The sequence below is a fragment of the Xiphias gladius genome, chromosome 20, assembly GCF_016859285.1.
Source record: "Xiphias gladius isolate SHS-SW01 ecotype Sanya breed wild chromosome 20, ASM1685928v1, whole genome shotgun sequence".
Lineage (NCBI taxonomy): Eukaryota > Metazoa > Chordata > Actinopteri > Istiophoriformes > Xiphiidae > Xiphias > Xiphias gladius.
This window is the reverse complement of record NC_053419.1, coordinates 5,162,009-5,222,956: the sequence shown is the minus strand read 5'-3', so window position 1 is coordinate 5,222,956 and position 60,948 is coordinate 5,162,009. Positions and strand designations below refer to the sequence as shown.

The window sequence follows — 60,948 nt, the reverse complement described above, 5'->3', positions numbered from 1 at the left end:
AAGGATTAATAAATGAAAAGAAAAAAGGCACCCACACATGTGCGTTATAAACAAAGTAGGAGAAGGTCATTATTACCGTAATGATGCACACCGTCACTACTGGGCTGTACCTGCTGATAATTATCTAGTCACTAAAAAACAAAAATAGAGTTGCGTATAAAAGAATTCAAATCACGGCCTAACTGACACTTATGTGATATTGTGTTTCTTGATACATAATTCCCAACAGATATGTGACATTATAATTTCATACAGAATATGGCAACATACTAGTTTATGATATTTGCAGAACTAAAGCACAATATCAGCTGACATGATAAGGGCCTAAAAATGGCTCTTGCTTTACTATCTGACCTTGAGGCCCTGTCTTCAAAAGGTTTTAATACCTTCACTGTTTCAATTTTGTAATAACACATTGCATATTCCTGAAGTAATATTTATATATTTGGGTTACCAGCTAATCTGATGTCAAGAGATATTCCAGTAGAGAAAAGCTGTCCAAACTGCACAGAGTGTGCGCGGAGCAGGGCTTAATAGGGGCCCAGCGGCCCATCTTTGCCCTGGAGCCCCCTGGAAGGTTAATCTGGCCTTCATGAACTACATGGGTTGAATGGGCTCATAATGTCAGCCTATTAGGCTTGTGAAAAGTAATGTCTTCTTTGGAGGGAAATTTTGGGAGATTTTTTTTTTTCAGGAAATTGTCAAATGAAACTCACTTTGAACGACAGATGTTGCGTTTACTGTACTTGTAAAGCAACACTCTAACATGAGCAGCTGCAGCCCAAACCTTAACCTACAACCTCTTCCAGAAACATCTGTTGTTGTCTCCTCCTTCAGACTCCCACCCACATCCCCCACCTACAGTCTTATCCAGCAGCACATACACCCTCACCACCTACGGATTCTGGCCAACAGCTGCAGCCCCTAGCTCTGCCCCCAAACCCGCAGCCCCATTTTCCAGCTACAAACACTGGTCTCATTACATTCCTTCAGCTCCAGCACCAGCCATCAGCTTCTGTCAAATAAATTATGCTTTAGCCTTTGCATTCACTTACATCAGCCAGCATCAGCCAGCTGTGGTCCTAGCCTCCACCTGCCACCTCTGTTAGCCAGCTGTATCCTCAGCCACCAGTTTCAGCCTTCGTCCAACCACTTCCATCCCTAGGCTCGACCTGCAAAATCAGGCACCTGCAGCCCCACCCTCCATCTTCCTCTGACAGTCAGATACAGACCCATCTACAGCCTTTGGTAGCCACCATTTGCCTCTTCCTGCAGACTTAGAAAAGATGACAACCAGATGCAACTCAAACTCCTGCTTCACTCTTTTGGCCCCAACCTCATGGAGGCCGCACACCCAGCTTTCTCAGTATAAAGTATAAATGGTTACCTGGTGCAATATTCAATGAAGACCAGCACCAGATAGCTTTATTTTTCTCTCACTGTACCCCTATTGTTTTATTAGTCAGGTCACCTTTTTCCTTTGGGAAACCTTCTATCACCTGTTTCTAAATAAAGATTTTCAATCAGTTTTATGTAATGTGACTTGTCTTTCTCAGGTAATCTCCAGCTTGGAGTTCACATTCAAAAATGAGAGGATCAGCACTGTGTTTTGTCAAAGACACCATCTACAACCCAGGGCTCGCCAATGGAGCATCTCCAGTGGAATGAGGGTGTTTCCAGCCGTGTGCCAGGGGGAAAAGATGTTCACACAGAGGATAGCTGGTGGTAAGATTGAGATTAATGTACACACAAATTTTTCCCTGACAGCCAGAAGAATAGACCTCTTTTTTACTTACCTCTGCTTTGATTTTAATTTTCAATTGTCCGATGACCTGTGCAACCAATGAAGTAATAAATTACTGAAAAGGAATTAAACTACATGTGAGAGGTCCACAATATTTGTGTCCAAACACCTAATATATGCAATTTACAGTTAGATAAAACAGAGAAACGAAGCACATTAATGTGTTATGTTTTGCATATCTTCAGGCAGATCTTATATATATATCATATATAGACTCACAGTAAGTGGAAGAGCACGCCCGAGGGGTACACTCAGTATGTTGAATATAACATGCAAAAACATAACATTGTAATGATAGCACGCCTGTGCTGTTTAATTAAAGCTGTCTTACTGTTTAAATGTGCACCATCTTATTCTCCTCACGGGTATTTCCATGTGTTGTGCGAAGGAAGAGCACAGAGCCTTCAATATAAATTATACATCATATGGAAAGCTTCATCTACCGGAAAGAGCTCTGCTTCCTCCCACTAGGCTTTGCACTCAAGTTAGCATGGGTCAGGCTGATGTATGGCAGTAAGTGATATTTGGTAGTGTCTCAGTGTGTAGTCATGCATTTTCCGTTAATCTGATTTTTCCTAAACTCTGCCTGAGAAGTAGCACATGCCAGCAAGCCTAGCCTTTAATTGTACCTTGCCTGTCATGCCCAAAGGGAATCTCTCTTTTTATGGAAATAACTGAATTGATTAAATGATGTCTGCTCTCCTGATTGCGCATATTATGAATGTGAGGATGATTATGAACCAATCAACAAGCTTGTCAACAAGTCTCATGCTCGAGGACAATTTTCCACAAGCTGGCAGTCCAAAATTTGTTCTTATTAATGGCTTATAAATGATCTATACTACATATGTAAATGACCTCTTTTTTATGTAATTGTTTAGATTGTACCAATCAAAGTACAGCATAACTACTCCAGAGTTATCTTCTGTTCTAATGGTGTACCACTAGGCTATAATTCGTACCAATGCATGTCGGTACTGGGGAACAAGGTGTGAAGTTATGGGTAACAGTTCGGGATCTTACAAGGAACATATAGGCCTAGTGTTGTTATTTAACTACTGGGTACCTATTAGTTTATTACAGGGTGATTATGACCTACTGAGCAATAATCTTGACGTTTGGGAGGAATTTAGAGAGAATTTTATACTGTAGTTATTATTTAACTACTGGGTACCTCTTCTATTAATGCAGGGTACAGTATGATCATAACATCACTGGGTTTAATATACTGTAGTATATGGGAAATTTATCTAAAAGATGCAGAAAACAAACATGCTTTAAAGCCATTATATCACCAAATTGCTAACGCTCTTAGCGTGATCCTGTTTCTTTACTTTGTCTTTCTTAAAATCTCGGTTTCCACATACATAAGATCAGAATGATGAAGTTGCTTCATCAGTTGCACACCCTAACAAGACAGTCATTTAAAAACCCTCCCAACAACATATCCCATAGGTCTTAGCCACAGAACCAATGTCAAACCCTCATGGGAGCTGTAGTCGTTTACCAAAATAAACTGGTCTTTTATTATGGTTTAAGATGAAGTCTTCAATTTACTATGTCAGAATTTGTACTTTGTGTCAAATTTTGACTGTTTGACTCATTCTTAGCGTTTCATCTTTCGTCACTTCCACCACCGTCACCACCGCTTCTCCGCGATACTTCCATGCGCAAACTCTGAACTGCGCAGGAACGACGCTCACAAACACGCGTACGTGACGTGGAACGTTTACCGTGCCCGGAAGTGCAGTGGCTCTTTGGTCAGCTTAGTCTTTTACTCCTTCAATACGGAGTTAAGCGTTTACTGTGGTCAACTTAACCTAAAAATAGTCAATTATCTTGCTCTAAGTAAGCGAGCACATGTGTCTGTTTTACGTACACCGTACACACAGGACGTGTCTCAGCTAGAAACTTTGGATAAAAGTCTGGCATGCCAGGTAGCAAGCTAGCTAGCTAGCGAACAGGCTAAGAGCCTGCCAGCTGACTGTTGGGTTTATGTTTGTTTACAGTTCATTTTACACATTCATTAAAGTTAAGACGGGAGGATGTGTAAGGGCCGGAAGAAGCCTATTCTTATTCTTCAGCTATAAACAGGCTGCGGTTTAGTTTCACTATTCAGGTAGCAGTGATGATAAGGTAACGGGGACATACTGTAACTGGACTTAAACTGGTCGAGTTTGGGGACTTGAAAATGGAGGAGAAATACAGCAGCAACGTGCTCTCGGGGGGCAAACTGGGCATGGTCGAAGTGCCCAATTCCAGGTATGTCTTTATTGTGTAGCTTGTGTCAATCTCATCCAGCTGGTGTGAGTTACTGGCTGTATTTTTTTTTTGCCATTAAGTCAGTCGGGTCAGATGACTGTAGTTGTAGTCCATATGTTACAGTTTGCTAAATCCGATCCTCAACACCATCTGCAACGAGATGATTAATCTTCTGTTTAGATTAATTGTTTAATTTATAAAATGCATGAAATTGTGAAAGTGTCCATCACAGTTGACCAGTGCATTAGGTGACATATTTGTGTCCAAACACCTAATATATGCAATTTACAGTTAGATAAAACAGAGAAACGAAGCACATTCTCTCATTTGAGAATCTAGAACAAGTTGCAGTTTTTGCTTGAATAATAACTTTACTGATATATGGATTATCAAAATTGTTTCAGAATGACTTTCTGTTGAATAATACATTAGCTGTCTGATGATTTCAGCACATATTTAGTGTAACAATGAAAAGAAATAAAAAATGTGCAGAAGCTCAATGGGTGAGCAAAGCTTTTAACAGGACAGTTGCTTTTCTTGTATCATCCAGCTGTAATACTTATATATCCTATTCTATTTCCTGTCCTCTTCAGGTTAACCAGGTACATAGTTTTACTGGTCGTCTCAAAGATCCTCAAGGCTCTTGGGATCTTTGAATCATATGATATCCTAAAAGTTGTTCACATTGTCCAGTTCATCTTCATACTAAAATTAGGGTAAGTACTCCTGAGCTCATTACTTACTGAAGTTTCATTTCATGCATTGTATTGAAATTGGACCTGGTAATATGTATTAATACTTTGTATTTTTGAATCTCTTGATGATGACAACATCCTGACTTCATCTTTCTCTTTTCTCAGGACTGCTATTATTCTGCTTTTCTTTCAAAAGCCTTTCTCTTCTGGCAAAGTCATCTCAAAAAGACAGGTTTGTTGGATTTCTTCTGCTTTAATTTCAATCTGGCCCGTTACGTTTGAAAAAAAAAAATCCTAATTTTTCTCTGTGGCTCATAACTTTATCTGCCATTTCTCAATTATTCCACATATAAGGGAAATATATCTGTTTCTTAAATTTCTTACCCCCCAATGAATGTTATCCTGTTGTCTGTGGTGTTTTAAAAATGTTAAGGTCAAGCTTTATAAAGGTAACATATATTTTTGTCATGAAATACATTGTATTAATGCCTTTGCAAATCTGTTTTCTTTGTAGTGGATAAAGTTACTAAAGCATGCTGTTTTCAGCTGTGTCATATCTCTCCTGGGATTCTTTGGGCTAACTCTCTGTGGACCTCTAAGGTGAAATGTTTTGATATAACCATAAATTTGTATTAGACTGTTTTTCCCATATGAGTTAAAGACATGAGTACTGTAGATGTCAGCATATGTGTAGTTTTAGCTGTGTGTGTGTGTGTGTGTGTGTGTGTGTGTGTGTGTGTTCGTACACTATTTCGTTCATGCACACATTGTTGTGTTCAGCATGTAATTACATCCTGGTCCATGTCTTTCACAGGACATTGTTGCTTTTTGAGCACAGTGATGTGGTGGTCATTGCTCTCCTTGGTGTCCTGTTCACAAGCTCAGGAGGGGGGCCGTCCAAGGTAAGAGGACACAAATTCACATAACTAGTTTGTAATCTGAAACTTTTGTCTCTATAAATATGTCACTTTCAGGTATATTTAACCTTAAATGCATTTCTGTTGGTTTTTCTGTGACTCTGTGCAGACCAGAGGCGCTGCTTTCTTCATCATCGCTGTGATCTGCCTCCTCCTCTTTGACAATGATGATCTTATGGCAAAGATGGCTGAGCACCGTATCCTTTGCTCCGTCTAAAGGGCAACAGTTGCATCTGTTTTCACTGTTTATTGATCTGATCTGATCATATGTCTCTGTTTGTATTGTGTTTGCCTTGACTTGTTTTCTCAAAGCTGAGGGACACCATGACAGCGCACTCACTCATTTCCTCTATACTGCCATTGCATTTTTAGGGGTTGCGGATCACAAAGTAAGCAAGGCTCATGCTCCACATGAAATTGTTATGTTTACGGCTGCCTAAAGAGAAGCACAGCAAAGTATTAGTTTTGATTTCCAAATTCATTTTCACCCTCTGTTGTACTTTTCATCCTGTCAGGGTGGTGTTGTGCTGCTGGTGGTCTCCCTGTGCCTGAAGGTGGGCTTCCACACAGCCTCCAGGAAATTATCAGTGGAAATTGGTGGTGCAAAACGCCTCTATGCCCTCGACAACCTGGTTTCTGCCATGGTGCTGCTGCCCTGGGTCATAGTGCTCTCAGCGACCACAGAAGTAAGTGTGACCATGTGACAGAATGACAGATCTTTACAAATGTTAACATGCATATAGCGTCAGTCCTGTTATCCAAGTTTTTAGCCATACTAGCAGCTAAAGGACTAGCAATGTTGGTCTGTCCAGATGATGTAAGCCAATGACTTTGGTGATCCCTTCAACTTTTCAACTACTACCGCCATGAGGTTGGCATTTGTAGCTTCGAGTGAAAGGGCTCAACAACTATTGGATTGATTGCCATGGCATTTGCTGCACACTTTCATGTTCCCCTCAGGAGGAATGCTAATAACTTTGGTAAACTCTTAAGTTTTCATCCAGCACCATATCCAGCACCAGATCAAAAATCCACTCTGTCCAATTCTGGCTTAATATTTGCAAAACTAACGACATTCCCATCGGCCCCAGCTGTAATTTGTGTTTACCGTTAGTTATCAAATGTTCGCATACTAAAAGGCTAAACTAAAAGGGTAAACGTGGTAAACATTCTACCTGCTAAACATCAACATGTTAGCATTGTTATTATGAGCACGTCAGTATTTAGCTCACAGCATGACTATGCATAAGTAAAGCCTGACAGAGCTGCTAGCATGGCTGTAGACTGGTAGTTTTGTTTCCCAGTTTGGGAAAGTCCATTTGTTGGTCTGTCCAACACTGTGATCCAGCAACTGGCTAGATTGCCATGAAGTTTGGTATGGATATTTATGATGATTTCCTGGATTCTAGTAACATGGTCACTTTTTCCTTAATGCCACCTTAAAATCTAAATCTCCCCTTGTCCAACACAAGGTACTGTATATTTTAAAACTAAGAACCAGATTTCTATTAAATATGAACTGGATATTCATTGTCACCAGACACAATGGCCCATTTGTTTTTGGGGACCCCATAACTCCTAGAGAAAGGATATATCAAATGCAGGGTTGGCGTTCCAACAGACTGTTGCTTTTTCATTCCAGGTTGATGAAATACCTCAGTTTGTTAAGCTCATAAGCTAACAAACATGGTATTGAAGCATTTATTTCCTTGTTTTGTTTTGTTTTTTTCCTTTTTTGTTTAGCAAAGACCAATGTTCAATGTTCAATATTAGCAACTTCTCATTTTCATCTGGTGTTGATCTTCCATTTTCACAGATGAAAAACGTTAACCTTAAACTAACCTAAATTTAACCAAAATCTTGGCTGTACATTTTCTGCTCCACCTTATTCAGACATAATTGGCTTTCTTAATTTACTTGGGTTGTATATATGACCATACAAACAACTTTCCCATTGGGAAAGTGGTCTCAGACTCTTGGACCCCACTGTATGTATCATGTTTAGATCCACCTCTCAATACTGTAAATCAGTGGCAACTATATCTGTTTTTGCTCAAATTATTTCGCAGCAAAAGTCTTAAAATTACATTTATCGTTGACCTCGCCACTCACTGTAATTTCACTCTTTCTCAACACCAGAGTAAAGTAGAATCATGGTCGTCCCTCATCCTGCCGTTTGGGATGATCATCATCTCCGTGATGATCCTGGAGTTTTACGTTGAGGCCATCTGCAATGCAAAGATGGAGACGCCGAGGTGTGCCCGCTATGGCACCATCGCCCTCTTCCTCAGCGCCCTGCTGCTGGCCAACTTCTGGACTCACCCACTGACGGACCAGCTGCGCTCCATGAGCAAACCACCGCAGCAGGTCAGCACGGAGCATGTGCTCTCTGGAGGAGTGCTAGTCAGTGCCGTCTTCTTTATCATGTGTAAGTAGGTGGAAGTCAGCAGGATGAGTTCATGTATATCTTACTATTTTTTCAATTTTTTAAAATGTTTTAATTTTTATACTAACTACTAAGTACACAGGCACAGCTCATTATTTTAGGGAATGTAGGCGCAGTCAACATTTTGGATATGGACACTTTCTCTCCGCCCTCATCTCTCTCTGCAGCATCCAGTATTCTCTCATCTCCATCAAAGAAAGGTCAGAAGGGCACCCTGGTGGGTTACTCACCTGAAGGGACTCCTCTGTACAACTTCATGGGCGACGCCCTGCAGCACACATCGCAGTCCCTCCCCAGGTTCATCAAAGATTCACTGAAACAAATCCTGGAGGAATACGACTCCAGACAAATCTTCTACTTCCTGTGTCTCAACCTGGTACGTACAGTGTCACGAAGAGATAACTCACAGCTGATCATCAGGTGGAAGGTCATGACCCTATTTAAATTTGACTATTTCTGGAAAAAAATATGATAGATAACATTTCAGTAAGATAAAAAAACACCTTTTAGTGTAGAGAAGGCTTTGAAACAGTGTTTAGTTCACCATGTCAGGAGATATATATATTTATGACTTTTTCACACTTGGGAATTGTGATGTAGTGTTGGCTTTGACTTCTCCCACTCTGCTGTTATTTTTGTGAGAAATGCTGCTCTCCATGTTTCAGGCTTTCACCTTTGTGGAGCTGTTTTATGGTGTTTGGACCAACAGCCTGGGGCTGATCTCCGACGGCTTCCACATGCTGTTTGACTGCTCTGCTTTAGTCTTGGGTCTGTTTGCTGCCCTCATGACCCGCTGGAAAGCTACCAGGATCTTCTCCTATGGGTAAAGTCCGTCAGGGACATGTGAAAAGGCTTTGGTAGGAGATACTGGAATAATTTACAGTATTACAAATTCAGCTGGATGTTTGAGAATTAACTCCTCTTTTTTTTTTATTTCTTGTTTTTGTTTTTTGTTTTTTTGCAGGTATGGTCGTGTTGAAATACTTTCTGGATTCATCAATGGCCTGTTCCTGATGGTCATCGCTTTCTTTGTCTTTGTTGAGTCAGTCACCCGTTTGTTGGATCCTCCTAATATAAACACAGACATGCTGACTGTGAGTAAGCTGCTTCTACCATTTCATGTAAATGCTTGTGACTGAATGTAAGAATGCGCCATTGTGTCGATGTACTTCAGTTGCTTTTAATCAGAATCAGTATGTCCTGATGATTTATTTGCTTTCTGAGTCATTTTATGTTGAACATCTGCTAATACAGTCCTGTCCAGTCCTCCATAATAGAGCTGCTCATTGCACACTTAAGTAATTATTTCATTTATTTATTTATTTTTCATTTATTTCATTTTATTTTCATTGTAAAAGCTGTGTTGGAGAATGGTCTGCAACATTCCTTTTCCTTGAAATATAAAATAAGAAAGTAAACAAACTTAAAGTAGCACTCCACCATTTGTACCCATGAGGCTCAGTTTGCTTATCATGTTTAGTACTGCTGCACTACTTTATATGGCTCTGGAGCTTTATGAAGTCTTAGAAAATAATGTCATCAGATTAAATCTTGTCTTGGAGACCACAAATGTTTAACAGAAAGCCTGCATACAAACTGTGGGTGTTATGCAACACTATTGAGTTGCGTAATGGAAATTACAGGATCCAGCCAAGGAACTAAAAAGCCTTCTTTCTTGGCCTCTGCTACATTGATTTGAACATTCTTTTTATTCTCTCTCTCACAAGTTCCCCAGTTTAATGTACCGTATGTGCCATATCTAATCACTGTGGAAGCCCTTTTATCAATGAATGAATACTTTTATCCAAGAGTCATACATCTCAGTTGCCCAGCCCACATGCACTTACAAGACAGTACTTATATAATGGGGCAGGATAAACCAAAATGCAAAGCGAGCCAAACACAGTGTACTATATCATTCTATGTCAAAATGCAGAATATCAGTTAGAAACGTAGCAAATTAAACATGCAGTGCTTTCATGCCTGGGCTAAAAAACGGAGCTAAATCAAATGCCTTGCAACATATACAGTAATCAACCACTCCAAAGAATACCGTTTAAATTTCATTTTTACTCAAAAGTGATAACTAACCATAGAGGTTTTGTAATTTGTTCCTGAAACCTGGCAAAACGCTGGCAGTATGGACATTGTATAGATGCTATTTTGTGTCTGATGACAACCAGTTCTAGTGCCATGCTAAAGCCACTCTAGATGCTTGTTATGCCTCGCCAGCTGCCTAACTTGTGGGTAATGTCTGTCTACATGCTACAGCCAGTGAGCCTGTGATAAACAGTTGGAAGATTGCAATCCGATAATGAACAATTAAATCATGTCACAGTTAGCTTTGGAACAGATTTTTCAGATGGACTCTGGACATCCCTATGCATCAGTATATGAGTAATGAATGGTCTTTCGTCGCGTCGCTACACATCAGTCAGTCTGAACTCAGCGTGCTGTTTGTTGTCTCCTGCAGCCCGTGTCTGTCGGAGGCCTACTGGTCAACCTGGTGGGTATCTGCGCTTTCAGTCACGCTCACTCCCATGGCAGCAAAAGCTGCTCATCACATGACCATGGCCACTCGCACCACGGCCACTCCCACAGTGAGCACAGCCACGGAGGTCACGGCCACTCTCATGGAGGACACGGGCACAGTGGTCACGGGCACGGCGGACATGGGCACTCCCACGGCTCGATGGGTGGAGGCATGAACGCTAACATGAGAGGTGTGTGTTCTGGGCAATGCACAGAAATAAACCCGGTGATTAGGAAGTGTCAGCCAGATATAGTCCTCATGTTTTTTTTCTTCCAGGTGTTTTTCTTCATGTCCTGGCTGATACTTTAGGCAGCGTTGGTGTGATCATCTCCACCATCCTCATTCGGCAGTTCGGCTGGTTGATCGCTGACCCTATTTGCTCGCTTTTCATCGCCACGCTCATTTTTCTCAGTGTCATCCCTCTGCTGAAGGACGCCTGTGAGGTTCTTCTTCTCCGAACTCCCCCAGAACACGAGAAGGACCTGAACAGTGCACTGGAGAAGGTGAGAAGTCACACACGATGACAACAAAGTTACTGGAGTTTTCTTTAACAGATGGTGCTTTTACTGCCCATCAATCTAACTGTATTTATATTACAGGAGTATGCAGACGTTTTCTATGGAGAAGTTTTTGAAACTCGTTGTCTATTTTACTAAATTTTGTGAGATGAGCTCAATGGTGGCAGTTTTACACTGCTGTATGATGATTACAGACGAAAAACATTTGTGTGACAATGATGTTGTGCTTTCTTGTAACCCTTGAATTCACTACCTCTGCCATGGAAGTTATGTGTTTGGAGTCCTGTTTGTTTGCAGGATATCTCAAATACAACTTAATATAATTATTTAATATATGTAATTATTTCATCATCCTGGCGCCTGTGACTCTGTAGACACATTCTTGTGAACATGATAACTCAAGAAAAACACATAGTAGAAACTTCATACTTTAAACCACAAGCACCCCATATGGAATAGATGATCTGATTAAATTTTGGAGCATCTTGCTGCATAAATTTGCATATTAATTTGGTAAAAGTCATTTTTTAAAAATTTCTTTCAGAATTCTTGATGACACACTACTCGTACTGTGAGCACTATCACATTAAGTATTTCGGTGATCTGGATACAGATTTTAAAAATTCTAAACACTTTGTGACAAATGTATAGGATTGTGTAGCTTTTCTGGAGGTATGCTATGAATTTTTTAAACTTCTGAATATGCAGTAAATTTCCCATTTTCTTGACTCAAATGGCAAATCTATTGTAATAGAGTCTATCACATCACTTTCATCATATGGTAATTTGATTCGGGAAAGTTCTTGATAATTATCATTAGCCTTGGTCACAGAAAAAAAAAGTCTGCTGATATTTAAAGCTTAGGTTTCCCGATGCTAATTTTCCCGAGTGGTGTTCCAGATCGAGAAGATTGAAGGAGTTCTGTCGTACAGAGACCCTCATTTCTGGAGACATTCAGCCAACGTGATCGCAGGGACCATCCACCTCCAGATCATGTCAGATGTGGTGGAGCAGAGGATCATACAGCAGGTCGGTACAAACACAAGGGTCACGATTCTTATCGTTGTTTCACTGCCGGGTCTGAGGGCTTAGCTTGATCATACCAGCTGACAACAGTCTGATCCATCCATTAGGAGTCATTACAGACTGACCTTTTGATAACCAAGGTTTTTGACTGCTTCCCAAGAAATATCAAAGTCTTAATGTGCAGATAACTTTGACTTTGGGTCGCCGATCAACAAATATTTAATGTACTCATACTCCATAAAACTTCCTCCAGGGTTACAGTGTGAACAGAGAGACAGTTCTGATTTGTCCGTGACTGTGTGATTCCCTTCATTCATAGGTGACGGCCATTTTGAAAGACGCTGGGGTGAATAATCTGTCAGTCCAGGTGGAGAAGGAGGCATACTTCCAGCACATGTCTGGACTCAGCACAGGATTTCATGAAGTTCTGGCAATGACACAGCAGATGGAGTCTATGAAATACCTAAAAGATGGGACGTGTATCATGTAGCGTCCGTTTTTTGTGAACAACTTGAACTTTAGTGATTCTTTGTCTTTGAAATGTACAGTTTATGTATGTGGTTTAAATAAATCTGAATATATTGGTTTATCATCGTGTCATTTTGTTTTTGTTTGTGTGCAGAACAAGCGCTCTAAATTTTTCCTTCATTAAACATTCAGCAGTTAATTGACTTTTATTATTTGCACTGTCACTTTCACCTTAGTGATATTTGTTACAACAAAGGAAGTGCCTTTTGGTCCCTGTGAACCTGCTTCTTGTCTTGATATCATTTATTGCGTTATGTTAATATTTAAAAATTTTCTTTATTCTGGTACTTTCCACTATTGGACCCTATTACCATCTATTCTTTTTCATACTTATTTCTTTCATTCTTAAGCTGTGTTGTCCTTGAAGCCAGCTGGTATCTGTGTATATGTCGGCTTTTAAGATAAAAAGAAACTGCATTAAAAAAGTGCCAGAAATAAAGTATGTTTGAGATCATTTAAAACATTGTCTACATAGTTTGTCTTAATTTTTTTTTTAAAAATAGTTGATATTTCAAATAACAGTCTTTAAGTCATAGTCTGTGTTATCCATTATGTTGCTTTTGTAATGCTTCAGACAAATGTATTTGTACTTTCTCAAGCTCATCCCCAACCTGTGAGGATAGTTGTCATATCATACTCTGTAGGCCTAAAAATACTCCGATACAATAACTGGAGCAAAGTGGTGAATTATGCCCAAGTTCAGTTTTTTTTGGTCTTATTTATATTTTATAATAATTATAGTTACCTTCCTATGATAAAATGTTCTGAGTCATTTTTATCATTATTTGGTCCAAACTGTTTGAAATTTTTCAATATTTGCACCAGAACAATATCTGAGTTTCAGTAATGATGCCAGAACGACACCTAACTTTGAAGAATGTTTTTCTTCAAAACCATTTCTTCCATTTCACAGAATGAGAAATGTTATCTAATCACAAGCAGCCATAAAAGAATTTTGTCTGAATTGGCAAAATTAAAATTTAAGTCAGAAACTGTCTCATCAAAGAAGTAAATAAGAGAATGAATCTAACCATTTGATGGCAGCGATGTTAGTTTTCAATATACTGTGTACACACATTTTGGTCGGTGCCAAAAAAGTCTGAGGAACTATGAACTATTCTTTTAACCGTTTTCTTCCCTAGAGCGCATGGCAGTGTTTGCAGATTGCACAATGTTACATATATTTCCATAGGAGCAGACTGAGCTGAATTTCCAATTGGTGATTTCCTGTATCTGAGCTCAGCAGTTAGCAATGAAAAGAAAAAACAAAAAGACACATTGAATAACCGCCTCACTTTATTTGAGCAATGAGCATTAATCTAATGCATATAAATGTGAAGACAAACAGTTTAACACACACTCTGTTTCTACAGTGTAGAGAGAAATGCTGACTATGACACAATTGATATGTGTTGCTCCATGAAAACAGAGCTATGTGAAAAGTTTCCTATTTTACCCATATTCATTCCTACAAGTTCAGATTGACATGTAGGAGTCAGGAGTCGACAACACTAAGTTGCCTGCAATGTGCAAAAAAAACCAAAAAAAAAACAGGGTTCATGCATCCTACACAGCTGTTTTCCTCTTCCCTTCTACTCGATCTCATTGGAGGTTCCCACGGTGGCCTGAATCTCCATTTCTGCAATGGAAATAGAGAAATCAGGAAGCTGCTACTTAACTTCCTGTGCATTTCTTTCTTTATAGGATGTTATATCCTTAGCAGTGTCCTCAATAAATGAGTTGTTTACCTGGGCAAGGTCCACTTTCCAAGACAATGTCATCAATGGCGATGTCACTCCTTACTGATGACCCCCTGGTTGCTTTAAACACAATCTGGGACAACGAGACAAAGAGAAAAAATTATAATCTAGATCATTTTAGAAGCTGTTAGATGTTTTATGTGATAGAAACACACTTTTCATCCCTGTTGATCTAACAAGAAAGCAGTGGGGAGCAAATCTCTATGAAGACCCGTCAGTGGCACTACGGAAAAGATCAGGGGGTGAACAAAGTGAAGAGATTTCTCCCTGTTGGTTGCATGAATGTCCAGAGCAAATACTGGACGTTTATCACTAAGAGTTCAGGAAGCATGTTAATGGGAAAACTGAAGCCTGCATGTTAGTTGACTCAGCTTTGGGGATCCAGTCTGGGTATTTGCCCTTGCTCAGATTTGCCAATTAACAATTGAAGGTAGCATCTTATTTGAGCCCCCCCCCCATGCACAAAAAACGGCAAGAGGGTGCTTTCCATTTTTCCTTCTGTCCTCGCGCCTTCCTATTCCAGCAAGCGACTCAGAAACTGATCAAGGTCTGCCATCACTGAGGACATGCCAGTGCCCTAAATGCATCTCTGAGGAGACGAGGAGAGGAGACGAGAAGAGGAGGCTCCTGGAGGAGCTTAGAGAAAGGAACCACAGGTGTATCCTGTGCAGATATTTTTTATAACCAACTGCAAGAAAGAGGGTGTTTAGCGACTGCTCAGCTGAGCAGATCAAACAGTAAAAGAAGCAACCAGGGTTCTAAGGAAATTCTAATATTGACAAGCAATAACAGCACAAACAGCGGCTTTATGGTAATTCAGTCCGTTGATTCGCGTGATAAAAATTCCTAAATGTGTGTGTAATCTCACCCTTAATAAATCTAGAAAACATTATTGCTTCCTTATCCAACTTTTCTTCACAGAAGGCTTCTCTCTTTATCTATCGCAATCTTTTTCCTTTTTTTTCGCTGCAAGTTTATCTTGGCTCATCCAGGAAAAAATTTGCTCCACATACTCCAAAACAGGAGCAAAGTCACAGTTGTTATTAGTACTATTGTATCCAGCCTGAACCAAAATAATATCCTTACTGTGCCTGCAGTGTTTCACAGAGAACACACATTTTATTTAGGGTATTCATAGCGGCTTTTATCCATCAAGTCCATTCTGTTCTTTCAGAAATAAACTCATTTTAATTATGTCGTTGTGCCATTTGTATCAGTCAGATTCTGTTAGCCATTTGGAAAGCACCCAATATGCTATGCTATCTTGAGTTTTGAATGTCTAAAGCTAGGGTCTCACTAAGAGTCACTAGATGCACCAAGAAAACTCAACAATTTGTGTATAAGACACATTTATAGCCTATGCTATACATTTCATGTGGCATTGGTCCAGACTGTTGACTTAGTTGTAGTGTTTGACACTTTGTAGCCTGTAGTCAGCCTGGGAGCTGTGATTATGGGCCATGTTTCAGTTTAGGGGCTCACGAGTCAAAAAGGCTGAGAACCACTGCACCAGTCGAAGTCACACATGTCCACTTCACTTCAAATATAAAATTGTCTATAATGATCATGATAATAATAAAAAAAGAACACAGTTTGGAGAGATTTTGTCCCGCTCTTGCCTGATGCTGGCTGTCACACGTATACTCTAGTCTGGCTCTCAGCCAGGCAATGCTCTGCTCGCCACTCCGCAGCCACAGCAACACGTCCTCCCCGTCCTTGTCGAGATGAACGCTGAGCTGGCCTGTGCCCGAGCCATACATATGGTAGTAGAAGCGCAGACACTGAGGCCCCCTGGAGCCCCTCAGAGGGCGGGAAAGCAGCCGGACACTCTGACCGGGCAGCAAGGTTGACGCCTCCATGTGCACGTAGTATCCTGTCGATCAAAAGTCAGGGGGTTAGTCTGATTACGGCTGTGGAAGTTTAAAATGCTTAACAGTCATGCTGTCTGAGCAGCACCTGAAGGGTTTTTGTGTATTTTTATCCAAAGGATAAAAAATGAACCCTTTTTCAGTATGTCTATGCACTGTGTGCATTAAAACATGCAAGCTGAGTATTGTGCGCTCATAAATTCTTCATTTCCTGTCGGTGAGAGGGAAGTTGAAGTGGAGGAGACCCTCACCGAGTCCCGTGGTGTGGTCCCCTGAGGGCCCGGTGTACGAGGTCGGGGTGGATCCTCTCCTCCACTCCCAGTCAGCGGCATCGGTATGCTTGTCCTGAGTGTAACCACACAGGCCTGCTTCAAAGTCACACTGTCCTGGCAGAGGGGATGACAACAAACCTGCAACAGCAAAAGGAAGGACACTTTATGTTGGGGAGGATTTTATTGTGACTCTCCAACTTTAAAATATCAGTGGACCTTTAATATTTATGTTCACACTATTGCAAGAATCTCCTGAAACTCAGATGTTCGAGTCACATTAGATCCCGCCACGAATCAACAGTGTAACTTTGGAAACTAATAGTGATGTTGTATCAGTGGCCCCGGCAGAAAAACCTGAATACTGAGAGTTGGAATCCCTGGATTAGCTGGAAACATCAGGCTGGTTTCACTTTCGATTAGTTTGTCCTCACTCCGTCAACAAGTAGTGCTTTGGAGTGTTCCTCCGACCCATGCTTGTCTAAAGGGCCTTCAGCCATCAGGGGATATGGATGTGGCAAAATCTGCTTAGGGCCAACGGCAGGTTCAGGCTGGCCCTTGATTCCTTTGTTTTAGTTTTTTTTTCTTTAATAAAGGGGGGACCTTTTACTTTTGAAGACTACTGACCCCTGTACCTGCTGCCCTCTGTGCACTGAGGATGTTCTAGTTGTGTACTGACATTGAATTTTGACAGCACAATTATCGTGGCCAAAAACATCACGGTACAAGTAGTTTGTAGTTGATATTTTACTTCAGTGGTGCAAATTCCCAAACAAACATTCATTGTGTTGTAACTTTTGGCTTTTATAATGGTGTTTTGGCCCCTGGTGGTCTAGGACCACCAGGGGCAGTTTCCTGTGTTTTCCTGAGCAGTTTCCTGTGTGGCCCAGTTAATAATCCAGCTTTGATTCCCAGACAAGATTTAGGTATTCCCCAGAAATCATGGCTGCCCTCATCTAATCTGCACGATTGTCAACCACTGTGTGCATTTTGATGCAACCACACACTTGAAAACAGACTGTTTTATCAAAATCGCAAATATCGATGACTGTATGACCTTAATGTAGGAGTGAACTCTGAGTGGTTTTTACTTTAATAATAAACTATGATAAAAACAGCTACCGCCTCGGTTAGCAACATTTGGATACATACTTTATGTGTTTTTGAAAATGCAGATAATTTAGCCGTTGTTACCTGCCGTCAGCTCACAGTCTCCCAGGCTCAAAGTGATGTCATCCAGAGCCACAGAGCCGCAGTCCCAGAAGCTCCTGCAGGTGCTAATGAAAACCACCTGAACAGCAAAACAGCAAGCGGAGGCGTTTTACAACCATGAATCATTTATAGATCGACTTCCAGTTGAACCAAAGCCACAGACAGTGTGTAGTGGTGGTATCTTTCTGCTCAGATGTTTATGTGTAACTCTGAAATCCCTCACGAGGAAGGAAAGAAGTCATCCATCAAATGCTGTTTTTTTAAACTGTGTAGGGGAAAGCCTTTGAGCACTTCAGCATCAGCATGAGTTAATTCTCGTCATGCAGAACACATGGTGATGATACTGGTTCCTCTAACAGCAGCTGTTTAGTAAATAGAAGAAAAGCCTCAAACACCAGTGCAGAAAGTAAAGTTTTTAAATAAACTACTAGTAATTTGTTTTTGCATTTGTTATTTTCCTCTGTTTAGATTGTTTGTCCTTTTAATTTCCTTCTTCCTTGCTTTGTTTTTTCTTTCCTTATCATTTCATTGATCCATCCCTTTGTTTATTTGAGTTTTTTAATTGCTTTTTTTGTTCCTTAAATTGTTTAAGTTTTCTTTAAAATACTTCCTTTCCCTTTTACTCTAAGAGTCCCTTTATTACATTTCCTTCTTTCTTCCTTCATTTGTTTTTTCCCCTTATTCATTGATTTCTTGCCACCTTCTCTGTTCTTCCTTTACTCTTCTGTTCATTCGTCTCGTCCTTTATTTGCTTGTTTGTTCCCTAATTAGTTCCTAACGTCCCTCCTTCCTTCCTTCTTTCCTTCCTCCTTCATTCCTTGTTTCTTGTCTTCTCTCCATCTGTTTTCCTTTTCTGTACATGTTTTTATTTGTTCTTTCCTTCCTTCATTCATTCTTTAATTTAACCTTTCCTTACCTCCTTCCATCCTTTCCTTTCCTTTCCTTCACTCTCTGCTCTCCTTCCTGGGTTCTTTTCCTCCTACACTCACTCTTTTCCCTCCGTCCTTCTTTCTTTCTTCCGTCTCTGTTTGTTTCACATCGTTCTGCCTGAACTGATATTTTCACTTCCCCTCCTCTGACCTTGGCAGGCTGTGATGTTTGGAAGGTGACTTCGGTCTCCATCCAGATTCCTCTGGACTTCTCCCCCTGAGTCCAGATCTTCTCCTGGCTGCTGCTCTGCTGCTGCTCCAGATATAAACCCAGAGCCTGGTCCGTCTGGTTGAAACCTGCAGTTGCCAGAGTTATTTGTGGTTGATGCGTCAGTAAAAACAAATCACAGCAAAGGATTCACACATGAACTCAAACACCACCCCACAGGAAAAAACAAAACAAAATGAGTTTTAGCAAATATCCCTCAATCTGGAGAGTTTTGTGGTGCCACTCACCCCTCAGAGAGAAGTAAAATCTCAGGCAGTACTTCATGTTTCCAGGCAGAGTGGGACTGATCAGGCGACTAAGGTAGCTGGAGTGTGGGCTCAACCAGGAGTGAGCCAACAGGAAAGACCCTGGAAGGAGAATAGAGATATATTTTCTTGTCAAACTCTGACTTCCTCAGAATCTGCTTGCCATGAATCTTCCCATCACCACTCACAGCTTGTGCTGATCTTAGTTTCAACAGTTTTCAAATGTTTTTTCAGCTCCAAATCCTGTTTGCCTTACCCCATTTGCATCCAGTGGTTTCACTGTTTTTAAAGCTGCATGCATTGATTTTTTTTCAACAAGGGGGAAGAAAAAAAAAATCAAAACGAGCCAATACCATATCATTAGCTTAAAAAGTTGTTTTGACTAACATGTTAGCAAAAACTACCTCTTTACAAATCCGGGAGACACAACAACATCATCATCCCATTGGAGTTGTTTTTGTGTGTTTGATGAATGTAAGCCCAATATTCTCTTTTAGATCTGTTTTTGGTCAATACCAACTCCTGACAAAAGTATCTAGCACGACCCCTTTTGCATTCTCTTATTGTTTTCACGTTGTCATTGGTTAAAGTTATTGCAAAAATATCGATTCTAGCTGCTTAATGAAGGTTTAAATGTTATAAAATCCACTATCAGTTTGTTGTATTCACACCTGTCCCTGTGGTGTGGTCTCCATTCCTGAATATGTTGGGCTTCACCGACACTCTCCTCCACGACGACCCCATCACCTGCTCCTGGGTGTAGTGGCAGAAACCTGACTCAAAATCACAGCTGGCGATGGACGGGTCGAAGGTCGGCTCTGTGGAACATGTTTGGAATCAGCACTTCTGTGGCTCTACAGTGATTTTCATATTCTAATGACTTGGACATCATATTGTGCTTTGATCTACAGTGAGATATCTCGTGACCCCCTGACCTCTCCCCTAGCTGCTACATCCATAGCTATGCCATTTATGGTGCACATTCTTGCTTAGGGATGAAACCTTTACATTGCCCCCTTGGTGCCCAATATGTCCACATTACCACCCTCAGGACAAATCTGACATTTTTATCCCCACATCATGTGAACATCCAGGGTTTGATCTGTCAGAGATCTTGTGGCTATTGTAGCTTCTATGGGCTGCTACTGGAGTTTTAAGCTTTTAGTCTTTGTAAAATCTGATCTTTTGTGCATGTTTTTTTTGTCCTTCCTTACTTCCTTCCATTCTCAACGTTTGTTTATTTTTCCTTTATCCCTCCCCTCCCCTCATTTATTCCCATACTTACTTATGTATTCTTTTGTTCCCTTTGTTCTTCCCTTTCTTTCTTTCTTTATTCTTTCATTAATCCATTTGATTGTTCTCTCCTTCCTTGCTTTCCTTCCATGCTCACTCCCTTCCTACCTACCTTTTTCATCTTTTAATTTCATCTCTCCATCCCTCCTTCTTTCCTTTCCTTTCCTCATTCACTGTCTTCTCTTATTCCTTTGTTCTCTTTCTTCCTGCACTAACTCATTTCCTTTTTCAGATTTTCTGCCCGCTGTATTTGCTTTCCTCCTTCAATCTGGAAATATTGATGATTTGGATGTTTCGGGTTTTCACCCAGAAAGCATTATATCATAAATATGACTCTGTTAATGGCGAAATAGAAATAAGCTTGTTTAAAAAAAACAGTGAGCGATTGTGACTGCTGCTCACCAGTGTCCATGCTGCAAAACACGGGAGAAAAGGAAATGTCATCAAGTGCAACTCGTCCGCCTCTTGGACTGTTAAACGCCACTTCAAAGACCATCTAAAGGGGCGGACAGACACATGGAGACAGGCGCTCATGGACAAAGCTGCATTCAATCCAGTGCATGCCGATGCAGATGTAAGTAGTGTGTACTATTTTGTGGTACTAGCACTTCATTTGATCTATTAATCTGATTTATTTTGCATCACTAGATGGGTGAAAAATCACAAAAAATGAACCCCTACAACATTTTTCAGACAGAATGAAGTGTAAAGCAGCACACCATAAATCAGACTACACAAGGGTCCTCAGTTGAGATAAGTGCTTTGTTAAATCCTCTATGAGTCAAATACAACCCTGATAAAAACTCAGAGTTAAAGCTGGACTACGGAACTTTTGCCAAACATTGGCCACTGCGGCCACAAGGGACAATTACAGGAAAATGGCCCAATGAATTTTCTTACATTTGCCATAATACTCTTGAGCCAGTTGCTCTGAAGAAAGTAGAGTATAGCCATTAATTCAGTAAAATTAAGTACCTATCTTAAGTTTGTTAACATTAGCCACCATAAGCGACTGGTTATACCAGATCAAGTTAGGCTGTAGCAGCAAAACCCCTCAGTGGATTGCAAGTGTGAGTCTAATTAGTTCTATTTTTCATTTGTGAGAGGAATATTATGTTATGTACTGTACTCTTTCAAAAGTTACACCGTCTCACTTTAGGATTTGTTTATGTAAAAATCATGACAGAGATTTAAAATGATATGTACATAAAGGTGATACTGCAGCATGTTCATGCTGACCTGTACAGAGTATGGTGCCTTCAGGTCCACCTGCACAGGTATCCACTCTTCAAGCGTCTTGCTCCAATCACTCTGGTTTTCTGACCCTGCCCTCCATAGCTCCTGGTACTGGCCCAGTCGGTCCCGGGTGAAAACAGAGAACAGGTTCCCTCTCTCCTCGCTTCGCTGGTACTGAAAACTCAGGCAGCCGGACATTGGCACCATCGTCATAGGAGACACCAGTTTGGCCACTTCTTTGAAAGTCTTGGCATATATTGAGTCCACATACATGAACTGACCTGAGAAGGAGTTTAAATATTAGTCAGGTTGTGGAATCCATTTACCCAGTAAGTGCTGATTTGCAGATCAACAGATGTCTAGATGTCTAAATCAATACTGAAAATCTTGGTTAAATATATATATATATAAATTATGTTGTCAACAACATTACAATTAATATATTTCAATCTGAAGCACGTCCTCACTGCATGTTTAAATATAGTCAATGAAATGTTTTTAAACAGTCAGTTGGTGTGGTCAGTTGTTACTACAACTGACTATGTCTAGGACCAAGGACAGGTCTTTGCAGGAGGTCTGTTGACCTGTTGAATCAGTTTTAGCCTTTTAACATTTACTATAATCTATTGGCTTTATAATCTCAGTCTGAAAAACAAAAATTTACAAAGATTTTTTTTAATTAGATCATTATATTGTAATCTCAGTACCCTTTACACAGTTAGTTTCATTTGCCGCCATCAGGGTTTTTTTTTTAATGAAATCTCCCTGTAGGTGGCCCCAAGGGATGTAGGACACGGTTGCCACATCCTCCAATCTCAAGAATTAAAAGATCAGGTTTATGATATTCTATATTTTCCTTATGTCACCAAATCCCATGAAAAAGACCAAACCAACAAATGAACTGATCCTACTGACAAGTATTCCTCTTTGTATCCACACCCTGATATACAGTATTTTATTACTCTGGAAGATACTCTAACCATATTTATCTGCTGCTTAAAAATAGAACCCAACAAAAGCATTATTTTTTGCTTATTGAGTGAAGTTTGCTAAAAACTAGTAAATTACTGAGCCTTTTTTTACTCAAACTATGTATTTGTGACCAATATTTAACGATTTACGTCTTTCTTAATGTCACCTGGCCTCTCAGGAGCACATCAGACTCATTTCGTCCAAAATAAAAATCCGCAGTGCTCTGAGTCCCCGTTTAAAAACACCTTTGTATGAAATCAATGTAAATCTCTCTCACCTGTCTTATTGTTGTATGTGTGGTCATTTGGCATGCTGTGAAGGAGCTTGACCCCACCTCCTCCCACATACCAGTTTACATTGGCATTCCACTGATTACTGTATCCACACAGATGAGACTCCTCAAAATCACAGTCTAGATGCAGAAAAAATGAGAAATCAGCAACAGAGCTGCCGTTATGGGTGTGGGTGCCAAAGGCACTCATGCTATTGTAACTTTATAATGTACCAAATATGTTAATGTGTGTCTGTATGTGAGTTTAAGGAACAGAGAACAGATGGTCTTCATCCAGCCATACATACTGTATGTGTATATTTTTTTTCTTTTTGCTGTAAGAAAGATGTGTGAGTGATGTATATGTGAAGTCACCGACCCATGCAGTATCCGGAGCTAATGTGGATCTCAAAGATGGCCACGCTGCTCCCAGCGCTCCGCCCAGGTTTACCTTCAATGACAACCTAATCAACAACACATGTTCAATAACCCAATGCACCCTGTGATATGGGGTGACACAGTAACGACGTCATAGACAGTGAGCTAAAGTATGGAAGGTCAGACAGAGGGCATGCATGAAACACAGAGAAATCTAATTTACTTTCAAAGCTCTTGTGAGCACCAGGTTTGCTCTAAAATTACTTACAGAGGAAGAAACGCCACACACAAAGACAGAGAAGAAACACACTTGTTATAACAGCAGGTTACGGTTTTTACATGTGAGTGTGTGTGTGTGTGGGATCAAGCACAATCTCACATTTAATTTGTATTTATTTAGATGAATAAATGTTTTCATTATTACCTGCATTAGAAAATTGTAGTCAAGGGCTGAACAGTAAACCTCTTGCTGACCAATAGTTAGCTATTTCAACATCCAGGAGACACTGACCAACATACTTTCACTATCTTTTCGCTTTATTTTGGACTCTACCAACTCCTGAGAAAAATATCTGTCTCTTTACCTATAAAAGTTCCATGTTCTTTTGTAACTAATATCAGTCGCTAACTTTGTCTGTTATCAGGAAATTGGCCTGATGATAGTACTGAGACGGAACTATCCAATAAAACCAACACAATAAGCTAAAAGAGGCTAAAAAGCTACTTAACACTGTGAGTTTGTCACATTTCACAGAGGCATTCGTTTTTTCTTTGTTTAATTTATTTGTCATGGATTATGCTCAAATCCATGCATCTCAAGCAATGAGAAAAGATGTTTTGTACCAGATTTAGCTATAGTTACTTTCATCCAGTGGTCCTTTCATTGTTAGTTAATAGTTTGATGTTTTGGGAAATACCCTGATTCACTTTTTTTTTCTAAGACTTAGATGAGAAGATTATATCACTTTCATGTCTGTGCGTTGGAATTAGAACGTGGTCAGCATGCTTGAGTTTTAGGGCTGGAAACGGAGAAACAGCTAGCCCGGCTCTCTTCAAGGGAAAAAATACAGCTAAAGCACCTATAAAGCTCACTAATTAATTAACATAAATCTGGTTTGTTTAATTCATACACGTAAAAACGTTTCTTCACATTGTTTTGGGGGGAGTAACAAGTTATATATTCCTAAGGTTAGGTTTCCGTTTTTCAGGAAAAATGGCAGAAAGTTAACATGGTGTCAATGGAACCTGTGTCAATTCCATCCAGAAGCAATGCGTTGTCGATTGTCAGCTAGGAAACCTTTTGCAATTTGGGTTACCTTGATGCTAAATAGGAGGCTTTTTGTCCAAATCCAATACCTTGCTCATATTGCGTCTAAATGGGAAACTTTGTGTCCACATTCAGTTCATTGCTCCAACTGATTTCAAATGGGAAACATTGTGTCCACATTCAGTACATTAGTGGAGTCCATTTTCTTTTTTTGCAGATAAAGTACAGTGCTGCAATTGAGTCCAGATAGGTCCAGATAGGTCTGTTTTGGTCTAGCTGCAGTACATTGCTCAAACTGAGTACAGATAGGTAGTTTTTGGTCCAGATGTAGTACATTGCTACATGTACTTGTGCAGATGCACTATTTTGCTCCAGCTGAGTCCAAATGGGAAACTTAGTATCCACATTCAGTATTTTACTCTAATGGAGTAGAAATTTTTTGTCCAGATGAAGTACAGTGCTCCAATTGAGTCCAGATTGATAGTTTTGGTCCAGATACAATATATTGGTACAAGTACTTACTGTGCATATGCAGCATTTCTTCCAAAATTTTGCCGTTGGCAACCGTCACCGAATGGCAAAACGTTTCCCAAGTGTCATCGTTCATTTGGGAACCCTGAGGTCCCCATATAAAGGTGTTCCAAATGGACAAGTTTAGGGAAAAGTCAATTGGGGAAACTTTTTGACACTTGTTATTTAATGCACAGATATAAGATCTTCTCTTCTAATTCTTGGTAAGAAAGCAAATAAGTTCCGAAAATGCTGAACTATTCTTTCAATGCAAAGAAAAGATTAATGCAGTTTTAACCAGAACATGAACATAACCATGGTCATTTCTGTGAATGTCATTTGAAATTTGAAAAGTAGAGCATTTTTGGGGAAAGTTAGGGCTGTGAGAATAAATTGGTGGGTTTGTGTTGAGTGAGAGCAAATGTCATTATACCAGTATAGCAGTTCAAACCTCTGACATATTCATTTTATCACCTATGTCTGGACTGAAATATGTTTATGCGCTAAGGGGCCCTCACATAGCACAGGCCTGGCTTACCATCATGTAGGTCACAACCTTGTCTGAGTCAGTTCTGCCTCTGCAAATAATATAAACAAGCGCTCTACTATTCCCACACAGTGTTTAGATAATGTGTGTTGTAGGTGTGTGTGTTTCTCAACACACTTCATATTAGCCTCAATTTGGGCCTGCATGTGTAATGTCAACCTATATCTGCCTTTGTTTCAACAACAACATGAAATGTTGCACCTCTGCTGTTTGTTTTCAACTAAGAGGGTTGGAAAGTCAGCACCCATAGTATGCATTACTGTGACAAAGTGCACTTGTAATCTTTGGTTTCATCCTATAAATTATAAATAATTAGTAAATTAGTGTGGTGTTGGTAAATTTTTCCGAGTTTGCAATCACCATAATACCTTCCCAAATTTACCAGGAGAGAGGACCCTACTGTTACATTGCCTATGGTCTAATTTCAGCTTGCTTTGGACGTTCCTTCTCCCCCGAAAACAATCTGTGATAAAGTTCTGATAAAGAAATTTTAGTTTCTACTTTGGAGACATCACTGAAGTTCAGAAGGATTTCTTATATAATTACAACTGACAGGTCACCACTCTGTCACAGGGCTGACAATTACTTTTTCATGCAATGTTACGAATATTCTGGAAATTTTATGACTTTGTCTCTCGTAATATGATTTTTTCTTAAATTTACAACTTAACTGTCATAGCATTATGGCCACTTTCTCAAAATATTTCAAATTAGTTCATTAAATCTCTTATTTTGGTTTTCTAAACGTGGCCCTTACACTCCATTATGTATAAAACTGGATTTATAGATGTTCATAACTGTTTCAGGGTTTTTGTTTTGCATTTTTGGAATTATTCCTAAAAGTTTTTGGTGAATTTTCATCTGCTTTTGTCTATAATATCTCATGAAACTAACAGCTGGATTTACATGAAACTTGCAGTTTATATTCATTGTCCCCAGATGATGATGTTATGTAATGATTTTGGTGTCTTCCTGCCCACTTTCTGGCCACCATCAAGCCAAAATTTCCAATTGCTCTCTATAAGAATCAAAATCAACAGACACTAACTATGAAATATCTGAGCATATTCAAACCCATTCATTAATGAGCAGGCAGATTAACGATTTTCTCACAAGTAATAATCTGCAAAGTGAGCCCCTTTCAGGACAAAAATACGTAAGTGAAGAAAAATAGGGGTACTTAATCTATAGTTTTGGGACAGTTTCCAGTAAATGGAGTTCAGGTACAGTCAGGCTTAAACAAATGTAAGTATCTAACAAAATACAATGTAGTACACTCACATCAATATTATCATTCTGAAATTCCAAAGAAAGCCATTATGAGGAATCAATATATCAGCCACTCATAGCACTAGCAAATAGTGAAATATTTCAAGATTTTGATAAGTAAATTTGATATGTTCCCACAAGGAGTGACTTTCCATTTTGGAAAGTAAATGACCTTTTCTTTGGTTCTATCATTAGCACAAACATGACACTTGTGAGGCTGTAAGAATAGTTAAACCATCAGTATGCTGTTTGTTTCTTCCAACACTTTCATATTATGGAATAAAATAAACATAAACAACCTCCACGGACCATTAAACGAGCTTTAGACTTTAGACTTGTTTATACATTAAGCTGCTTTAATTCTTAAACAATCAATATTAAGTGTTTTACCCTGGAAGGCTCGGTATTGTTCTGCAGGTCCAGGCTTGCGATAACCCAGCTTTCAGAGGGTGTCTGGCTGCTCCAAAGTGGCCTGTCAAAGCTTTTTCCCTCCGTGCGTTGCAGGACCTCCAGGCTTCCTGACCCTATGATCTGGTAGACAAGCCTCAGGCAGCTCCACTCCCCCTGCTCCAGAGCTGGACTCAGCAGGACCCCTGTGATCCCTCTCTGCGTTCTGTCACTTGTACCTATGTCATCGTCCTGGTCATCTTTCATAACTGTGTCGACTGCGATAAAATGCCCTGAAAACAAAAGGGGTGGGATTTTTTCTTTTTTTCAAATTGTGAACATTGCTGCTTTCAAGAAAAATAAAACAAGACAATGATTTGAGGGACAACTTTTGTTCTACAGGGACAAAATATTTCCAACATCACTTTATTCAACTATGCCAGAGGTTTTTTGTGTGTGTGTTTTAGCCCATTTCCCACAAAAAAACCCAACTGGTACACCAATGGATTTTGGATGTTGAATGTCATTTTTGGCTGGACCACAACAGCGGGGCCAGCGCTATGAAGGCAAATGTGTTTGATTGACTGACTGACTGACTGACTGACTGAGTGATGAAGTTACACCATTGATCAGCCGAATGCCATGTGCTTAAGTTCTGAAATTACACCATTGGTCGTTGCTTTTTCAAAATTAATTGTTACAAACAGTGTCTTTTGCGTCATCAGTGGGGTGTCTACAGGCAGTATTGCCAACTTAGCGCCTCTGTCGCTACATTTACCAACTTTTCACACCCTTCTAGCGACTTTTCTTCACAAAAGCACCTAGCAACAAATCTAGCGACTTCTTGGACAAACCTTAGCTACTTTTCATTGAAGAGTGTCGTCAGCATTGCCTCATTAGCGTAAGGTCAGGCTTTCCCTCCGCAGGTACACCTCTCTATTCATCTCATACAATTGACCACATGGCAGCTGACACAGACGTGACTGAGCTTCTAACTTTCGCTGTGAGTGATCATTTTATCTGTAAATATAGCCAAAACCACAGCACAACCATTGTCCTTAACTTATGTGTATGGTGATTCTGTCAAACAATGTCGTGGTTATAAAATCAGGATTTTAGCAGTGCAGAGCAGCAGCTTGGAAATGGCTTGGAAATGACTGCTGGTTAACATGTAGTCTTAATGGGCTGCATTTCAGTCATTATTTCATACTTGTTGTGTTGTCTGACAACAGAAACGAGAAAATATGTAAATGAGAACAGCTTTATTGGGAATTTGTCTGTATAAAATTACTGTATATGTGAACACATAGAGCAGAAGAGAAGCAAACAGATAAAGGGCGGTCCAGCCATATACTAGGTTTTGACCTAGTCTTGTTTCTATCGTTCAGGTAGCTTTAGGTTTCCATTCATTCTCTCTGACATCTAGTGCTATGAAAATTTAAATTAATATGAATGTGATAAACTTTCATCTTTTCTGTCATTGTAGTCATTTTTAAAAAGGACAGTTTTGTTAAACTAATCCAGGTACGAGTGAAATCTTGAAAATATTGTGCCGTCCTACCTTTAAAGCTATCTGCCAGTCTGATTACGCAGTAAATCTTTAAAAACTTTATGTCTAAATTGAAGCAAAAAAATAGTCTATTTTTTCAATCTAATTCACTGTGAACTTCATGGTTGTATCTATTTTTGTCAGATATCATATATCTTCAGTTGAATGCCAGTAGCGTTTGTCAGCTATAAAAGAGATTGGGGAGTCAGCACCTTAATTTAGGATCAAGGAGAGGTCAAAGTTGGAAAACTTTATACAAATCAAATTTGAAATTTGACCTTTAACTCTGTACTAATTTGCCACACACACACACACACACACACACACACACAAAAAAACACAGACAAAGACACAGAAAAAGTGGCGTATGAGTAGAACAAGAACTTCAGTGTTTACTAAGCATGGATAAAGCCTGGAGAAGATTATAAAAATTATTACAAAAGAAAAAAAAACTGCTAGGCACAAAGTCACTTAAATTCTTGGAGATAGTCCAAGAATTTAGGCTGCTTAGTTACAAAATAATTGCTCATGAGCAAACTACTTGCTAGCTTGTGAGCACCCACAAGCTCACAGCGAAAAGCAAGAAGCAGAAGAGGCAAGATGACTCCACAGTCATGCTAGACAGGATTCTAGAATGTTGTTATTTAGTGGGTTATGTTTTCCATTTTCACCACAAAAGTTCAGCGTGTTAGCATGCTAACACTTGCTAATTAGCAATGAACACAAAGTACAGCTGGGGCTTGTTGGACTGACCAACAAGCTGACTTTGCCATCCCTCGAGCCCTACCACTAGCATGGCTGAATACATTGAATAATTTGAATGTTAATAAATTAATTCTTTCGATACTGAGATTCTGGAGAAACAAGGTTCATATCACTGCAGCAAACTGCACTTCAGAAACAATTGAAATAATTGAATTCAAACTTAATTGATCATAATCTCGGCACACAGTCAAACTGATGTGCCATCTTGAATTAATCAGTGTCAGCGCTTCTTTGGATTCAGAAAGAAAACCTGTTTCTCTTAAATGTAGAACAGTAGGGTATTGAAACATTGATCTTGCTTCTGCTGGAAGATTTCTCTGAAACAAGATACAAAATTTTACGCATATTCACCGAATCAGGCATTTTACATCAGGATATATGTCCAAAGTCAAAATACTGTGACATGGTTCAACATTCAATCTACCTTATTTCTCACCGTAACAGTAACTCTTAGCTTCTTTTCTGCTCCAGGGGGCTTTGAGCTCTCCTCAGTGGTCTGTCATTTATTATTTGTCCCCGTGGAATGCCCTGCTGCCCCAGGGCTTCTATATCCTGACAAAACACATGTGTATTCAAACACACAGACACACACACCAGGGCTGGACTCATTTTACCTTCAGTTTGGTCGAATCAAGATGTTTTTTCCTTCTTTTTTGCCAATAAACTGCAGTTGGTTCCAAATGTTTTTATTTACTCACTGAACTGAAATTTAAATCTCACTTGACTCAGGCCCAAACTGATGTGTTTTCCTTGATTTAATTAGTGTATATGCCCTATTTGGATTCATAGAAGAAAAAGTACATAAAAAGTACAAATATATATGGCATGACTTCACTTCAGTTAGAGTTTCAGCTGTGCTGCATTGACCACAGAGAGGGAAAGCAAGATTGAGAGAGGAGAATAAATGAGCAAGAACTGAGCACACCATTAACTCACAAACTACCCTGACCTTTTTTAACAAGCCGGCAGCAATAGCAATAAGGATGGAAACAGGAAAAGAGAAAGTAGTTGACGTATCCTAGAGGAAAGACGAACAGTGAGACAGGCTGCAACAGCAGAGCCATTTTCAGACAAGTATGAGCAAGGCGCGATGGAAAAAAAAAAGTCTTAATAAGAGGTTTTTCCAACAGGGTTTGGCTGCAGACACAGTGGTTACTGGAGCAAGAGAACAGTGTCATGCTTAGAGGAAGTCTGCCTCACCAATCAAACGGGTATAGATTAGAGATGATGAGGTTGGTTAGGCATAAGAACCATAGTGCGGGGTATCTTCAAGTAATCTCTGATTGTACCTCTCAGTAGTGATGAAGTAATCAGTCAATGGATCGATTGGTTCATACTCATCAAATTTATTTAATGCTGAACTAAAAATATCAGCGATTTGCTTGTTTGAGCTTCTCAAGTGGCAGGATTTGACAATGTTATATATTGTTGTAAATTTAATTGTTATTAATTTAATTATCATTGTTTTGTTTAGTTTTTTTTTTTTTTTTTTTTTACGATTTTTGCTCATAAAAAATAATCAGTTTTTAAATGTCATTACTGGCTCTGTTAACTATTCACTGACATTAATTATTATTTCTCACATTTTATAAAGCAAATTAATGATTGATTTATCAGAAAAACAGCCAATAAATTAATTGAAAAATGAATATAGTTGGTCGGTTGCAGTTACTTCTCAATGACTTGGCTATATCCACCCACCTTAGTTACCACTATGCCACTGGTGTCTGCAGGTTATGTACAGAGCGTGAGTCATGACATTGTTAGCCTAACTTAGCATAATAACTGGAAGCAAGGACAAGCTGGCTCTCTCCACAGTTCCAAAAATACCTTCTACGAGCTACTAGCTGATATTAACACATTTTATCTTGCTTTTTGAATCTTAACACAAACAGAAACTTAAAAACTCCACTTGGTGGTTGGAAGTGGAGTTACGTGCTGGAACAATCTAGCTGTATCCTTCTGCTTCCAGTTTTTATGCTAGGTCAAACAACTGTTGACTCCATCTCTGCTGTTAACACACAGCTGTTAAACCCCCAGCTACAAGGTTGAAAATAATTATGATTTTGGTATTAGTTTAGAGATGTGGAAGATTATCTTTATATATTCTGTCACTGGAGGAACAAAAGTATTATGAGCCAATTTATGCTGAGAATCAAGTCCAGTTAGCAGCATCCAGGCCGGCTTTGGGCCAATGTCGGCACCTGGAATCAGACCAGTATTTGAACTAATTTGGGTGCATCATTCACTATGAGTCTAGCATAACAGACCTTCCAAATATAGGTGTATTAAATGAAAAGTTTTGTATGATTAAGACTGGGTTAAAGGTCTGAGAGGATCTTTTGAAACATCAACATCATCTCCACCTCTTAAAACAGACCCCATTTCATGTGCCAATTTATGTGATAGGATCCTGCTGCTAGTGCAACAAGAGACCCGCAGTCAGACCCTTCTCAGCCTTTCCTGCAAGGACTTTGCTCTCCATGAAAGAGTCTACATCTGTATTAAATGTAAGTACAGATACAGCAAATGAGAATTCTAGAGAATTTACTTTTCTGCAGCAGGGTAATCACATTAATTAAAATCCTCATCAATTAGAAATTCTCTTATCTACATTTATCTATTGGTTTTGATCACTTCACATAAATATAGACTGACATAACTTGGATAGGGGTGTGTACAGTGCTCATGCGTATCAGCTTTAGTACCAACCCAACGAGAATGCCTAAATGTGTTACTTCACTGACTCCAGATGTTCAGACTGAGGTGCTGGAATCAATTCAGACCAGATGTGCTTCTTTTCAACAGTGTGCTTAAGTGTTATGCCCAAAATAAGCACCAAGACAATCGCAACATCACAGCTAAACCCGGAACTGCTACTTAAAGAGCCATGAAACAGTCTACATTCATTACATGCCCCTAAACTTAAAATGTTTAAAAAACAGGACTGAAGATGCAGTATGACATCTAACAAATTCTTCCAGTACCATCTTTATGCAGGGTCCAGCTCGCAAAGTCTGCATCTGACGTGTATTCGCAGGTGTTGGATTCAAAGTTGCAGGAGCCTGGCAACAGCTGGTTGTGGGCTGCGATGGTGGCTTTGAGCACAGACAGAGAAAAAGAGAGAGGAGAGACATTAGAGAGAGGGAATGGTAAATATGAATCATAGCAACTGGCATTAACATAAACATGCCCTCATGCACCAACACTGGTACAACCATTAAAACGTACTCACCAGCAAGAGTCAAGAGGTAGAATGCAAGCATTGCAGCTGTCTGTGTAAATAACCCGCCTCGCATCCACAGTTGGAAAAACAGAAGAAGCTGCAACAAAGTTTGTATTTGAAGATTTCTCTTGTGTGTGTCATCTGAGTGTCTCTCCAGCTCACAGACTGGCAGCACACTGCAGACTCTACACTGGGAAGTGTGTGTCTGGACAACAGAGCAGGGAGGGAAGAAAGAGTGAGGTCTGGGAGGGAGGAAAGGAGGAGGAGAAAGAAGGTGAGTGATGAGCTGGTGGGAGGGAGGGTGGGGGAAAGGAGGAGAGGAGGGATGGTTGGTGAGAGAAAGAAGTGGAGATGTGAGAACAAAGTGAGACAAGAGAGTGGTTAAGGAAGAGGTGAGGTAGATTAAAGATGTGGAATAAGGACATTTTAGGAAAATGAGGACATTGTGGCTGGTCCTCACAACTTCAAAGGGCTGTTTGAGGGTTAAGACTTGGTTTTAGGGTTCAGGTTTAGGGTTGGGGTTAGACAGTTAGTTGTGATGGCCGAGGTTAGGGTAAGGGGCTAGGGAATGCATTATGTCAATGACTCAAGAAGATAAAAGTACACGTTTGTGTGTGTGTGTCTGATAAAGAAAATAATTTAGGAATAAAAAGTCTCAAAAAAAGTTTAAACATGGTGTGAAAGCTTTATTCAAAGTATCAAGTGGGAGTGATTTTTAATGAATTACACAAAAAATCACAACTATTTTTGCAAGTTTCACTTGCTCCCATAATTTCATTTTAAAAAATGTCTAAAAACATCACAACATGCTTTTTTTAGAAAAGCTGCAGACATCAGATATTTTAAGCTGCAAACATTCCCAGAAAAAGCCCATGAAATCCTGGAGGGACTAATATATGGTCACAAAACATCTCATGGAGAAGTTCTAGGTCTGACTTTGACAACGGAGACCACTGTTTGCTTTCTGTCTCCTTCCAGCAGTAAACATTGGTTTCTTTAACTGTATGACACTGTTCAGCAATCACATAGGCATGGCGGATGCTCGGATACTTTTGGCCAAATATTGTACAGTATATTATATAACTATTTGGAAGCGACATAATAGTGCTTCACTATTTAAGGAGAAGCCTGAATACACAAAAATCTAAACGGTGTTTTACAAACCAGTAGAGAATCGAAACATTTTGCACTCATCTAAAATTTTTGTCCTGACTTCAGCCTTCAAGAACTTGCTGGCATTTTGTATTGTTGAACATGAACATTAAGTAATTCTGCGTTAATCCTACATTCACACCTAACAAAAGTCTGCGGACATTCTCATACAGTTTCCACCAGTTTTATTTAAATGCAAATGAGCCAGTTATGAATTTGAAAGCTGTTACAGCAGAGGCAAGACTTATAACTTAAGAAATGTGACTCAAATTTTGGAATGGGACTGGTTCACTCACTTGGTCCATCCCAAATGCAAAAAAATATTGCTCTTTGATCTGCGCTTAATAGAAAATAAATTTAACCTGATTTCTGGACACCTTCACTTGAGTGTCATTGCAGAAGGGAATAACTATGAGAAGTAGAGGAGAAAAGAATGTACCATGTTGGAAATGGGAGATTAGACTCTGCTGTCATTTTTTTTTCCAAAGGAGCATTCATCTCCACATTTGTGATCCATCTGTCAGACTTGCTTTCTCTGCCTCTCTCTTTTTCTCCCTTTCTGCAGTCGTCTTGTACATGGTCATTCTTCTACTTTCCTCACTCCTTTGGTTATCAGCATTCTAATGAGGTACTGTGAACACTATGTACACTTTCAAACCAGATGGGGAGGAGGATTCTCCCCTGATCTTGTCGATAAGGCATGACTGCAGCCATTAGTGTTGTTTCTTGAGCAAACAATGAGGATCTTAGTCAGAGAGAAAAAAAAGAAATAATTATTTTGAACAGTAATTGCAAAAAAAACTAGCTGTTTGGTCAAGAACAGAGAACAAACAGAGGATTGAGATAGGATTCTTGCATGTGTTCAAGGGATTAAGTCGAGGGAATTCTGTATTATTCAGTTCCAAAGAAAATTTTAGTTTTCAACTGATTTAGATTTCCATCCACAGACACCATCAGTCATCTGTTTAATATCCTGGTTGCGTGTGGCCTTGTAAACAGCTATACAGAGCTTTAATAAATACATGAAGGGCGCCAGAATGTGTAATGTGCAGTGTGTGCAGTAGTTATTGTTTGCATGATGATTCAGCTATGACATGTTCTTGTCAGAATGTGACTTGCTGGCCAGAGGGATCAGCAGGTTGCACCCCGTCTGGCCCTCCTCCCATTTACGGGGAACACCCCAGACAACTGGCTCAGCCTAAAAACTGAACAAGCAACTTAGAATAGCTATGTTTTTATATATATATTTTTCTATATGAAAATGTCTGATGGTAACATAAATCTTAATTTCAATCATCAAAAACTGGACCTACTCTATTCTCAGGGGTGGGAGTGAACTTTAAACAATTAAATTCATTATTTTCATTCATATTTACTAATGCGATTTCACTGTAAAGGGAAACACGGACAGAAATCTGATTCTGCAGGACAAATTGTCTTAGATACTGCGCCTTTACTAGGTCTGTTGGGTACTTAGTAACAGTTTATAATAATGATTTCTAACATTGTATAAGTCATTTACTGTGGAGCTCCATCTAGTTCAATATTAAATAATTATATGAATATATAAACTAAAAATTTGTAATACATCCATGAAATTGTGAAATACTCCAATACATTTGTAAAACTCTGCTCTATATTATGTGATGTTATTTCATTCTGCTTCATTTAAGTCATACCAGCTGTTTTCCCAGATGACCGATTTATTTCAGAATACCACTTTGCATCACAAACATCAAAAGCAAAAACCATTCACATTACAGGCTCTGCCCTGTAATCATACTTATGCTATTTAAAAAAAAAAAAAAAAAAAGCATTTGATGCAAAATTTTCTGAATTACATAAAAGGTTCTCAGATACATTATGATCCTTTAGGGACCATTTATTATCTTCAGTTGTTTGCATAATAACAGGAAAAACAACTGACAAAAGGCAAACCATACACTTTGAAAGACATCTGTACAAGTTAGTAACACAGTATGTCAGAAATCAGCTACAGATGTAGCAATATTGTGTAAATTAATTTTGATTACATAATACACTTAGAGCTACTCCCTCTAATGTATTTTTAAACAGGTCTATAGTCACGCTAGCAGCTCTGTGAGGCTGCAGGCCTGTACTTTGTCACAGGATCGCTTTAGGCTCAATGGTAATGTCAGCATGCTAACACGCTCACAATTACAATGCTAACATGTTAATCTTCAAAATATATAATTTTTACCATGTTCACCATTTTAGTTTAGCTTGTCAGCATACTAAAGTTGAGTTATTACCAGTAAACACCTTAGAACCGGAGCCTGATGCAGATGTCATTAATACTGCAGCTATTTAGTCATAAACCAAAGCACTGGACAAATTGAAATTTTGATCTGCTTATGGTGATACATGAAAGGTCAGAGGATCACAAAAGTTGTTGGGATTCATCCTCGGGGCACCATGGATATCAGTACCAAATTTCATGGTAGTCCATCCAAAAGTTGTCAGGTCCTTTCATTATAAGCCAAAAATGTGAACCTCACGCTGCAACAAGAAAAGTCAGGCAATCACTAAATTTGGTAGACTTCATTCTCTGGTGATCATAAATGTCTGAACTACATTTACTGGCAATTTGTCTAATACAGGTAGACTGACATTTCCATCCAGAGAGCCATGCTGCTACCAGGGCTAAAAAAATACAAATATTTTACCAGATAATGTACAAAATCTTTTAAAAATATTGGTAAAATTTGTTAATTTACTTCAACTAATTATTTTTTGGTCACTTACAAACGATTTGTTAATGATTAGCATAAAAGGTTTATTAATGATTTCCAAAAGATAAGTTATCTAAAATAATAGTTATTACCCTTTAACAAATATACATAGATCATTTTCGAATGATTAGCGTATCACTTACTGATGAATAAAACTGACAGATCAACTGTAAAAGTCAGTGGTGGCCTAAAGGTTGGAAAAGCAGACTTGTGATCAGAAGGCTGCCAGTTTGATTTCTGGTCAAGCAGGAGAAATGTGGGTGGGTGAAAGGGCAGCACTTGCCCCTCTTTCATTACCACCACTAAAGTGCCCTTCAGTAAGGCCCTTAACCCCCAGCTGGTCCAGTGGACCTGCTCAGTGGCCGGAGGCTAAGGGTACTAACCGAGCAGCTTCCAGGCGTGTATGTGTGTAACTGTGTGACTCTCAACAGGGTGTTCTTGAAAAATAGCAAAACTCATTCAGACAAATCAGGGTTAAACAGTGACAATAAAGTGTTGACAAAATCCTGCCACCGATCCCCTCCCATCCTGCTGCAGAGTGCCACGTGCAGACCGTCCAAAGACATAGGTCTTGGGCAGGTGAACATGGACCCTGACTGTCTAATGAACATACAGTGTGCATTTAATCAAGGCCATTGGTTTTCTGCGTGATAAGAAATAATGGGCGGTGATGAAACATTAATGTGCATTCATTCCGGTAATGGGTTCAGTCTGTGCTCAATGCATGCTATACAACTACTGACAGAACATGTAGAGTATACCTTCATCCACGTATGCAGAGAGAGAGAGAGAAAGAAAGAGGGCCACAAATTATTGATGTCTTCTCTGGAAATAGACCATCAGAGAACTGGACTCAGAGCATGAAATATAGGTTGTGTGACACGGGTTAGCGCCAGCAGCAGAGCGATAACGTTACCTCAAATACACTCTGATGAACTAATTCATATTTTGGAGCTTTTGACTGGTTCGGGTCTTAGAAATGTGTCATACACGCCTCCACATTCACCCAAACGTTCACAGCCTGTACTTTACAAAAGCGTGCGGGCTGTTTGTGTAGGATAAAAGATGTGTGGCTGCAGAGAGGGCAATAACAGACTGGATGCTAAGGTTACTACTTCGCACCACCACCATCCTCCATCACATATTGTTGTCCTGGTAACAGCTGCTCCAGCGGAAGGGTGCACGTGACTTTGGTGAGAATAAGTTACAGGAGCTCAACAATGTGTAGACACAGGTTCTATCTATCTGCTCTTCCAGGTCTTGATTGACACCAACACATGCGCGGATTATTGTGCCAGGGGCCCCGCAACCACTGCCCCCCTCTGCTTTACATTCTGTACACAGTGTAGCCACCATGATTAGTTACTGTATTTCATATCACAAATGCCAGCCTATCAACAGGCCTGGAATGAAAAGCTTTCGTGTCATTCTTACACAAAAAAAGCAGAAAAGATACCAAAAAAGAGAACTTTAAGATTATTTTAATTTTAATTACCTGATTTTATTGAAAGTGCTACAACCCGTCAATGCTCTAAAATGCAAATTAATATCAAGCCACCTATGTGTGAAGACAGACATGTTAATGATATGATGAGACATTAATGAACTCGAGCGTCTCATCAAAATTAAGCTATACTCATGATCTGAGCATCAGATCATTGTGGCTGTGCCGTGTTATTTAAAGGTTAAATAGATAAAAGTTATAAAGTGCGGAACGGTTTTGCCAAAACCTAACAAAAAAGTGATATACTGTAAGTTCATATGTGACATACATGCTGTATTGTATATATAAAACCTGAACTTTCCCGTTTCCCATGTGAACCTTTCACATGACCATTTCAACAGAAAATGGAGGTGTCCTAATGTAAAAACATTTATTAGCAGGAGAAAATGTGCTCCCATGAGTGGGACGAAAACAAACCCTTTTCAACTGTGACATTAATGACTGTTTGACACTTGGCATATTTGTTAGGGTCTAAAAATGTCTCCCTGAAAAAAAAAACCCCATTTGAAATTAAAGCAACACCAAACACGCATGAAGCGTCAGTTGAAGATTGTGAATATCTGGAAAACTCATTAATTCTCTCAGGTTCCCGAATGACTCCTGTGTCCAGATTGAAGGAAAAATATCCCAAAAAAAGCACAACAACGATTTCCGTTTCCCAAGTTGCGGCTCCTTTATTCCGCCAAACAAAGGTGGAAGCCCGTGATTCTTCCTTACTCATCTTGTAGGTTATCAGCTTCATTTATCTGTATTCATCTTATTTTCACTTTCAGGGCTGGTTCACAGTTTTCTCACAGGCTCCAGACTTTATTGGACCATGTCTGCCACATGTGAAATAAGGGTCATAGAACTAACACAGGCGTTTTTCACAGAATTTTGATAAGTCATACTGGGAAAGGCACAGGTGTTACTAATATTAACAATGGCTCTGTTTGATTCAAGTGTTCAAGTAAGCTAAAATAGACTGAAAAAGGACCATTTCAATACTATAACAATAATTTACATATTATATAAATTAAGGCAAAAATGTCAATAAAATGTATTAAAGTGAGCTGAAAGGTTAGTTTCCTCTCTTAAATCTTTTTGTATTAATTCCCAAAGATGATTAAGTACACGTACACAATTCTCATTATTGAAGCGTCAGGAAGATTCAATGGTATTTCTTATTCAGTGGTGGATTATTGACAGCCTGCTATTCTTTGCCTGGAAGGAACAGCTGCCATCTTTGATCAGCGGGACTGATAGCTGAGGCGCCACTGGCCACTTATGATTTTGTTATTGCAAAGCTGGGGGAATATTTTTTTGGTTTCAGCTGGAGAGTCTTTGAGGGAGCTGTGGCAAGGGTCATTAAACGACCCGTGTTTTATTATTATTATTATTATTATAATTATTAATATTATTATTATTAGTTTAGTTTACATTTGTTGTTGGGGAAAAAAGGATTCTTGTCTAACTTTAGCTAGCTTATCGGGGCGAAACGTTAGCTGTCTGACAACAGAGCTATGCTAAGTGTGACCCGCCCGACCGGTGAGAATTCCCTCTTAGCTAGCAGACGACTGGGCACGAACTACGGCTAGTTAGACACCACTTTACAGCCTGTGCCAAGTACAGGTGTTTTAGTAGGCCACGAGCATCTTGAACAGGCATATCACAGCGACACCACCGGCAGACCGGGGGAACATGACAGCTAACAGTGTTGCAGCTGGCAGGTCTTTGCAGGCTGCTGCTGATGGAGTAGGTGGGACGAGGCTCCACTCATGGCCGTGCGGAACTGTTCGTGCCCGAGCTACCGGCATCAGCAGCGTTTGTAAAGGCGCTTTGTGCATCGCTAATCTGCTCTGATGTCACGGTGCAGAAGGAGGGGCTGAACTCTCCGCTTTAATCCGAGCAAGTTGTCTGAGGGGGACAAGCAAGAGCCAAGCCGAGCCAGGCGAGCAGGCACAGGAACAGGGGCGATGTATACTGCAGCAGCCGGACCCGGGCCTCTCCTCCACTGACATGCAGGTAAACGAGTGAATGTCATGTCCGGCAGCCGGCAGCGGGAGGCCGGGTTTAGTGTGGGGCAGAACGAGGACGAGATTGTGTTCAGGGTATTTTTCGCAGATGACGGATCCGACACCCATGGAGAATGAATCTAGACTGTCAGGAGGGAGAGATGGGAGTATATAAACAACTGACAGTTTGCTGTACATTTTATTTTTTCCCAAATAGATGTCAGGCATTTTAGGCACTGGGATCCAGTGAACGACTGTATGTAATCCCCATGATATACGTCCGTCATATCTAGAGTAACAACATGATCATTTAGGAATTGTAATTGTACTCGCATTTCCGAGCAGTGGAGTGACTGATCACTAATTGATAATGCGTTTTTTAACATCATATAATCGTTCAACGCTACGGGAGGGGATTTAAGAAGCCAGTAGCCTTCAAAATAAAAGCACTTGCCGGTTTGGCACTTGCCCATGGATTAATCTTCTCCCTCTGGAGCAATGGCGCAGTCTACATGTAAACACATTGCAAGTAATACGACTATTGATGCATCCAAACATGGACCTTATGCTTACTCAGTCAGAGGGTCTGTCTGTCTGTTTGTGTGTGTTTGTGTGTGCGTGTGCCTGTGTGTATATGAGAGAGAGAGAGAGAGAGAGAGAGAGAGAGGCAGAGGATGAATCATGGGATCATAAATACATAGATGAGGAGAATCCCCCAAAGTGAGGACAGTTGCAGATAACAGTTATTTTCATGATCAATTAATCTGCCAGTTACTCTCTTGATTCGTAGTATTGTCCATAAAATGTCAGAAAATAGGGAAAAATACCTGCTTTCATTTCTCAGAGCCTAAGGTGACGTCTACAAATTGCATGTTTTTTTTGGCCAACAATCCAAAACCTAATGAGTTTTGGTTTCCATGTACTTCAGTTTACTGTTAAATAAATCAAAGTAAAAGGAGACAATCCTGGAGCTAGGTAATGTTTGCCATTTTTGCTTGAAATATTTAAATGTCTTATCAAAATTGTTCTGCTGATTGAATAATCAGTTAATGAACCAATCACCTAATTGACTCGGCGCTTGATAGGATTTTAGGATGGTAGTAAAGACTACATTTTAAGGTTAGTGCAGTATTCGGATCTGCGTTTAGGTTGAAAGTTCAACTCGGGATTAAATATGCCATTACAATATCCTACTGTGATATGAGGCTAGAAACCACCTGATACACTGTACTTTAAATCTCACCTTTTCCTGTACACTTGCACTACTATCAGTCTGTTAACGTCATCATCTAAAATTTTTGGCTTAAGATCTCACAATCATGTCCAGGATCCTTTTAAAAAAAAAATTTCAAAATCACTTTTTAATATTAACATGGATGATTGTTAATTTTTACTGATACTCGATTTTTGTCATTGTTGCATTTTCTCATATTTACTGTAGCAAATAGTCCTGCCCAAGGACTACAGGTACAAACTAGCTGAAAACTAACCCAGGATCACTAGTGTTAATCTTGTGTTTTTCACAATAAATTAGACTGAATCATCAATAATGAAAGAAATGTTAGTTGCAACCTTAATTCAATCATAAATATTGTGATATTTGCTTGTCACCATCATTAAGCCCTAATTTTAGGCCTGTAGTGGAGACAGTGAATGGCTAGTGAGTGGGTGTAATCAGTGAAGGTCCTTGCAAGTATGTATAGCACACGTGTGTTGTTGTGAGTGTGTGTGTTTGTCTGTCAGCATAAGATCAGCGAGTTAATGGGCTAGTAAATCCCCCACCCTGCAGCTTTCACTGCAGCCTGACAGATGGAAGTGCAGTGCTCGGGCACAGCTCTGCAGGCCTGGTCCGACTGCGTCCTGCGCTGCCAGGGCCATCTGTGACCCAGGCAACCCTTCCTTTCTGACTTCCCCCTCCGGGTCACCCAGCCACTGCCATCCAGTCCTAAACTCCAGGCAGAGAGGGACACAAGCCACCCTGGGAGCCCGCCCTCATTCCTGCTGCGTCCCTTCATGTTGCCTCCCTGGCAGTTGTGGTTTGTGCTCAGATTACAGGACCAAAATTAACCTTTGCCCTCTGTTTCTTCTCTCTGTCAACCATATTTGATTTTCAAAGTCTAGAATTTATCTGCACATATAAGATGACAAACACATCAGTAAACCTTCTGTTGCTTCTCTATCCAATATCAGATGTGTTTATTCAAGAGTTTATTTAGGTCCACTCACATTGATGCAATGGATCAGACATATTGTAAACAAACGTATTATGAAGATGAAAGCAAGAATTAAAATTCAAAAGGATCCAGTGTTTACCTATAAAGCAGATGATTTTCTTAGTGTTTATTTGTAGATTTGCTCACCCAAAAAATAAAAAAAAATTGCTCAGTTTAACCTAAAGGGGATAATTGGCATTATAACAACATTGTATCAAATGGCAATGGGAAAATGGGTCACTTGTAGTCATGAACCTACAGAGAATTATCACCTGAATCTGCAGCTCCCGTCGGCTCTACAGAGCTTTATACTGAGTTTCAGGTCATTGTTTAGCTCTCCGACCCACCAGTTTACTGTTTTGGTTCACTGTCATGGTGTAGTTTTTGGCTGCAGCAGGCAACTGTTTTCAGAGAAAAAGCTCTTAAAACCCACTGAACAGTACCTGCTCAGCACAAGACAGCAGACAGAAACAGCTAGCTGGTGAACATAGTGGAGCATTTAGCAGCTAAAGAGCCAGATATTTCCCTCAGGAACTGGAGGAGGCCAAAAACAGTTTTGGTCAGTTGTTCTCGCTGCCCACATGCGGCCAAAAAAACACAGCTATTGCAGATTTAAAGTCAGGTTTCCATTGCAGAACAGTAATGTGATATGTAAGGCTGGGAAAACATGATAAAAGTTGACACAAGATTTTGCTCCTCAGTTCAGTTTGGTCCCCTTTTTCTCAGATTAAAAATGATTTGTACTTAAATAAAGATCACCATGAAATCTACTGTAGGTAAGATGTTTTTTGCAACCCCTCATTAAGAACACTGCTTTAAAACACCAGGAATCTTTAAGATTATTAATAATCTCAATTTAATAACAGTGGTTTGGATTACTCTACAATAGTTGAGATGTTCAGTACGCCTTAAGCAAAGAACTGGGTTAAAGAATCTTGAGGAAAAACCTCTCATTCCATGCATTCAGTCACACATTTATGGATTCTTCTGTTCATTACGGTCAGATAAATAACTTATGAAAGCAGCTTCAGTGAAACATATGGACTAACAATAATGAGAAATGCTTTTAATCTTTCATGTAGACCTTCCTAAACAAGCTTTACCCTTTTTCCTCCTGTAAATCAGACTGGATATTTTTCCCCATTGGTGATCTTTTCTGCAATCACTTTATTCCTAAAATTTCGAGTAGGATTATTTTCTGTTGTCCTTTCTGTGCTTGATGACCCCAAATACAGTGATGCCTGTGATAGTGGATAGCTGATGGATACCCTGATAGCCTCGTCGTATTAAATAAATTTCAAAACTGGGCTTCTCACTCACAGAGGGCATTTATTATTCAGGTCGCTGCCCTATCCATTCCTCTCAGTCTTATCTGATACCGGAGAGATGTCCCTACTTGTCCTCCTGACCTGCCTCCTCCTCCTCCTCCTCCACATCCCTTTCTCTCCTCTCGTCCTGTGCCATCTGCCAGTTGTTGGTGGACGGATGAATGTGGTGCAGATTATAGAGCACTGCACACCCAGATGAATCCAAGAGGATTTAGGTTTTTACTATTAGCAGTAAAGACACAGGGAGTTCCCGCCCTGAAACTCCACATCACTGTAATTTTTCCTTTGAGTGTTTGTGTCTGTGTAGTAATGTTGGGGTGGAGGGGTGAATTACCTGTAGTAATAAGTAAACCTTCAAAAATTAAGGAAATCAAATCTTGATCAAAGCAATAGTCAGTCATAGTCATTATCAACCCAGAATTACTGAATATTTATCCACTTCCAGAAAGACGGATAATTAAGATATTGAACTCTGTTGTTTTCTGAGCTCCTCTCAGTGGCCACTCTCAGTAGATCCGTCACAGTCTCTTATTGACTGTATCACAATACCTCCCTGATCTTAGCTGAGAAAATTCTTTGTCCATGGTAAGATTTTATCCAAATTTATACAGTCAGTCGTACAAATGGGGACACATGGGAAGAAGCTGTGTGAATACTGAATAAAGTTCAACTCTGCTCACTTTCTCACCTCCAACAACTGTGCTGATTCCGCTGTTGGAAAGGGGGTTTCAGAAACTGTTAGACTTTGTTTGAAGCATACGGAGGCCTCAGGATTTTATTCTATAAAATGTGAGAACATAGTACAAAATGTCTGTCACAATCAGACAGCCCCCCAGGTGACATCTTTACATTGCTTGTTTTTGTGACCAACCATTCAAAACCCAAAGATAATCAATTTACAATGCTATGAAGCAGAGAGGAGAAAATTCTCACACTAAAGTTGTTAGTTTTCTGACATTTTGTAGACAAAATGTTCGATCAAAAAATTATAAACAAATTAATCAATAATCACAATAATAATTTGTTGAACCCCTAATTGTCTTAACACATAGCAAATGTACAGGAATTTTGCATACATGAAATTCAGTCAAAAATTATAATTGAAATAAAAAAAATATTTAATCAAAGAGTAAGGAAGCAGGACTAAGAATGTAACTAAGCTTTTTAATGCCACTCTCCAATACTTAATGCTATGAAAACATATGTGTGACTAAAAGCAATGGTGTTCGATATCCAGCGGCAATAACACTTCTTTTTCTTCTTCTTCTTCTTTACCTGATTGTATCATGCTCCATTTATCCCAGGCTGCGCTATGAGCGGGGTTTCCTTGGAGAAAAGAGAAACATGTTCTGAAAATCAGAGTTCGATCACGCCCCAGCCATGAGCCACAAGTATCAGGGAGAAGTGGCGGGCGAAGCAGGCGAGGAGCGCAGGGTGTCTCCGAGGAACAGGCAGCCCAATGGCACGACACGCGGGGAGCCTCCTGCACGTCGGTCATGGAGGCCATGTCAGATGCTCAACCAGGATGGGGAACTGAATCCCCATCATCATCACCATCATCATCAGCACCCTCCTCATCACCATCATCATCCGCCCACAGGTCACGGACCCCCTCGGCACCGCCAGCGCCCCCCATCAGGGCAGGGCCAAAGCCAGGCTCAAAGTCCAGGGCTGGTCCAAGCGGGGGATTCTTCCAGGCCAGATGGGGGCGAAAATCGGGACACTGAGCCTCATCCTGTCCAGCACCCCCGCCCTGCTGTTGCCCGCTACCGTCGTCATGGTGACCCTAACCCCAGGCTCAGAGGTCACAGACAGAAGCAACCAATCAGAGAGATGACGGACTCTCCACATGGTGTGGATGAGAGAGGGCGTCCAGCACAGGTGCAGGTCCAGCAATGCTCAGCAGATGATCCTGTAACAGACCAGTCGCAGGACAGGGAATCCCCTCAGCAGACTCCTGTTGCTGTTGTTACCCCCTCCTGCCTCTCACCTGGTCCTGCAGCCCATAACGTGGAGCCTCACCCCCAACACAGTCAACCCGCTGAGGCAGAAGAGGTCCTTCAGGACCATAAAGTAGAGTGTGAGGAGGAATTGAAGGAAATTAAGGAGAAGGATGAAGAACAAGATCAGGCAGAGGATAATGGTGATCACAGCTCAACCACAGGTCACTCCAGCTGCAGCCGTGGCGACACGCAGACAGTCGATGATGGAGCAGAGGGATGTGCAGAAAGGGTGGAAGATGATCAGGAGGAAGTGACTGATGATGTAGCGGAGGATATTGCTGCTCAGGGAAGTGAAATCACTGATCTCTGCTCTGACACGGAGAGCGCCGCTTCGCTCAGTATGGACGGACCTCTCCACAGCCCGCCACCGCTCCAGTCACCAACTCCTCCTTCGTCCCCTGATGTTCCACCTTTTCCCCAGCTGGACCACTTCAGTGAGGACCCCAGTATGAGCCCCGTACCTGACAATGACCTACCTGAAGATGAAGATGAGGATTGCTCTGAATCGTGCTCATTGTCCCACTCCACTTCCTGCTCTGAATCTTATCCAAAAACCTATGCAGACTTTTATACAGAATCCCACCAAAAGTCTTACCCGGAGCCTGTCTGCGAGTCCTACTCAGAACCAAAATCCCATCCTAACTCTTTTCCTGAACCCCTTATGACCTCCTATCCTGAGTTACACAGAGAACCTCGCAGGCAGCCTAATCAGAGGACTGATGCTAACAAGGCCCAACAGGAGTCCCGCCAAGAACCCTTTACCAGCCACGGAGAGGAGAATGTACAAAAAGTAGCTCCAACCTCCCCCACCAAGGGCTTCCATCATGCACCAAGGCCGGCTAAAGACCGCGGTTCACATCATTCCCCTCCGGACCGCTCTGTTGGCTGCCGGCTGCACCACTATGATGGACAGTCGGACGGTGAGGGGGACAGTGGCAATCAAAGCCCTGTTTCCAGAAGTCGTAGGCAGGCACCCACACAAGCAGAAACCTCGGACAAGAGCTCCTCGTCTGGGAAGAGCAGCTCAGGTGAGGCACAGGAGAACCGGAATGCGGTGGGTCTTCCAGGGGAGGAAGGTTCAAGGAGCTCAGGAGATGCCATCAGCCTGGCGATTAAAGACATCAAGGAGGCAATTGAGGAAGTGAAGACTAAGACAGTACGCTCCCCCTACACACCTAACCAGCCTGTGGAGCCAATATGGGTGATGAGGCAGGATGTCAGCCCCACAGAAGATGTATACCCACCTCAGACTACAACTGGCCATGTTAGTATGACTTCACTTATTACAAATCCTTATTGTTTTTGTTTTTTTTTAATTGAAAAATCTGTCTCCCAAAGGACTCACAGCTCTGTCATCTGCTTCTGTTAAAATATATTATTAATTACATGAAGAAAAGTGCAATTTTTCAAGCACAAATTGGTGAATGTCGCAGTTTTTTTCAGCTAGTAATAAACTTGAAAATAGGAGTAGTGTTGCAAGTCCTTTGGGAGATACAAACAAAGTAACAGTTACTTGAATCCAGCACCTGAACTTGCTAGATGTGCATGTTTTTTTACAGCAAGATTATTTGAAAGGAGTATATTGTTTTAAACTGATTTTTGCCAGTTGTTTATGATCCAGTTTTGCACAGTTTACAGTTTTTAAGGGTCCTCTTGTGTTGGTGGAAGCTCAGAACCAGATTCTAAAAATAGAAACCGTACAGGAAAAATGGGGAGAAAACTGCATGTCAGCCAGAGTACCTCAAAGTAAATAAAAAGGGTGAGATTACAGAATATTTGCGCTGTTAAGGATATTTTTTAATATTCATAATACATTTCTGTGAATTTCCAGTCTTAAAAACAAACAAACAAACAAAAAAGCTGATCTGTAGTTATCTTTTAGTTTTCAGCGGCACTGCTTATTGTTGTTGATTAGACAATGTATCAGCCAAGAATTAAAGGAATAGTTCCACATTTAGGGAAATATGCTTATTCACTTTCTTTGCCAGAGTGAGAAGAGAAGAGAAGATCAATATATATCAAGTATGGAGCTGGAGTCAGGATCTATTTAGCTGAGCAGATGGAAGATAGCCTTGCTCTGTCCAAAGGGAAAAAATATGTGTAAAAAGCTGTTTTTATTTTGTTGTATCTTGTTTGTTTAACACACATGATCAGAAATGTAAAAGTGACAATTTTAGGGCTACATTTTAGAGTTATTTCTTGATATTATTGGTTCTATTTCTTTTCCAAAATGTTGACCTGTTCTTTTACGGCTGTGCTGATGAGGGACTTTTCCCAAAGAGTTTGATCTGTAGTGTTGCATTAGTTAAATTTTACTTCATTGCTTCCAGGAAGTTTCACAACAAGATTTACATTCTTGCCTTTCATTTTCATTTAGTGTTAGTTGGATTAATGCCCAAATTTTGAATCATGTATCCCCAGCATGAGGTGTCAGTATGAGTTGCTGCAATGCAGTTTCATAGGAGTGACTTCTTTAAAGAAAATACTTTTTTCTTTTACTTCTTTCTTTTTGTCCTCTTAGTCTTCTTCCCACTTCCCCTCTCAGTCAGCGTCTGAGTCTCCGTCCTGCTATGCCTCAGTTCCAGTTCAAGAGTCGGTCAGTCCACGGAGAGCTGAGTCATCCAGAGCACTTCACCCTCAACTTTATCACCAACAACAGCCCAGCCACAACCATCACCACCAGCAAGGTTACCAGTCACAACAGAGGGACACCGTGAGGCCGCTGCAGACATACACACAGCCGCAATCATACGCACACATGCCACCTAATCAACATCAACAACGTCAGCATCAACAACAGATTCAACATCAACAAAAGCATCAGCCGCTTCCACCTCAACAGCTAAGGCCACAAGTTCAGCCACAGTTGCCTCCTCAGCAGCCATCTGTTCAAGAGGTGAGAGGTCTCGAATAGACATCCGTAAATCCTCTTCGATTTCATAGAAAAAAAGATGCTACTTATGACTCCAGAACATGCCCGAGATCCATCACATTTTTAAGTTTTCTTTAGTATAAAAGTAATTTAATCAAAGCTGTTGGTACATCCATGGGCACACTGCAAACAGGAACCTCTATTAGCTAGTTCAGCATACGTTACACATACCTTCAGAAGTACAAAAACATTTTCTGACCCTCAATCCTGTGAAACCTATTTGATATCTATAGAAAAATCTTGAAAAAACATATGGCCAGGGTACCTAAAAATGACATTCAAGTATGATGATAAATCCTGCAAAGGCAGGCATCTTTGCCAAGATGTTTATCTGCCAGGAGCTAAATGGTTGACAGCAGTAGAAGTCCTGTAGAATTTAAATGAGTTAGGAGAGACCTGGAGTATGTGAGTAGAAATAATAAGGATGGTGATGTAGTTTTTCTTTTCCGTGCTTTCTCAGATTCGCAGATCTCTTCCCCCCTTTCCCACATTTGTGGATGGTGAGTGTACTCACACATGAAATCCTAATTTCATTCTCAGCTCCACCTCCATTGTCTGATGAGATCAAGATGAATACTTTAATATAATACATTTGACAATGTGTTTAATTTTGTGTATTTTATGTGCCATAACTGCCATATCTTCACTGTTTAATCTGTAGTATGTTTGTGTGTAAACATGTACAGTATATGTACATGTTATAGTAGGTGTGTGTACATGTGCCTAATAAGTGCATTTGGTTCATGCAGTCCCGGGACCTTGTGACCCAGAAGACCTTATTGACGGCATCATCTTTGCAGCCACCTACCTGGGCTGCACCCACCTGCTGTCAGAGAGGACACCCACAAAAAGCGCCCGCATGCAGCAGGCACAAGAGGCCATGAGCAGAGTACGGGTGAGAGCAAATGAAAGCTTATTTGATTTCATTCATATCATAGTGAACGAGATGACTATGTGAACAGTGAACACTGTCTGACCATGCTTGAATACAACAGTATATACGGCTGTTCCTGGTCCCCCCCCCCCTTTCTCCTCTCTCGCCTCTTCTCTCCTCTCAACCCAACCGGTCGATGCAGATGGGTAACATGGACATTTTCAGCTGTTTAACTCATTAGAAAATACACCATTTTTAGTTTTAACTTTTTTCGGTACAATCCGTTCTTTAATTAAAGGGCTAAATATTGATTTATCCTTTCACATCTTGGCATAGAAATAAATTGTATAATTTCTTATAAATTTCTTATAAAGTAAAAAGTTTCTTATTTTTTTGGCCATCCAAAAATGACCAGTTATATCAGGCTGAATTTTAGGGAAATATGTCTGAAATGATGCACAAGACATCTAGAATGTTTCCATTCGATGGAATAGTACAGCCATAAAAAATTGGATTCTTGGGTTTGAGTATTTCACACAGTTGAAACAAGTTGATATGGAAGAAATACATTATGTGTTACTGTCAGACAGTGTGGAGTAAGAAGATTTTAACAACCTTAAAGCCTGTTAAACTGTATATTAAGGGTGTAGGTCTTCAAATTAGTAATGGTACTTACTGCAGATATCAGGGAGCACAAAGGACAATGCCATAGCTCCTCGGTTTGGAGATACAGTACATTTTCTACCAAACTTGGTCACATTATCAATGATGTAACTGAGGTTCGCTTCATATTTGGGTCTTTTAAAGTCAGAAACCCTCAGTAGGCGACACAGCCAGTGGGCGAAAAGTCCCTGGGTTTGTGCACAATGCATCATCCACAGATCACTGCTCCTGATCCACCGTCACACAGGCTTCTCTCCTCAGCTCCACTGGATATTATATAAACTGCTGTTCAAGTTTGTGAGGCCCTGGAGACTACAGACCCCGCTTTCTGCTCCAATCACAGTGTAAGATGTCAAACACGCGTCAGGCAAAGGGAAAATACTTTTAACTTTGATCACAACAATCAAAGTACATCAGTACAAATGTGGCTTGTATCATGTAGGATTTAATGTGGGCTTTTTTCTGTTGACATGAGAAGAAATATCCAGAGATGATACTGGTATGCAAAAAAAACAGAATTACGCTGCCTGTGTGAACATATTTTGAATCTGTTGAGGGCATGTTGTGTCAGGGAGTTAATGAGAAAGATTTCTTTCAGTGACAGTGTGGCATTCAAACGTAGAAAGTCAGAGGCTGGAAAAGGACAGGAGCTGAGGAGAACTCTGCTTTCTGGACGCTTGACTGACAGTTCCAGGACATCGCCTCCATTAAGGTCTGAGAAACCTACAGGGAGGGAGAAGGCTGGAGACTGTATGATGATGAAGGGAATGCATAAGTCATTTTATTTTTTAGAATGGAAGATAAAGAGAGGAGGCTTGCTTTCTAACAGGCTGGGCAGGCTGACATCTCACTTGTTGACATCTCACTGATCTGACTCAGGGTACTGGCTGATATGGGTCTCAGTGCTCTTTTTTTGCCCTAATTTAAGGTCTGTTAACCACAGTGGGGAGCTGATTAAGATTATTCTTTGTATAGGTTAACATTAGGCTGTCACTACACATCAGTTCTTAACTATACACCAGCAGCCTCTCTGGGTTTGGGCAATTTTTAATAATTCGAAAACCTTCTAAATGATATTTTCGCATTCAAATGCATTTTTTTGTGAAGGACTTGCAGGAAATGTTTTAGTATCAGCGTTGTGCAGCACCACAGCAAATGACCAGACCATCACAGAAAATTGTGTTTAATGGGGACTGGCCATAGCTGGCCAGTATCAGCGCCAACACCCATCCAATGAATTGGATTCACTAGCAGATTTTTTTGTATTGTATTATATTAGTTATTTACCAAATCTTGCACGTTATTATTCTCAGTGCTAAAAGAATAAAATGCAGAACCTCCCCCTCTTTTAAACTCCAATTAATCACAAAGCAGTTATCTTTGAAGCACTTATAAAAAGGGATATAAATATATATGTAGTGAATTTATAATTTGTTGCATTTGAGTTTATAATTATATTTGCTTATGCTGTGTTTTTTTTCAACCATACAACATGCTAGTAAGTAATAACAACATTGTATAATAATAACGAAAAACAGAGTAGTAAGTTATAATAAGTTAAAAAGAGCACGGCTGAAAGAAAGAAATCCCTGACTGGATGCTTAAGTGTTTAAAAAAAACTCATACATGCAAATTTACATATAAAATATATATAAAAATTAGAAATTACCAATATACTCTATGTATGTTAAAAAAATGTTAAAATGTTAAGTTTTCTGTTCTTTTTAAATGGCCATTAAGAATTGACTATACAAAAATCTGTAAACTGAATGAGAGTTTTGCTATTTTGTTATGTCTGGATAGGCCAGATGAAAGCTGGCAAATACACAAGACAGCAATGGTGAAAATATAGCAAGAATTAAATAGGAGAAAAAAAATCGTGTGTGTAGAAATGTATTTTATGGAACATGACACTAACTTCAACAGCCCGAGGTCCAAAGGCAAGACCGTCCAAGACGGCATGGAAAGACGGACACTGATTATTACACGAGTTGTCTGCCAACTACAAAATGAAATACTGGAGGTGAAATGACTGTTCTTGACACGGTGACGTCAACCACAGGTCAGGAGTCGGACTCGAGCTTATGATAATGTGATGCACAGCCTGCGGAGCCTGGGTGAAATGAGACTCAGTGAACAGACTGATGTGTTCACTCCAGGGTCTGGGAGGGTCTCAGCAACAACAGTATTCACAAACAAACATTTTCTTACCACAGTAAACGATTGCTAGTTAGCACTATGTGTCAACGTTAATAGAGATCTGATGCTGGCCATTTATAGAAGGGGATTCACTGAGCAACATGAGGCCACTTTCACAAAGACAAGAGCTGCTGTTGCATCAGCTGCAAAAAAGTCGTAAAGAAAAGTCAAAATGGCCTCTAAACTTGAACCATACAGCAAGTCAGCAGCACTAACTAATTTACTGGAAGGGTCCCCATTTAATTCAACCATTGTGTTTGGGCACAGAGTACAGTCCAATCTCTAATCAGGAGACAAAAAAAGGTTTAATAAAATAAAACAAAAATTGTGAGAAAAAAGACCTTTGGGAGAAGTGACTTGAGTGATCCTTAACTCTTTAAAAGCTATTACTAAAAGGCTAAATAGTTTTTGTTTGAGAGGCTAGCATCCAAAAACCTGATGAAAATTCATTGTAACTGCAGATTTCAGTGTCTCCAAATATAGCTAGGGCTGAATGATTTATGGAAAATAACTAATTGCAGTTATTAGCTTTGAAACTAAATTTCAGTTATCTTCTGTAATCTCCAGGCCTGTATTTGTGGTCTACTTAGTATTGAACAATTACAATCATCTTATCCCAGATCACAACTACTGTTCACTAATACTACTGCTGTCCACCATTAACACTCTACTACAAACCTAGCTGGTGACAGCTACCGGTTTGACTCTGTATAGCTCTAGGGTAGCAACTAATAATTATAGTCATACTTGATTAATCTGCAGATTATTTTCAAGTGTTTAGTCTGAAATATTCCTCAAAATAGTACAAAAATTAAAAAAAGGGAATGCTGGTCAAATTTTTCCAGAGCCCAGGATCAAATGTGTTTTGTCTGATCAAACGTCCAAAACCCAAACACACGGCCGTCATTGATGTTGTTAGCAACATCTGTGCTTTGATGAAGACTTAAATAAGAGTGACTACATTTGCATTTTTCACTATATCTAAAAGTATCAACGGCTGCTGAGAAAAGACAGTGCAGTAATTAGCAGTGCAGCTCTTGCAGTTTGAAAATTAAATGTAACAGGTCTAAATTGTTCATCCCTAAATATTGCTTTACACAAAGTGTACAACATATTAGGGCCACCTTCGTTGAAAGGAAATAAACTGTAGTTTGAATCCAGGCAAAAGCTATGATCCTCTTCAATTTTATAGATTAAATCCACTTTAATCACATCTATACTGATGAAGGTGAGCAGGCAGGTCTGGACTTTAAACCTGGAAAGTGGTGGCACTGGTGGCACACGGCAACATTTGGAAACACAAACCCTGAGCTGTGATGAGGCGTCTGCCAGAAAACACACGAGGTCGCTTTTCTTTCTTCGGGGCGGTTTGTGTCACATTGATGAAGAGAAAACTTTTGATAATGTTTGCTGCAAAGGCCTGTGGCAGTCTGCTGTTGTCAGATGTGATAGACAGTAACATCACTGTCCTCCCACACACACATGCACACACATACACAACATACACATTTAAGGTCCTTTTGTCCATTAATTTGGCATTTGGAATGGAGACACTCTACAGTGAATGAGGCGATTGGGTTTTTGTTGATCCGCCTGAAATGCTATTCTCTCGAACTATTTTCTTGATTGATCTCTCTTCTGCTTTCTAATCACTGCAGGCTGCTCAGAAGCAGGCAAAGAACAGGAAAAAAGTAAGTTATTTTTGTTTCTTCTCTTTGTGATTTCAAACTGTCCTGACTTTCTGTATCTATCTGTACAGAAATGTAGATAAAGATAACCTCCACAGGGCCGCAGATTGTTAATGATTTACATTTATTTGTTTGAATATAAAAGGCCTTTTATGCAGATGCCTTTTCATGGTGTTTATTCACCTCTTTTTATGTTTTCTACTGTCTTCTCTCCATTTTTACCTCCAATATGATGCAGATTGCATGAGACTTTAGAGTTTTGCCTCCATTTTGTTTCCTCTATTTGTTGCCGTTAGATTTGATGCTTTTTGACCGTCGTGACACCTGCTCTGCTCTCCGTCTTTGCTGCTGTTGATCAGCCTGTTGCTTCTTCTGTTCACTTCTTTTCTTGTTGCTTCTCTCCGGCTATGCAGAGCCCCGACGGCGAGGCTCCGTCCACTGCTGAGGTTGATCTGTTCATGTCCACACAGAGGATCAAAGTCCTCAATGCAGACACTCAGGTATAAAATAATAATGTGCATTCCTGACCTTACTTCATCAATAAATGCCTTAAATCCTTCAACGCTGGAGGTACTGTGTCATTGTACAAAGAGAGATAATCCTAAAAAAGAAAAACAACAGGTTAGATTTCTTCAACATTAATTTCTTCAGAAGCGTCCTTGCGCAACCAATTCTACCTGCAGTACCTTCCAAACCTCATTAAAAAACTTCTCTATATAACATTGCAGCACAGCAGCAAGCTATTACCAGGGACTCATAGAAAACCAATTGATTGAGTACCTCATGTGAGAACCTCGTGTCTTTATTGGATCATTAGGAGTCTTTGATGGACCTGCCACTGAGGACAATCTCCTACATAGCTGACATCGGTAACATGGTGGTGCTGATGGCCCGGGGGAAGATGGTCCGGTCCCACAGCGCACAGGAAAACCTGGACCACACAGCTGAGCAAACCACCATGACCCATGACGACAGACGGCTGTACAGGATGATCTGCCACGTCTTTGAGTCTGAGGATGTGAGTTATTGATTAGGCAGTATTGTTAGCTATAAAAGGTTTTTATAATTGCGGGCTGTTCAGAGACATTTCACACCTATAACCTAAAAGTGGGATTGTTCTGACAGTGAATTGTTTCAGTCAGCATCATCAGACCTGTAGCAAACACCGCTACTACTACTGGCTACAGTAGCTGGGAAGCTCATTGACTCCCAACAGGCAAGCGCTTCGTTGAGCAGGAACTTAAACCAAAGTAAATGAATAAATCCCAGTTGCATTAATTAAAGATATTTTATCAGTAGGAATGGTTTTCTCTATACTGCTTGACAGTACATGAAGTGGGGATTAAATTGCGTTCTGTGTAGTTTTAAAAAGTCCCTAAAAGTCTTGAATATAACTTTGTGAACCCCCGTGAAAAATTGTACATAAATCTAAAAAAGAAAAATCCAAAGCGACAAGAAATACAAGCAGTCAATTAAAGGTTCTAATAAACCGGAATTAGCCTTTAAGACTTGGTTTTCAGGTTGTGGTTAGAACGAATCATCATGTAAGTGTGTGTCTTCACAAGTAGTCTTTGAGTAGTCTGTGAGTCTTTTATAAATAAGTATAAAAGTTAGTGTCACTGAGGAGCTCTGGTTCTGATCCCCTCTCTCTCTCTCTCTCTCTCTCTTTCTCTCTCTCTCTCTCTCCCCTCAGGCTCAGCTGATAGCTCAGTCTATCGGTCAGTCCTTCAGCGTCGCCTACCAGGAGTTCCTCAGGGCCAACGGCATCGACCCCGAGGATCTGAGCCAGAGAGAGTACAGCGACCTGCTCAACACTCAGGACATGTACAACGACGACCTCATCCACTTCTCCAAGTCAGAGAACTGCAGGGACGTAAGTCAAGCAGCAGGTGGCAGCACTGTCACAGAAGGTTTTAATTTACTGCTGGTCATAAATTAAATTTAGTTTATCACGGGACATTTTTATCATCGAAAAATAATCTTTTGCTGGAATTTAAGAGAATATTCACCTTTAAATTTTGATAGATCTTAATGTGTTGTATGAGTTCTTCAACTTTTGTTCATAAGTCATTAATATATGACCTCAAATGAGCCAGTGCCAGTATTATTATTTTCCTGCTCAGTCTGCTGTGAGTTTGCCTTCCAGTGGTTTCAAATGAGCAGCTGGTTTTTGGACAGCTGTGTGACAGTTGTCCTGAAAAATGTCATTTGGCTCTTATTTAAAAAAAAAAAAAAAAGGTCACCTCAGGATGAAGGTGAATTTGAGACGCTCAGCCTGGTCCGACCTCAGACCCTCCCCCCTCCTCTCGCTGCTCTGTCATCTTGCATTTTTCAGAATTGTGCAGTTGGCTGCGAGAAGCTGAAACTGGGTGCATTGTTCCTGTTTCATGATGTTTGGATGACTGTATTTCTTCATTAGGAGAGGTTTCAGCTATTGGAATTTGAACAGTGAATGCTACGTTTCCATAGACTGTTCAGGAAAAAAGTTCAAAATATGACCTTTTGATGAGTAAGAGCTCCCCGTTTTTCAGAAACTCTAGTCATAAACCTTGACTCGATTCCATGCAGGTTTACATTGAGAAGCAGAAAGGCGAGATCCTGGGTGTGGTGATAGTGGAGTCGGGCTGGGGTTCTATCCTCCCCACCGTCATCATCGCCAGCATGATGCATGCTGGTCCGGCAGAAAAGTCCGGTCGACTCAACATCGGAGACCAGATCATGACCATCAACGGAACGAGTCTGGTGGGTTTACCGCTCAGCACCTGCCAGAGCATCATCAAGGTACGCGCTGCTTTGTGTGTGTGGTCTATTTGTTATGATTTTGACTGTATTTTTTCCTTTCAAGTGGTTTTAACGTATATTGTACCATTAAATACACTGAGACCTGGGCCTGGTCCAGGTTCTACCTGTCAGCTGGTTGAGTGAAGGGGTCGTGTTCTGCTGTGCCTTCGTCTCCAAATTCTTCCAGTCAGCCTCAGGCTTTTAAATGTGTTCTTTAGTGCTGAAACTATTAGTCAGTTAGTTGACAAGAGTTTTTTTTAATTGATTAATCTTAATCATTAATTAATTTATCAAGCTGATTCCTTTGGTTTCAGCTTGTCAAATGTGAGTATTAGCTTCTCTTGTTTTATTTTTCTTAATTTATTTATATTTAAACGGAGTATCTTTTTGGACTGTTAGTAAAAACAAGCGATAGGTTTAACGATCGACTGATTGAAATCATAATCCACAGATGATTCAGTAGTTAAACTAATTGTTGCAGTAGGACTAGAGTCATTCGCCTTTATTAGTCTGCCTCACAAACACTGTCTGAGTTACCATGCTCCAAACCTACTGAAGTGATCAACAGGAGTTAAAGCAACCTAGAAAAGGGTTAAATGCAAAAAACTGATGAAAAATAAGTTTTACAAACAACGTCCTCTGTATTTCATAAATGTGAGGTGAGGTGTTAACACAAAGGAAAGCAGCTCCCACAGAGCTGAGGTGCAACTACAAGAATGGTATTTTAAGTATGACATTGCTCTTCATGTAAGAGATAAGATGTAAGCAAATGTTTAGGGCTTAAAGCAGACATTTTATAAATGCAGTACTTTATTAGTTTTCAAGGCATTGTGCAGTTTTTAACAGTGGTTGGTTGTTTCACATTTCTTACTTACATGATATTAGCTTTGATTGAGACTGGGAGCCTGCACATGTCGTACGTTTAAGGTAAAGTTTCTGTAACACATAGTGCCCCGATTATTCCACTGTATGTTTGTTTGTTTTTAACTTCCTCCTCTCCACCATAAATTCTCTCGTAGCTAACCCGATTCCGTCCTCCTTCAGGGTCTAAAGTCCCAGTCCAGGATCAAGATGAACATCGTCAGGTGTCCTCCCGTCACTATGGTGCTCATTCGCAGGCCGGATCTCAGATACCAGCTGGGTTTCAGCGTCCAGAACGGCATCGTAAGTATCAGGACGGATCACGCACAGATACAGGGGCTGCGGCTGAAGCGTGGTCCTCTCTGATGAGATATTTAAGAAGAGCTTTTACTTTCTCAACAGTGCTCTAAGCATCTTTCTCTCCTTACACAATACAGCGTCAGTTTCTTAGCAACATACATGGAGCTGTGATTGTTTTGATGATGTTCGAGGACACATTTACAGTTTGAGCCTCAGAGTTACTGTCGCTTCCTGTGTGTGCGTAGATCTGCAGCCTGATGAGGGGAGGCATCGCTGAGCGAGGAGGCGTTCGCGTCGGTCACCGCATCATCGAGATCAACAGCCAGAGCGTTGTGGCGACGCCTCACGAGAAGATCGTTCAGATCCTGTCTAATGCCATGGGAGAGGTAGGGCGCGTTCTGAATGTGTCTTTTTGAAATGAACAGTAAAAAATAATTAATGAATGAAAATATTCAGTTGCAGATTTTAATTAGCTTTTTTCAAGAAACTTTAAAAAAAAGAAAAAACTCAGTTTGATTTCTTTCCGCTCCAGATCCACATGAAGACGATGCCTGCAGCCATGTACCGTCTGCTGACAGCACAGGAGCAACCTGTCTACATCTGAACACACACTTCTCACTCTTTTCACCACATCACTCAGTCTAGCTTTACTACTGTCCATCCATCTTTGACTTTCTCCTCTCTGTATCCTGTTTGCTATCACTTGACTTGCCTTAAACTGTACAGCGCACTGTCATACAAACCTGTACATCTACAATATGACAGCAGAAGGCAGATTATCTCACTAGGCCGAGTGTTAATGTGACGTGTTATGTTTGACCAAAGAAAACTTGTGGATTTTATTGTGCATATTTAGGTGGTAAACAGAGTAAATATTACCTTTGGTTAAATAGCTGTAATATCTGAATGTACTCTAATCATGTTGGACCTATAGGTTGTCAAGGCGACCCAAGTGATAAAGAACTATTACACTGACGCGATGGAAGAATGCATGTACAGTTCTGCTGAATAAACCCTACAAAGAAAAGGCCGGTATATTCTGGTTTGTGTTACACAGGAATCGAACTGAACACCGTCTGCTGTTCATTCAGGAAATGAATTAAGTCCCTGTTCAAGAGCGACAAGAAATCAGTGCTTGGATGTACATAAGAAAGATTTCAAACCCAGCCACTGTCTTTCTAAAATAGTTTGAGTCAAACGCGACCTTTTATATTAACTGTACTGTTTTAGTCTGAATTCACAGCAAATCTGAGATGTCAGCAGTGTGTAAGCACTACTGTCATGTCCACGTGACTTTAATCTCCTTCACTGCGTCAGAAGCAGCTGCCCTCTATACAGCTTTTCTACTAGAAAATGTCTTTATTGTGCTTAAAAACATCAAACGTGTGCTAGTTATGCCAGAAATTCCATGGACAAATATCATTTAAGTATACAGAAGAAAATGGCTTTGATTTATTAAGTGATTGATTGATTGGTTTATTTTCGTCGCTAACAGCCCTAGCGCAGTGCTCGTCGGTTTGTCAAACAGTGACTTAAAACCCCTCATCTAGCACAGGCAACAGAAATCCCACAATCGCGCCCACCTCACACAGCGAATGGTCAGATGTGTGAAGTGAGAAAGACAGGATCTGAGCTTCTGTCTAAAGGTCACCGCGAATGCCTTTGGGAAGAGACTGGAAGCGTGCGGCATTTCACCCATTTGTAGTTATTTTATTCTGTCTCTCTCTCTCTCCTTCGTGTGTAGCCATTGAGAACACTTATGTAAACACTTTTGTCTTTAGATGTGGTCGGTTTGTTTGGAGCATACCCCAGCCTTTAACCTCTCCAAGCTCCTCCAATAACAAAAGTGGAACCTGAGACTTCTAAGACACAATGTAAAAAAAGAGCTTTATTTATTGAATTTTCACAAGAGTCCTGTAACACTTAAAAAAAAAAAAAAAAATCACAGAAATTTAACAGAAACTGATCAACCAACATGATTGCCGTCACCACATTCCCTATACTCCTGGGTACAAAGACTTGACTGAGTGCAGCGAATATTCAATATAAAAACATTATACGCAATAAAAATGCGATTGTCTCTGTGTCGCGAGCAGCTAATAAAGAAACACACCAACTGTCAGCGTCAGCTTTCTGCTGTGCTGCATCCTCTGAGCCCATCTCAGACCCGAACAGTTCCTCACACCATCATCTGAACATCCTGTCATGACACATTTTAACTGGGAAATCTGACATTTGCCTGGTCCGTCTGTTCCTCATGACTTTAACACAAATGTTTTCCAGGCACCTGCATAACCTGCCTAAATTACAGAAGTGATTTTCATTCACTATATACGGAAAAAGGACATGTCATTTTAAAGTCATAACTGTGAAATACGAGCCTTGTAATTATGAGATCTGCTCTACAGATGTTGATACAGATACAGATGTTGCATTAATGAGATCTTTCTGTAACTAGCAATTACAGCTTAGCATCTCCATCATTCTTTTGTGAAGGGAATGCACTCCTGTACCATAGTGCCGATAAACGCAAAAATAAAAAAAGAGAAGAAAGGAAATTTCCAGCTGTTTAAAATCTACAACTCATTTTGTCAGTATTGACAAAAAAGTATTTGTGAAAATCTTTGATACTGAGAAATGCACTGAAAATCACCAAGCACCCTTTTCGGACTTAGCGTCAGGTTGTTAATTTAAGAACCTCCTTCGTTCTGCGAATAACTTTTTTTGTTCTTTCCGAAACTGAAATAAGAGCTGCAAGGCACTTGAAAATATGCTGCGTCCCAGAACGCACA

General features: G+C 40.2%; 4 protein-coding genes across 5 annotated transcripts in view; 2 read left to right on the top strand and 2 right to left on the bottom strand.

The window, feature by feature from the left end:
* The first annotated feature begins 3,468 nt into the window (after positions 1 to 3,468).
* Positions 3,469 to 12,788, top strand: slc30a5 (solute carrier family 30 member 5). The gene is made up of 16 exons (XM_040158256.1): positions 3,469 to 4,066; positions 4,660 to 4,782; positions 4,927 to 4,993; positions 5,276 to 5,361; positions 5,576 to 5,663; positions 5,788 to 5,875; positions 5,991 to 6,067; positions 6,194 to 6,364; positions 7,818 to 8,106; positions 8,292 to 8,500; positions 8,790 to 8,947; positions 9,089 to 9,218; positions 10,598 to 10,847; positions 10,934 to 11,160; positions 12,076 to 12,204; positions 12,521 to 12,788. The coding sequence occupies exons 1-16, from the start codon at positions 3,996 to 3,998 to the stop codon at positions 12,689 to 12,691; spliced, it is 2,334 nt and encodes a 777-aa protein (XP_040014190.1). The 5' UTR covers positions 3,469 to 3,995; the 3' UTR covers positions 12,692 to 12,788.
* A 1,239-nt stretch (positions 12,789 to 14,027) lies between these two features.
* On the bottom strand, positions 14,028 to 33,101 carry LOC120805949 (MAM domain-containing protein 2-like). The gene is made up of 15 exons (XM_040156521.1): positions 32,921 to 33,101; positions 32,673 to 32,783; positions 27,375 to 27,664; positions 23,393 to 23,477; positions 23,020 to 23,154; positions 21,774 to 22,051; positions 20,937 to 21,030; positions 19,913 to 20,059; positions 19,224 to 19,343; positions 18,919 to 19,064; positions 17,821 to 17,917; positions 16,609 to 16,767; positions 16,109 to 16,362; positions 14,478 to 14,562; positions 14,028 to 14,368 (listed from the first exon to the last, which is right to left on the bottom strand). Exons 1-15 carry the CDS (start codon positions 32,982 to 32,984, stop codon positions 14,322 to 14,324), a joined length of 2,112 nt encoding a protein of 703 aa, XP_040012455.1. The 5' UTR covers positions 32,985 to 33,101; the 3' UTR covers positions 14,028 to 14,321.
* Positions 33,102 to 39,877: 6,776 nt separating this feature from the next.
* LOC120806816 (amyloid-beta A4 precursor protein-binding family A member 1-like) lies at positions 39,878 to 59,166 on the top strand. The gene is made up of 13 exons (XM_040158277.1): positions 39,878 to 40,324; positions 45,160 to 47,122; positions 48,380 to 48,754; positions 49,251 to 49,290; positions 49,540 to 49,685; positions 54,185 to 54,217; positions 54,628 to 54,714; positions 55,032 to 55,232; positions 55,908 to 56,087; positions 56,783 to 56,995; positions 58,040 to 58,159; positions 58,402 to 58,542; positions 58,689 to 59,166. Exons 2-13 carry the CDS (start codon positions 45,236 to 45,238, stop codon positions 58,758 to 58,760), a joined length of 3,495 nt encoding a protein of 1,164 aa, XP_040014211.1. The 5' UTR covers positions 39,878 to 40,324; positions 45,160 to 45,235; the 3' UTR covers positions 58,761 to 59,166.
* Positions 59,167 to 60,056: 890 nt separating this feature from the next.
* The window catches only part of tjp2a (tight junction protein 2a (zona occludens 2)), a 38,614-nt gene continuing 37,722 nt past the window's right edge, over positions 60,057 to 60,948 (bottom strand). The window contains exon 24 of one of the 2 annotated variants that reach the window (XM_040157141.1): positions 60,057 to 60,948. This exon is cut by the window's right edge and continues 1,866 nt beyond it. The gene's annotated coding sequence lies outside the window, so the exon portion shown is untranslated. The other variant, XM_040157142.1, reaches the window with a different exon arrangement.

Coding starts and splice junctions, on each gene's coding strand:
- slc30a5 (XM_040158256.1), top strand. CDS start 3,996: ATGGAGGAGAAATACAGCAGCAACGTGCTCTCGGGGGGCAAACTGGGC. Junction 8,107..8,291: donor TGCCGTCTTCTTTATCATGT/GTAAGTAGGTGG, acceptor CTCTCTCTGCAG/CATCCAGTATTCTCTCATCT. Junction 10,848..10,933: donor CATGAACGCTAACATGAGAG/GTGTGTGTTCTG, acceptor TTTTTCTTCCAG/GTGTTTTTCTTCATGTCCTG.
- LOC120805949 (XM_040156521.1), bottom strand. CDS start 32,984: ATGCGAGGCGGGTTATTTACACAGACAGCTGCAATGCTTGCATTCTAC. Junction 22,052..23,019: donor CACATACAACAATAAGACAG/GTGAGAGAGATT, acceptor ACTCCTTCTCAG/GTCAGTTCATGTATGTGGAC. Junction 21,031..21,773: donor AGGCACCATACTCTGTACAG/GTCAGCATGAAC, acceptor CCGCCCCTTTAG/ATGGTCTTTGAAGTGGCGTT.
- LOC120806816 (XM_040158277.1), top strand. CDS start 45,236: ATGAGCCACAAGTATCAGGGAGAAGTGGCGGGCGAAGCAGGCGAGGAG. Junction 49,686..54,184: donor AGGCCATGAGCAGAGTACGG/GTGAGAGCAAAT, acceptor TAATCACTGCAG/GCTGCTCAGAAGCAGGCAAA. Junction 54,218..54,627: donor AGGCAAAGAACAGGAAAAAA/GTAAGTTATTTT, acceptor CCGGCTATGCAG/AGCCCCGACGGCGAGGCTCC.